This window comes from Dendrobates tinctorius, unplaced genomic scaffold (genome assembly GCF_039654945.1).
Source record: "Dendrobates tinctorius isolate UK_male_01 unplaced genomic scaffold, ASM3965494v1 ptg000177l, whole genome shotgun sequence".
Taxonomy (NCBI): domain Eukaryota; kingdom Metazoa; phylum Chordata; class Amphibia; order Anura; family Dendrobatidae; genus Dendrobates; species Dendrobates tinctorius.
Window position 1 is genome coordinate 11,818,434 of NW_027361844.1, and position 72,089 is coordinate 11,890,522.

General features: G+C 46.1%; 1 protein-coding gene and 2 long non-coding RNA genes across 4 annotated transcripts; 2 read left to right on the forward strand and 1 right to left on the reverse strand.

Annotated features, from left to right (window-relative positions):
• Nucleotides 1-31,405: 31,405 nt before the first annotated feature.
• On the reverse strand, nt 31,406-33,928 carry LOC141054273 (uncharacterized). The gene is made up of 2 exons (XR_012221391.1): nt 32,950-33,928; nt 31,406-31,830 (listed from the first exon to the last, which is right to left on the reverse strand). It is a non-coding gene; the product is annotated as an uncharacterized lncRNA (long non-coding RNA).
• Nucleotides 33,929-34,668: 740 nt separating this feature from the next.
• Nucleotides 34,669-35,282, forward strand: LOC141054194 (uncharacterized). The gene is made up of 2 exons (XR_012221374.1): nt 34,669-34,926; nt 35,145-35,282. It is a non-coding gene; the product is annotated as an uncharacterized lncRNA (long non-coding RNA).
• Nucleotides 35,283-36,818: 1,536 nt separating this feature from the next.
• LOC141054274 (uncharacterized) lies at nt 36,819-40,055 on the forward strand. 2 transcript variants are annotated; one of them, XM_073551550.1, is made up of 3 exons: nt 36,819-38,511; nt 39,631-39,699; nt 39,918-40,055. In XM_073551550.1, the coding sequence occupies exon 1, from the start codon at nt 37,102-37,104 to the stop codon at nt 38,452-38,454; it is 1,353 nt and encodes a 450-aa protein (XP_073407651.1). In that variant the 5' UTR covers nt 36,819-37,101; the 3' UTR covers nt 38,455-38,511; nt 39,631-39,699; nt 39,918-40,055. The 2 variants fall into 2 exon arrangements, with proteins under 2 accessions (XP_073407651.1, XP_073407650.1); XM_073551549.1 differs by having other exon boundaries at nt 39,631-40,055.
• Nucleotides 40,056-72,089: the final 32,034 nt, after the last annotated feature.

Here is a 72,089-nt window from a genome sequence, read left to right on the forward strand (position 1 = left end):
CATTCATGGTATATTTGCACAATTATGGGAATGTGTGCCATACTCGCCAGTTATCTTTAATTGAGGACCTTGGTGATTTGTATATATTAAGATACTATTAGTCTACCACCTTTGATTGGCTCTCCATTTTCCAGCCCCTTTGCTGCTGTGCCCATTTGGTATGGTTGTGACACTACACGGCCCTGTATCCCTATCTGTCGTTATTTTCTACTTGTTGTTATGTGTAATGAAGTATATTAATAAATTTATATTTTATGATATTATGTGTGGACCTTTCATCGCGGTTTTTTTTTAGCTTCGCTCATGTTTATCTCTGTCTTAGTATGCGATAGGTCATATTATCCTCATCTGTTCTCCCTGTATATTGTTTCATTATGTTTGATGGGATGACAATTTGTCATTAGCATGCAATTAATTTATTTGGGAGCATGGCAGAGCTCGGAAGGGAAGCAGCGCCATTTGACATTTTTGGCTGGAATTGAGATCGGACACCATGTCGCAATTGGAAAACCCCTGATGTACCAAAACAGTGGAAACCCCCCACAAATGGCACCATTTTGGAAACTAGACCCCCCAAGGAACTTATCTAGATGTGTGGTGAGAACTTTGAACCCCCAAGGGCTTCACAGAAGTTTATAACATACAGCCATACAATTAAAAAATCATATTTTTCCGCAAAAATGATCTTCTCACCCTCAATTCTTATTTTTCCAAGGGTAACAGGACCCTAAAAGTTATTGTCAGATTCAAGCAGGGAATTTTTATGGAATAAACGTGCGCTACCAGACCATCACTCCTCACAAGTTGTGTGGTTAATACATTTATTTCCCATATAAAAATCTTCAAATACCCCCATAAAAATATTAGCATAGGTTGGTGCCACCTTTGAGCCCATCGCGGTCCCGAGCTGCTGATGGTATAAAAGTCCATTAAAAGTGAAGTAATTATTATTCAAAATAAAATCCATGCCCTTTAATAAAAAGTTTTTTTGTCCTTTTCTAAGTCTTTCATCTTTCAATAGGACTTTGTTAAAACAAGCCAATCCCAAATTATGCGGGATGTTAGAGTATAAAGAGGACACATCCATAGTTACCAGTATGTATGTGCAAAAGTTTTCAGTGATGTTGTGCAAAAGAAATTTAAAGAGATTTTTTCTACCAAATTTCCTTGTGTTCATAAATTTAATCTAACAAAAAATGAAAAAATTGCTCTGAAAACGCTGAAATCCAATACTGAGATAGTAATTCGGTCAGCAGACAAGGGGGGAGGGACAGTGATCCAGAATAGAGAAGATTACTGTAACGAAGCCCTTAATATATTATCAGATGATAAATATTATACCAAAGTCTCTTTTGATGCTTTAACCAGGTCCAGAGTTGCTTATAACAATTTAATCTTGGAGGGTAAAAATAACAATATTTTTGACAAAAATGAACTGAAGTTTCTTCACATAACCAATCCAAGAACCCCCTTCTTCTACCATTTGCCTAAAATCCATAAATGCCTTGTCAATCCCCCAGGGAGACCTATCATCTCGTGCATCAATTCTTTAACCAGTAACTTATCACATTACATCGACAGAATAATGGTCTCTCACGTTCCATTACTTAGAAGTTTCATTAAAGATTCTACCCAATTAATTCAATTTTTACAACAATTTGAATGGAAATCACAATACATACTGGTAACTATGGATGTGTCCTCTTTATACTCTAACATCCCGCATAATTTGGGATTGGCTTGTTTTAACAAAGTCCTATTGAAAGATGAAAGACTTAGTAAAGGACAAAAAAACTTTTTATTAAAGGGCATGGATTTTATTTTGAATAATAATTACTTCACTTTTAATGGACTTTTATACCATCAGCAGCTCGGGACCGCGATGGGCTCAAAGGTGGCACCAACCTATGCTAATATTTTTATGGGGGTATTTGAAGATTTTTATATGGGAAATAAATGTATTAACCACACAACTTGTGAGGAGTGATGGTCTGGTAGCGCACGTTTATTCCACAAAAATTCCCTGCTTGAATCTGAAGATTTATGGCCACTGCGTGGTCATTTGGATGTGCAGCAAGCTGACCTTTGTTCCTTTATGCCTGATACTCTCCTGCAGAGGGTGAGTATAAATCATTGTTTTATATCTTTGTTTTCTCGGGTAAGACCCTATTGCGCTCTTTTTCTTTCAGTTTCTACTAAAAGTTATTGTGCAATTTGTCCTGAGTATGCTGATACACCACATGTGGGGGTAAACCACTATTTGGGCGCATGGCAGAGCTCGGAAGGGAAGCAGCGCCATTTGACGCTTTTGGCTGGAATTGAGATCGGACACCATGTCGCGATTGGAAAGCCCCTGATGTACCAAAACAGTGGAAACCCCCCACAAATGATACCATTTTGGAAACTAGAGCCTCCAAGAAACTTATCTAGATGTGTGGTGAGCACTTTGAACCCCCCAGTGCTTCACAGAAGTTTATAACGCCCGGGCGTGAAAATAAAAAAATTGTATTTTTTCCACAAACATGATCTTTTAGTCGCCAATTTTTTTTATTTTCCCAAGGGTACCAGGAGAAAATGGACCCCAAAAGTTGTTGTGCAATTTGTTCTGAGTACGCTGATACCCCATATGTGGGAGAAAACTACTGTATGGGCACATGTCGGTGCTCGGAAGGGAAGTAGTGACGTTTTGGAATGCAGACTTTGATGGAATGGTCTGCGGGTGTCATGTTGCCTTTGGAGAGCCCCTAATGTACCTAAACAGTGGAAACCCCCCACAAATGACCCCATTTTGGAAACTAGACCCCCTAAGGAACTTATCTAGATGTGTGGTGAGCACTTTCAACCCCCAAGGGCTTCACAGAAGTTTATAATGCCCAGGCATGAAAATAAAAAAATCGTATTTTTTTCACAAACATGATCAATTAGTCCCCAATTTTTTTATTTTCCCAAGGGTAACAGGAGAAATTGGACCCCAAAAGTTGTTGTCCAATTTGTCCTGAGTACACTGATTCCCCATATGTGGGAGAAAACTATTGTATGGGCACACGTTGGGGCTCGGAAGGGAAGTAGTGACGTTTTGGAATGCAGACTTGATGGAATGGTCTGCGGGTGTCATGTGCGCTTGGAGAGCCCCTGATGTACCTAAACTATTGAAACTCCCCACAAATCACCCCATTTTGGACACTAGACCCCCCCATGGAACTTATCTAGATGTATGGTGAGCACTTTGAATCCCCAAGGGCTTCACAGAAGTTTATAATGCCCGGGCATGAAATTAAAAAAATTGTATTTTTTCCACAAACATGATCAATTAGTCCCCAATTTTTTTATTTTCCCAAGGGTAACAGGAGAAATTGAACCCCAAAACTTGTTTTCCAATTTGTCCTGAGTACGCTGACACCCCATATGTGGGAGAAAACTACTGTATGGACACACGTCGGGGCTCGGAAGGGAAGTAGTGACGTTTTGGAATGCAGACTTTGATGGAATGGTCTGTGGGTTTCATGTGCGTTTGGAGAGCCCCTGATGTACCTAAACTATTGAAACTCCCCACAAGTGTCCCCATTTTGGACACTAGACCCCCCACGGAACTTATCTAGATGTGTGGTGAGCACTTTGAACCCCCAAGTGCTTCACAGAAGTTTATAATGCCCAGGCGTGAAACTAAAAAAATCATTTTTTTTCCACAAAAATGATATTTTTGCCCCCAATTTTTTATTTTCCTAAGGGTAACAGGAGAAATTGGACCCCAAATGTTGTTTTGCAATTTGTCCTGAGTAGGCTGATACCCTACATCTGGGGGTAAAACACTGTTTGGGCGCATGGCAGAGCTTGGAAGGGAAGGAGCACCATTTGACTTTTTCAACTCAGAATTGGCTGGAATTGAGATCAGACACCATGTTGCATTTGGAGAGCACCTGATGTGCCCAAACAGTGGAAACCCCCAATTCTAACTCCAACCCGAACCCAAACACACCCCTAACCCTAATCTCAGCCCTAACCCTAGCCCTAACCCTAGCCCTAGCCCTAACCCTAGCCCTAGCCCTAACCCTAACCCTAATGGGAAAATGGAAATAAATACATTTTCTTTTAATTTTATTATTTTTCCCTAACTAAGGAGGTGATAACGGGGGGATTGATTTACTATTTATGGCTGTTTTTATTTTTGGCAGCTGTCATACGCTAAAAGACGCTTTTTATTGTAAAAATAGTTTTTGCATCATCACATATTGAGAGCTATAATTTTTCCGTATTTTGACCCACCGAGTCATGTGAGGTCTTATTTTTTGCAGGACGAGTTGATGTTTTTATTGGTACCATGTTTGGGCATGTGACATTTTTTGATCGCTTTTTATTCCAATTTTTGGGACGCAGAATGAACAAAAACCAGCGTTTCATGAATTTCTTTTGGGGGGTGCGTTTACACCGTTCTGCGTGCGGTAAAATTGATAAAGTGGTTTTATTCTTCAGGTCAGTACGGTTACAGCGATACCTCATTTAGGCCTTTTTTATATTTTGTCGGTTTTATGCAATGAAAACTATTTTTTATAAAAAATAATTATTTTTGCATCGCTTTATTCTGCGAGCTATAACTGTTTTACTTTTTCGCTGATGATGCTGTATGGTGGCTCGTTTTTTGCAGGACAAGATGACGTTTTCAGTGGTACCATGGATATATATATGCGTCTTTTTGATCGCGCTTTATTGCACTTTTTGTTTGGCGGTATGATAATAAATCATTATTTTTTGCTTTGTTTTTTATTTTTATTTTTTAAGGGGTTCGCTAAAGGGGTTAACTAATGGGACAGTTTTATAGGGCAGGTCGTTACGGACGCGGCAATACCTAATATTTGCACTTTTATTGTTTTTGTTTTCTTTATTTCCAAAAAATCGATTTATTGGGGGAATATTTTTTTTTTCTAATTTATTTGGCGATTTTTTTAAAATTATTTTAGCACTTTTTTTTTTTAACTTTATTACATAGTCCCAGGTGGGACATCACTGTCCTGTGACAGATCGCTGATCTGTCACATCACAGATCACTGTGACAGATCAGCGATCTGTCACAGGCACTGCTGCAGACTTCCTCATGCCTGCGCTTTGCAGGCACTGAGGAAGTCAGCTCCCTGCAGGCCCCCGAAGGTCCCCGTCGCCATCTTGGATTCGGGGCCTGCAGGGAAAGAGCCCCCCGCAGCAGCGCTGCACATTGCGCTGCTATGGGGGGCTCAGGGAAGCACGGAAGGAGCCCCCTCCCTGCCGATGCTTCCCTTTAACCCCCCGGTACACCGCGATCATGTTTGTTCACGGTGTGCAAGGGGTTAACATGTCGGGGCGGTCCGTGACCACCCCTGACACATTGTGCCAGGTGTCAGCTGTGATAATCAGCTGACACCTGGCCGCGATCAGCGGCGCTCACCACGTGGGCACCGCTGATCGCGCTAGACGTACTATCCCGTCCATGGGCATAGGGGCCCGGGTCCCATGGACGGGATAGTACGTCTGATGTCAGAAAGGGGTTAAAAATATACTATTGCCATCACAGCCCCCTTGCCCAAAATTCACCGGCCTATAACAGTACAGAACACGTTCACCCTTGTCATCTAGTGGCAGGTAAGGAAGAGACATTGCAGGAAACCAAGTAAAGAAGTAGGCCCAAAGTAGTGGTGTGGGTCTATGAAACTTGTAATGGAGTGCATAGGCTGACAAACAATTCCCCAATGGGGTTACCTTTTTTAAAAATATACTATTGCCATCACAGCCCCCCTTGCCCAAAAGTCCCTGGCCTATAACAGTACAGAACACATTCACCCAGGTCATGTAGTTGGAGATAAGGAAGAGACATTGCAGGAAAACGAGTTAAAAAGTAGGCCTAATGTAGGGGTGTGGATCTCTGAGACTTGTAATGGACTATGAAACTTGTAATGGAGTGCATAGGCAGACAAACAATTCCCCAATGGGGGGTACCTTTTTTAAAAATATACTATTGCCATCACAGCCCCCCTTGCCCAAAAGTCACCGGCCTATAACAGTACAGAACACATACACCCAGGTCATGTAGTTGGAGATAAGGAAGAGACATTGCCGGAAAACGAGTTAAAAAGTAGGCCTAATGTAGGGGTGTGGGTCTCTGAGACTTGTAATAGACTGCATAGGCTGACAAGCATTTCACCAATGGGGGGTACATTTTTTACTAAATAAACTATTGTCATCACAGCTCCCCTTGCCCAAAATTCTCCGGCCTTTAACAGTGCAGAACACGTTCACCCTTGTCATCTAGTGGCAGGTAAGGAAGAGACATTGCATTAAACCAAGTAAAGAAGTAGGCCCAATGTAGTGGTGTGGGTCTATGAAACTTGTAATGGAGTGCATAGGCTGACAAACAATTCCCCAATGGGGGATATCTTTTTTAAAAATATACTATTGCCATCACAGCACCCCTTGCCCAAAAGTCACCGGCCTATAACAGTACAGAACACATTCACCCAGGTCATGTAGTCGGAGATAAGGAAGAGACAATGCAGGAAATCGAGTTAAAAAGTAGGCCTAATGTAGGGGTGTGGGTCTCTGAGACTTGTAATGTACTGCATAGGCTGACAAGCATTTCCCCAATGGGGGGTACATTTTTTACTAAATAAACTATTGCCATCACAGCCCTCTTGCCCCAAATTCTCCGGCCTTTAACAGTACAGAACACGTTCACCCTTGTCATCTAGTGGCAGGTAAGGAAGAAACATTGCAGGAAACTGAGTAAAGATGTAGGCCCAATGTAGGGGTGTGGGTCTCTGAGACTTATAATGGAGTGCATAGGCAGACAAGCATTTCACCAATGGGGGGTACTTATTTTAATAAATAATCTATTGCCATCACAGCCCCCTTGCCCAAAATTCTCTGGCCTATAACAGTACAGAACACGTTCACCCTGGTCATCTAGTGGCAGGTAAGGAAGAGACATTGAAGGAAACCAAGTAAAGAAGTAGGCCCAATGTAGGGGTGTGGGTCTATGAGACTTATAATGTAGTGCATAGGCTGACAAACAATTCCCCAGTGGGGGGTATCTTTTTTTAAAAATATACTATTGCCATCACAGCCTCCCTTGCCCAAAAGTCACCGGCCTATAACAGTACAGAACAGCTCTCTTTCGGAACGGTTTGTCAGAAACCGTAAAAGATACTATGGTGGGATTTCCTGTTCCCTCTGGTCGTGACGATTCTATGTCATTAGCCATTCAGGTTGATCGGCGTTTACGTGAACGTAAAAGTACATGAGAAAGATGCTGTCTGCAATCACGCACAAAACCCTGCCAAAAAATGTCCAACAACTTCTGATAACAAAAAACCCTGAAGTCGCTAGACTTCAATTCCCTATATCAGCACTCTGGTATATTCTGAAGACAGAGCAAAAAGAGACCAAACTGATCAGGGACAAAAAGCAAACTGGCATAAACAGAGACATAAGAATGGAAATTCAGCACAGCCCCAGCAGGGGCTGGCTGACCACAAAAACTGAGTAAACCAGACCAAATCTCATGTGGAAAATAGCAGCGCAAACTTAGCTTGAGAAGGCAGGAATAGAACTGGAAACCAGAACCACAGGGCAGGAAAATCACCAGCACAAAATTAGGGAGTCAGCTGTCTTAAATCCAGTCAGGGACTCCTGATGTCCAATCACAGTCCTCCTCCTCAGGTGGCAGATCTCTGCCTTTTAGATCAGTTTCATTACCTACTGTCACCACTAGAGGGAGCCCGGATGGAGAACTCACGACTCCTCTGTCAACACAGCCAGCTCCACCACCCTCACCAGAAGCCAGAGGTAAACCAGAAAATGAGTTCACAACAGTACCCCCCCTTGAAGAGGGGTCACCGAACCCTCATCCACGCCACCAGGCCGATTAGGATGGGATTGGTGAAAAGCACGAACCAATCTATCGGCATGAATGTCAGAGGCAGAGACCCAAGAATTGTCCTCCTGGCCATAACCCTTCCACTTGACCAAATACTGGAGTCTCCGTCTAGCCAGACGAGAATCCAGTATTTTCTCTACCTCATATTCCACATTACCTTCAACCAACACAGGGTCAGGAGGTGCTGCCATAGGAACCACTGGCTCAACAAACCTCTTCAACAGAGACTTATGAAACACGTTATGGATCTTAAATGTAACTGGAAGAGCCAATCGAAAAGAAACCGGGTTAAGAATCTCCAAAATCCTATAAGGTCTAATAAATCTTGACTTGAACTTTAGAGACGCAACTTTCACAGAGATATTTTTTGATGACAGCCAAACCATATCACCCACTTTAAACCGGGGACCAATGGACCTATGCCGGTTGGAAAACCACTGGACCTTTCCTTGAGAGAGGGACAGCTTATCCACCACTTGGTCCCAAATCTGCTGCCTTCTCTCTACCACAGTGTCAACATCTGGGCAGGCTGAAGATTCCACTTGCCCCGAAGAAAATCGAGGATGAAACCCAAAGTTACAGAAAAAGGGCGACATCAATGTGGCAGAACTAGCTCTATTATTTAGGGCGAATTCGGCCAAGGGCAAAAATGAGACCCAATCATCCTGATCAGCAGATATAAAACATCTCAAATAGGACTCCAAAGTCTGGTTTGTTCTCTCAGTCTGCCCATGGGTCTGTGGGTGAAACGCAGAGGAGAAGGATAACTGAATTCCCAGCTTGGAACAAAAAGCTTTCCAAAATCTGGAGACAAACTGGACTCCTCTGTCCAACACAATGTTCTCATGAATCCCATGCAACCGGACCACCTGTTGTAAAAACAAAGGCACCAGCTCTGAGGAAGATGGCAGCTATGGGAGTAGTACAAGATGGACCATCTTAGAAAATCTATCACAAATCACCCAGATAACAGTCATTCTCTGAGTGACAGGAAGATCAGAAATAAAATCCATTGAGATATGGGTCCATGGCCTCTTGGGCATCGGCAAGGGCATCAACAGCCCACTAGAACAAGAACAGGGTTTAGACCGGGAACAAGTCCCACAAGAATGCACAAAATTCCTGACATCACGAGATAAGGCGGGCCACCAAAAAGACCGACTCACCAAATTTCAGGTACTAAAAATATCTGGATCACCAGGGCTCGTTTCATATCGGGCGAGAAGGCAGAAAGAACTACCCCCTCACCTAGGATGGTAGTAGGTTTGGTCACAATAGAAGAATCAGCAAAGAAACTCCTAGAAAGGGCGTCTGCCTTAACATTCTTAGTGCCCGGAAGAAAGGAGACCACAAAATCAAAACGCGTGAAAAATAAGGCCCACCTAGCCTGTCTAGCATTCAAGCGTTTGGCCGACTCCAGGTAAATCAAATTCTTGTGGTCAGTGAGGACCACAACTTGATGTCTAGCTCCCTCCAACCAATGTCTCCATTCCTCGAATGCCCACTTCATGGGTGTTAATTTCCCAAGGGTCGACTTTTCAATTTATCTGTACCCGAGCATGAGGCTATGCGATCCTATATTAAGGAGTCGTTGGAGAAGGGTCATATTAGACCATCCTCTTCACCCTTAGGTGCTGTTTTTTTTTTCGTGGCCAAGAAGGAAGGTTCATTAAGGCCTTGTATTGACTATCGTTTCCTCAACAAAATTACTGTTAAATATCAGTATCCGTTACCCCTGATTTCTGATCTATTCTCTAGAGTTAAAGGTGCTTGCTGGTTTACCAAGCTTGACCTCAGGGGGGCGTATAATCTTATTCGCATTAAGCATGGGGATGAATGGAAGATGGCGTTTAATACTCCAGAGGGACATTTTGAGTACCTGGTGATGCCTTTTGGGCTCACTAATGCCCCTTCTGTCTTCCAGTGCTTCATGAATGATATTTTCCGAGACTTTGTGGATAAATTTTTGATCATCTATCTGGATGATATTTTGATCTTTTCCAAGGATTGGGACTCTCATGTGGAACATGTTCGGACTGTGTTCCGGATTTTGAGGGAGAATTCCCTGTATGTCAAGGGATTGAAATGCCTTTTTGGGGTACAGAGGATTTCATTTTTGGGATTTATTTCATCTCCTTCAACTATTGAAATGGACCTGGCCAAGGTACAGGCCATTTATGATTGGGTTCAGCCCACTTCTTTGAAGGCCCTCCAGAAGTTTTTCGGTTTTGCTAATTTTTATCGTAAATTTATAGCTAATTTTTCTGGTATTGCCAAACCATTGACTGATTTGACTAAGAAAGGTGCTGATGTGCTGAATTGGTCTCCGGAGGCTGTTTCTTCCTTTCAGGAGCTGAAGCGAAGGTTCACTTCTGCTCCGGTTTTACGGCAACCTGATGCCTCACTCCCGTTTCAGGTAGAGGTGGACGCTTCTGAGATTGGTGTAGGAGCTGTTTTGTCCCAAAAAGATCCGGTAACATCTAAAATGAATCCCTGTGCTTTTTTTTCCCGAAAGTTCTCCCCATCTGAACGTAACTATGATGTGGGGAATCGGGAACTGTTAGCCATGAAATGGGCATTTGAGAAGTGGAGACATTGGTTGGAGGGGGCTAGACATCAAGTCGTGGTCCTTACTGACCACAAGAATTTGATTTACCTGGAGTCGGCCAAACGCTTGAATCCTAGACAGGCTAGGTGGGCCTTGTTTTTCACACGTTTTGATTTTGTGGTCTCTTTTCTTCCAGGCACTAAGAATGTCAAGGCAGACGCCCTCTCTAAGAGTTTCTTTGCTGATTCTCCTGTTGTGACCAAGCCTGCTACCATCTTAGGTGAGGGGGTAGTTCTTTCTGCCATCTCGCCCGATCTGAGATGTGCTCTGGAAGAGTTTCAGGAGGACAAACCTGAGCGTTGTCCCATTGGAAAATTGTATGTTCCTGACCAGTGGAGGAAGAGAGTGATGTCTGAAGTTCATTGCTCTGCATTGGCTGGTCATCCAGGTATTTTTGGTACTAGAGATTTGGTGAGTCGGTCTTTTTGGTGGCCTGCCTTGTCTCGTGATGTCAGGAGTTTTGTGCAGTCCTGTGGGACTTGCTCCCGGTCTAAACCTTGTTCTCGCTCTAGTGGGCTGCTGATGCCTTTGCCGGTGCCCAGGAGGCCATGGACTCATATTTCAATGGATTTTATCTCTGATATGCCTGTCTCTCAGAGAATGACTGTTATTTGGGTGATTTGTGATAGTTTCTCTAAGATGGTCCATCTTGTACCACTCCCTAAGTTGCCATCTTCCTCAGAGTTGGGCCCTTGTTTTTGCAACAGGTGGTTCGCTTGCACGGGATTCCTGAGAACATTGTATCTGACAGAGGAGTTCAGTTTATTTCTAGATTTTGGAGGACTTTCTGTTCCAAGCTGGGAATTCAGTTGTCCTTCTCCTCTGCGTTTCACCCTCAGACCAATGGGCAGACGGAGAGAACAAACCAGACTTTGGAGTCATAGTTGAGATGTTTTATTTCTGCTGATCAGGATGATTGGGTTTCATTTTTGCCCTTGGCCGAATTTGCTTTAAATAATAGAGCTAGTTCTGCCACTTTGATGTCACCTTTTTTCTGTAACTTTGGGTTTCATCCTTGATTCTCTTCAGGGCAGGTCGAGTCTTCTGCCTGCCCAGGTGTTGACACTGTGGTGGAGAGAATGCACCAGATCTGGGACCAAGTGGTGGATAGGTTGTCTCTCTCCCAGGAAAGGGCCCAGCGGTTTTCCAACCGTCATAGGACCATTGGTCTCCAGTTTAAGGTGGGTTATATGGTTTGGTTGTCATCAAAGAATTTCTCTATGAAGGTGGCTTCTCCAAAGTTTAAACCTAGATTTATTGGACCTTACAAGATTTTGGAGATTCTTAATCCAGTCTCTTTTCGATTGGCTCTTCCTGCTACATTTAAGATCCATAACGTGTTTCATAAGTCTCTGTTAAAGAGGTTTGTTGAGCCAGTAGTTCCTGTGGTGGCACCTCCTGACCCTGTATTGGTGGAAGGTAATGTGGAATACGAGGTTGAGAAGATACTGGATTCTCACCTGGCTAGACTGAGACTCCAGTATTTGGTTAAATGGAAGGGTTATGGCCAGGAGGATAATTCTTGGGTCCCTGCATCCGATATTCATGCCGAAAGATTGGTTCGTGCTTTTCATCGGGCCCATCCTGATCGTCCTGGTGGCGTGGATGAGGGTTCGGTGACCCCTACTCAAGGGGGAGGTACTGTTGTGAGTTCATTTTCCCCTTCACCGTTGATGTCTGATGAACTCCCTCTGCTGGTGAAGAGAGGTAGTGAAATTGATTGGGTTGAGAAGAACCTGTCATCTGAACAGGTGGAGCCTGATTGGACACCCGGAATCACTGATTGGATATAAGGCAGCCGACGCCCTACAGGGGTGCTGGTGATCCTTTCTGCTCTGAGCTCTTGCAACGAGTTAGTCCTGTCTGCTGAAAGCTAAGTTTTTGCTCTCTTATTTTTCCATGAGATATTGTCTGTTTGCTTCGTGTTTTGTGTTCAGCCTGCCTTTGTTGGGACGGGCTGAGCTCCATTTTTGTCTCTGATCAGTTTATCTCTTTGCTCTGTTTTCAGAATATACCTGAGTGCTGATATAGTGATTTTGAAGTCTAGCGACTTCAGGGCCTTTTTCCCTATCAGACGGTTGGGACATTTTTGGTAGGGTTTTTTGCGGATTGCAGCCAGCATCTTTTCTGTCCTTTCCTATTTAGTTAGTTGGGCCCCATCATTTGCTCAACCTGTCTTTCTGTCTGTGTTTGTGTTTTCATCTGCTTTTCACCGACAGTACATGTTGGGGGCTGTCTATTGCTTTGGGGTCTGTTCTGGGGCAGTTTAGATTTCCCCTTTCTTTCTTTAGGCTTATTTAGTTCTCCGGCTGTGAACAAGGGGTCTAGGGCACCGTAGGAACCCCCCATGGCTACTGTTAGTTGTGGTGAATAGGATCAGGGGTCTGCAATCCGATAGCTACCAACCTCTCCGGTTTTCTGGACTTAGCTTGTGTTTTTGTTTTTTCCTTCTTCGGTGACTCATTCATAACAATTATGGATTTGCAACAAGGGAAAACCCAGAACAATAGTATCATGCAAATTATGCAGTACCAAAAATCTACAATTTTCTTGGTGGTCTGGGGTGACCTGCATTATCACCTGGGTCCAAAACTGAGGTTTATTCTCCGTCAAAGGTGTAGCATCAATACCCCCCAAAGGAATAGGCGTCCACAGAGGTATCATGGGAAAACCACAACATTTAGCAAAATCCAAATCCATCAGATTCAAAGCCGCTCCTGAATCCACAAAAGCCTTGGTGGAAAATGTGAATAAGGAGCAGATCAGAGTAATTGCCAAAAGAAACTTAGGTTGTACGCCACCCACAGCAAGTGTGTGTGCAAAATGTTTCTCTCATTTAGGGCAGACAGAAATAATATTAGAGGCATCTCCACAGAAAAAACACAGCTTATTACACCTTCTATACTCCTGACGTTGCACCCTAGACAAAACTCTATCACATTGCATAGGTTCAGACATTTGCTGAAAAGGTGGCAACACCTCTCGTGTAGTTTTACGTTCACGTAAACGCCGATCAACTTGAAAGGCTAATGACATAGAATCGTCAAGACCAGAGGGAACAGGAAATCCCACCATAATATCTTTTGCGGTTTCTGATAAACCCTTGCGAAAGAGAGCTGCCAAGGCACCATCATTCCATGTAGTAAGGACCGCCCACTTTTGGAATTTTTGACAGTATATCTCTGCAGAATCCTGACCCTGGTTCAATGTCAATAGGGCTTTCTCAGCTTGATCAATAGCATTAGGTTCATCATTCAACAACCCCAAGGCTTGAAAAAATGCATCCACATTAGTCAGAATAGGATTTTCAGGTGTCAAAGAAAACGCCCAATCCTGGGGATTGCCGCGCAGCAAGGAGATGACAATTTTAACCTGCTGCGCAGAGCTCCCCGATGAGTTAGGCTTCAAGGCAAGAAATAATTTACAATTATTCTTAAAATTCAAAAATTTAGACCGATCCCCAGAAAACACATCAGGAGTAGGGATTTTTGGTTCAACAGCATGTGATGGAACGAGATAGGCGGAAATTCCCCGCACTTCAGCAGCGAGCTGCTCCACATGATCAGACAATTGCTTAATCTCCATTAAGGAAAAAATCCTCTTACGGCCCCAGAGAAAAAGAGGAAAAATACATACATAAAAAAAAAATTCTGACACTTTTTTTTTCTCTGCTTTAGAGTACCCTAGAATCTGCGGTATGGCTGGTGATTCTGTTATGAATGAGTAACCGAGGAGGAAAAACAAAAACAAGCTGAGCCAGAGAAAACCAGAGAGATTGGTAACTAAGCGGATTGCAGACCCCTGATCCTATCCACACAACTAGCAGTAGCCATGGAGCATTCCTACGATGATCCTAGATGCCTCGTCACGGCCGGAGAACTAAATAAGCCTAAAGCAAGAAAAGGGGAAATCTAAACTGCCCCACAGCAGACCCCAAAGCAATAGACAGTCCCCAAACATGTATTGTCGGTGAGACAAGATGAAGACACAAACACAGATAGAAAAATAGGATGAGCAAACGATGGGGCCCACACTAACTAGAAAGGACAGGAAAGGAAAGATGCTGTCTGCAATCACGCACAAAACCCTGCCAAAAAATGTCCAACAACTTCTGATAACAAAAAACCCTGAAGTCGCTAGACTTCAATTCCCTATATCAGCACTCTGGTATATTCTGAAGACCGAGCAAAAAGAGACCAAACTGATCAGGGACAAAAAGCAAACTGGCATAAACAGAGACATAAGAATGGAAATTCAGCACAGCCCCAGCAGGGGCTGGCTGACCACAAAAACTGAGTAAACCAGACCAAATCTCATGTGAAAAAATAGCAGTGCAAACTTAGCTTGAGAAGGCAGGAACAGAACTGGAAACCAGAACCACAGGGCAGGAAAATCACCAGCACAAAATCAGGGAGTCGGCTGTCTTAAATCCAGTCAGAGACTCCTGATGTCCAATCACAGTCCTCCTCCTCAGGTGGCAGGTCTCTGCCATTTAGACCAGCTTCATTACCTACTGTCACCACTAGAGGGAGCCCGGATGGAGAACTCACGACTAGAGTTGAGCGAAACGGGTCGAAAAAGTTCAAAAGTCGCCGACTTTTGGCAAAGTCGGGTTTCATGAAACGAAACCCGACCCTAGGATGAGGTCGGCCACGAGGTCGGCGACTTACGTGCCAAAGTCGCGTTTCAAAAGTTTGTTTTGCGCTCTTTTTCAGCCAATCAGGATCCACGGACACTGTGGGCAACGTGATGACATAGGTACGGGTCACCACCATCTTTCAGAAGGGCATGCAAGTGATTGGCTTGCTTTGGGGGGCGTCACAGGGGGTATAAAAGGGCGTGCACGCCGACCGCCATGTTACTCATGCTGATCTCAGAATAGGGAGAGCTGCTGCTGCTGCTGATTTTGTAGGGAGAGCGTTAGGCAGGGAAGAAGACACCAAAAACTGCTTCTGCTGCTAGCGATTTTGCCTGTACAACACACCAGTCACTGTGCAGTGCAAGGGGAGGCTATATAGTGGTGTATCAGTGGTGTTGGTTGTTGGGCTGCCTTCTAAGGCTTCCTGACATTCCTGCATTGCTGTTTACCCACTGCTCCGCAAACTGCTTTTTTAAAAGCAATCCCAATTTTTTTTTTGTCCTGCTGAGAAGAAGAAAAAAAAACTGCTTCTGCTGCTAGCGATTTTGCCTGTACAGCACACCAGTCCCTGTGCAGTGCAAGGGGAGGCTATATAGTGGTGTATCAGTGGTGTTGGTTGTTGGGCTGCCATCTAAGGCTTCCTGACATTCCTGCATTGCTGTTTACCCACTGCTCCGCAAACTGCTTTTTTAAAAGCAATCCCAATTTTTTTTTTTGTCCTGCTGAGAAGAAGAAAAAAAAACTGCTTCTGCTGCTAGCGATTTTGCCTGTACAACACACCAGTCACTGTGCAGTGCAAGGGGAGGCTATATAGTGGTGTATCAGTGGTGTTGGTTGTTGGGCTGCCTTCTAAGGCTTCCTGACATTCCTGCATTGCTGTTTACCCACTGCTCCGCAAACTGCTTTTTTAAAAGCAATCCCAATTTTTTTTTTTGTCCTGCTGAGAAGAAGAAAAAAAAACTGCTTCTGCTGCTAGCGATTTTGCCTGTACAACACACCAGTCACTGTGCAGTGCAAGGGGAGGCTATATAGTGGTGTATCAGTGGTGTTGGTTGTTGGGCTACCTTCTAAGGCTTCCTGACATTCCTGCATTGCTGTTTACCCACTGCTCCGCAAACTGCTTTTTTAAAAGCAATCACAATTTTTTTTTTGTCCTGCTGAGGTACTGAGCGTGCATTTTTTCACACCATACAGCGGTGTACGCTCCTCACACAGTACCGTGTAACAGCTGTTATCACAGCCACAGTGAAGCTATCAGTGAGTCACTCTGTGAGAATAAGTCGAGGACATGTTCCGTTCTTACAGACCTGCACTCTAGGGAGATTCCAATTCTGCCCAATTCTACATACACCTTGTAGTTTGTGATACACTAGCCAATTTCTGCCTGTGACATAGCGCTCAGATACTCAGTGGGCCTCACACAATCCATAAGTGTCCAGTGTCCACAAGTGTGTGCAGAAATTAAAAATCTCCCTTATCCTCTAGTCACTTTGGTCACAGCTCTGCCATCGAGCCTGTGACAGAGCGCTCAGATACTCAGTGGGCCTCACACAATCCATAAGTGTCCAGTGTACACAAGTGTGTGCAGAAATTAAAAATCTCCCTTATCCTCTAGTCACTTTGGTCACAGCTCTGCCATCGAGCCTGTGACAGAGCGCTCAGATACTCAGTGGGCCTCACACAATCCATAAGTGTCCAGTGTCCACAAGTGTGTGCAGAAATTAAAAATCTCCCTTATCCTCTAGTCACTTTGGTCACAGCTCTGCAATTGAGCCTGTGACAGAGCGCTCAGATACTCAGTGGGCCTCACACAATCCATAAGTGTCCAGTGTCCACAAGTGTGTGCAGAAATTAAAAATCTCCCTTATCCTCTAGTCACTTTGGTCACAGCTCTGCCATCGAGCCTGTGACAGAGCGCTCAGATACTCAGTGGGCCTCACACAATCCATAAGTGTCCAGTGTACACAAGTGTGTGCAGAAATTAAAAATCTCCCTTATCCTCTAGTCACTTTGGTCACAGCTCTGCCATCGAGCCTGTGACAGAGCGCTCAGATACTCAGTGGGCCTCACAAAATCCATAAGTGTCCAGTGTCCACAAGTGTGTGCAGAAATTAAAAATCTCCCTTATCCTCTAGTGACTTTGGTCACAGCTCTGCCATAGAGCCTGTGACAGAGCGCTCAGATACTCAGTGGGCCTCACACAATCCATAAGTGTCCAGTGTCCACAAGTGTGTGCAGAAATTAAAAATCTCCCTCATCCTCTAGTCACTTTGGTCACAGCTCTGCCATCGAGCCTGTGACAGAGCGCTCAGATACTCAGTGGGCCTCACACAATCCATAAGTGTCCAGTGTCCACAAGTGTGTGCAGAAATTAAAAATCTCCCTCATCCTCTAGTCACTTTGGTCACAGCTCTGCCATCGAGCCTGTGACAGAGCGCTCAGATACTCAGTGGGCCTCACAAAATCCATAAGTGTCCAGTGTCCACAAGTGTGTGCAGAAATTAAAAATCTCCCTTATCCTCTAGTCACTTTGGTCACAGCTCTGCCATCGAGCCTGTGACAGAGCGCTCAGATACTCAGTGGGCCTCACACAATCCAAAAGTGTCCAGTGTCCACAAGTGTGTGCAGAAATTAAAAATCTCCCCTGTCCTATAGATACCTTGTACCTTGTTTTACATTACTATATAGTTTGTTGGATTTTGTCTACATTTCTACCAAAAATGAGGAAGGCTGGTGGAAGAGGCCGTGGAATTGGGCGGGGGTTGGCAGCTGGTAATGATGGTGTTGGTGGTGGATCTGATGGTAGTGGCAAGAGCAAAATAGGACCGAATGCAGGAGGTGTTGAGCCTGCGTCATCGTCTGGCTACATAAGGCCTCGAACGCTTAGTTTTCTAGGAGTTGGCAAACCGCTTTTAAAGCCAGAGCATCAGGAAAAAGTTTTGTCTTACATTGCTGACTCAGCCTCCAGCTCTATCGCCTCCTCTTCTTCAGTTGTAAAAAGTAAAAGCACTGAGTCGTCACTGGAGGCTCATGTTCATGAACCACACCTTTCCTTGTGTCCTTCACCCCAACCAAGATTGAAGGATGACGCAGGCCATACTACTGATTACTCCATGGAGCTGTTTTCACATACCATGCCTGGATTATCAAGTCAAATGGTGAATTACCCAGGCCAAGATGAATCTGACATGGAGTGCACTGATGCACAGCCGCTGATGGATGATTCTGCTGGTACATTCACTCAGAGCACTACATTGTCCTCGCAGTGTACAGAGCCAGATTCTGACCCTGATGAGACTCAGGTGCCCCTTCCCGCACACTATACCACCATACACGGTGACACAGAGGAAGGTGCACATGACATAGAAGAGGAGGTGATGGATGACCCAGTTGTTGACCCAGATTGGCATCCATTGGGGGAAGAGGGTGCTGCTTCCAATAGCTCAGATGAGGAGCATCCACAGCAGACATCGACATCGCAACAGCTGTTATCTGGCAGGCCCGGAGCACTCCAAAGACAGGTTCCAAACATCAAAATAGTTGCTGGACAGCTTGTCCAGAGGGTCAAAAGATCACAGTGTGCTAGGCCGCAAAATGTCTGCCAAAGTAGGAAGAGTGCAGTGTGGCACTTTTTTGAACAAAATCCTCATGATCAGGCCAAGGTTATCTGTAAGAAGTGCGCAAAGACCTTTAGCCGAGGGAAAAATCTGAAAAATTTGAATACCAGTTGCATGCTTAGACATTTAACCAGCATGCACTTGCAAGCGTGGACACAACACCAAACCTCAAGTGCCAAGTGTGCAACTGATCACAACGAAAGTAGTCAGCAACGCTACATTGTTTCCCCCACTGTAAGCCCACCGGTTAGCACAGCAGCAAATGTTGAGGTGTCGTTGCAAGGCCACAGCAGTCAGGGAATCCCACTGTTATATCAACGAAAGACTGATTCTAGGCCATCAGAAAAAACAACAACTCCATCACCATCAACCCTCTCTCAGTCCGCCCTGTCCACCGCTACTTCCACCATATGCAGCTCTCAAGTCCAGCTCACCCTCCCAGACACTATGAGTAGGTCAAGAAAGTACTCAGTCTCTCATCCGCGTACACTGGGTTTGAACGCCCACATTGCCAAACTAATCTCGTTTGAGATGATGCCCTTTCGGTTGGTGGAAAGCACAGCTTTCCGCGAACTCATGGCCTATGCAGTACCACGCTATGACCTACCCAGTCGCCACTTCTTCTTTCGCAAAGCCATCCCAGCCCTCCACCATCATGTGAAAGACCGCATTGTCCATGCACTCAAGCAGTCAGTGAGCGGAAAGGTGCACCTCACAACTGATGCATGGTCCAGTCGGCATGGCCAGGGCCATTACGTGTCCATCACTGCGCACTGGGTTAATGTGGTGGATGCAGGGTCCACAGGGGACAGCGGTGGTGGGACAGTGCTGCCTAGCCCACGGTAAAGGAAACAGTTGGCTGTAGGCGTTCGACCCTCCTCCTCCTCCTCCTCCTCCAGAAGCGAAAGCTCGTCCACAGAGCGCAGTCGTACGAGCACTCCATCTGCAGCTGCCACTGTTGCACACGATGTGTCCCCCTATCGAGCAGCTAGTGGAAAGCGTCAGCAGGCTGTGTTGCAGATGATGTGTTTGGGCAACAGACACACCGCCGAGGTGCTGGCCGAGTACTTGAAGCGACAAACTGAGTCATGGCTGGGCAGTGTACATCTTGAGGCAGGCAAGGTAGTTAGTGATAACGGCCGTAATTTTGTGGCAGCCATAGCCCTTTCAAAACTCAGCCACATACCTTGCTTGGCTCACACCTTGAACCTGGTGGTGCAGTGCTTCCTCAAAAATTATCCGGAGTTAACAGCCCTGCTCCAGAAGGTGCGAAGACTGTGCGCGCACATCCGCCGGTCGCCTGTACACTCCGTTCGTATGCAGAAGCTGCAGCGATTGCTCCACCTTCCCAACCACCGCCTCATTATCGACATTGCAACAAGGTGGAACTCCACCCTGCACATGGTGGAGCAGCTGTGCGAGCAGAGGCAGGCCATAATGCATTTGTGGGAGGATACACGGCCAGGCACTTTGAGAGCAGACATGGAGTTGAGAGGTGTGCAGTGGTCGAAGCTGAAAGACCTTTGTAAAGTCCTTCAGTGTTTTGAGGAATGCACACGGCTGGTAAGCGCAGACGACGCCATCCTAAGCATGAGCATCCCACTTATGCGTCTGCTCATGCAAACTTTGACGCACCTTAAGGAGCAGGCGTCTGCAGCCAATGTTGATGAGGAGGAAGAGGAGGAGGGAATCCTTGATGACATTCAGCCATTGTCTGCTCAGGGACCTCTCCTGGACGAGGTGGAGGAAGAAGAGGAGGAGGAGGATGATGATGGGGATGATTACTTAGGGGAGGAGGATGCATCTCGTGGGGCAAGTGAAAATGTTGGCGTGGCAAGGTCTGGTACAGGGTTTGTGCGTGACTGGAGGGATGTGGATTTGCCAGAAAGTGCTCCTCCAACCAGCACTCGCAGTGCATCATTGACACCGGGAACATTGGCCCACATGTCAGATTATGCCTTGCAGATCCTAAAAAGGGACCCCCGCATTGCCAAAATGATGAACGATGACGACTACTGGTTGGCCAGCATCCTGGATCCACGCTATAAAGGCAAATTACAAAACATCATGCCACAGGAGAACCTTGACCTAATATTGGCTAATAAACAAGCAACTCTGGTAAATCGGTTGCTTGAGGCATTCCCAGCACACAGCAGCGGTGATGGTTCTCACACGAGCCGTACGGGCCGGGGGCAGCTTGGCAGAGGTGTTCGTGGTGCACACAGCAGAAGTGGCGTTGGAGACAGGGGTTTCATGACAATGTTGTGGACTGATTTTTCAAATACCGCTCACACAACTGGTAATACTGCATCGATGGAAAGTGACAGGAGACAGCAGTTGTCAACTATGGTTACAAACTACTTTTCCTCCCATATCGATGTTCTCCCACACAGGTCATTCCCCTTTGACTATTGGGCCGCTAAACTGGACACCTGGCCTGAATTGGCCCAATATGCCTTACAGGAGCTCGCTTGCCCAGCTGCAAGTGTGCTATCGGAAAGAGTCTTCAGTGCAGCTGGATCAATCCTGACAGAAAAAAGGACCCGTCTGTCAACCCAAAATGTGGATGATCTAACCTTCATTAAAATGAACCATGCATGGGTTTCCAAGGATTTTGTCCCACCTTCCCCTGATGACACATAGGGTGACAGAAAAATGGCTTGCTTTGGTCCACCTCTTCCTGGGACTTCACCTATTTCGCCTTTTGCATCAGCTGAATGTCCAACATCAACATATGCCACTTTCTAAAACTCCCTAACTGTGCTGCCTCCCCCCCCATGGCCGGGGTCACCACCTACCGCACGACACCGTGCGAGTGCCGTTGCCCTGGACAGGTGGGTAGGCCGACTCTTGGGCGCGGGCACTGGCACAGGGTCCCTCATAGTGCAATCAAGTGTCTCTGACGGTGGTGGTGCACACCCGCCGTCAGACACACCGCTGTACTATGAGGGGCCCAGTGCCAGTACCGACGCCCACGAGTGGGCCCCCCTTGCTTGGGCAGGGCCCCAGCATTTACAATCTTTACCTCTCCCTGCTCCTCGGCTGTGTAATCTGGGCCGTCAAATCCATACTGTGCCTGACACCGTCTGAGCCTGCCTCCTGATGTATAGACATATATTTTGAATGTGTACGCTATCCATACATGTTATCCGGGGATACGGTACCCTTTCTAACCTTTGTGCAATCACGTGCAATCCATACTGGGCCTAACACCGTCTGAGCCTGCCTCCTGATGTATAGACATATATTTTGAATGTGTACACTATGCTATCCATACATGTTATCTGGGGATACGGTACCCTTTCTAACCTTTGTGCAATCACGTGCAATCCATACTGGGCCTAACACCGTCTGAGCCTGCCTCCTGATGTATAGACATATATTTTGAATGTGTACGCTATCCATACATGTTATCTGGGGATACGGTACCCTTTCTCACCTTTGTGCAATCACGTGTAATCCACACTGGGCGTGAGAACGGCTGGCGAGCTGTTAAGCAAGCTACAGCACCTGTGGTTTGCACACGTAAGTTTTTAATTTTTTCAGGAATGACGGTTAGGCCTAATTCCGGAACTGCGGTTGACCTGCACTTACTGGGAAATCATCGTTCGCGGGTAATAATTGTAATCACAGATCCCCACGACTAACGTTGTTCAGTGGGTTATCTGCACCTGTAAGCGACAAACGCTGGCCTTTTCAGTGTAGCGCACATGCAGCCACGGACATGTAAGGGCATGACACACCAGTTATTGGCCAATCTCATGTGCCAGAGCCTCACGTGTCCCTCTAGTAAGCCGGACTCGGACCGCGGGGCATGACGGAGTCTCGTTCGTTAACGGAATTAAGCTTGCAATGTGTGCATCTGTTCTGTAGCTGGCATGGTTGAGGTTGCCCGTGTTGAGTCAAATTACGCAGTAGGCTCCACTCCTGGTGGTGCCCTTCTGGACATTCCTTTAAGGTTCAGCTTTGCAACCATACTGCCCACGTAAAACAAACACTTTGCCTTCATGAACGCTGTTTGGAGGGTCATGACTCGTGGGAATAACGCCGCCCAATCAGTTAACCTGCTAGAGAGAGCCTTCGTTGCTCCCAAGCATGACATCACACTCCCTAGGAGGAAGGTAATGCCACTGTGGCGACTGTACTCCTGGGGGCGACACAAGTGCACTGATGCCCAGCCACTGCTCGATGAATCTGCTGGTACATTGACCCAGACCACTACATTCCCCTCGCACGCTACACGGCCTGAATCTGACCCTGATGAAACTCAGGTTACCCTTCCCATATACAGTTCCATCTTACAAGGTGACAAAGAGGAAGCTGCAGATGAAAGTGCAGGTTCGGCCCACCCGCCATCAGACACACCACCGTACTATCAGGGGCCCTGTGCCAGTGCCGTCGCCAACGAGTGGGCCCCCCCTGCTTGCTCAGGATCACAGCACTTGCAAGGTTGAAATACTGTGCAGTGAGATGGAAGATGGGGACGACGAGGAGTCCAGACTAGTACAGGGATTCCCTAGCGAGGAGACTTATTTGATTGTTTTCAATGTTGGGCCAGCAATTTTTGGGGAGCACTATACTCTGGAGAATGATAGATGGGGCCCACCATACACTGGAACATTCCAAAGGTGGACATCAGACACTGGAGCAGCATTTACAGGGCCCATTATACACTAGAGCATTAGAAATGGGGCCCATTATGTTTGGAGCATTATTTGGGCCCATAAGACAGTGGAGCTTCATCCATGGGGACCAACATATACTGTAGCATTATGTGGAGCTCATCATATACTGTTTCAAACATTATATAGGACCAATGATTCTGTATGGAGAAATAGATGGGCCTCGTCATGAGATGTAAAAAGTGAAGTATTTTTCATTGTACTATACCGCTATTTCTCTGCCGTATCGGAGCATGATGAGTTGTGGTATGTGTTAAAGGGGCGCTCTTTCGCCCAGGGCACATGAAAACCTGGAGCCAGCCCTACCACCCCACAACTTTAGCCAAATAACCCCCATTTTTCAGTGCGTAACTTGTATTATGAAGTTAATTAAGGTTGACAAGCTTAAGTAAGAAGAATTGATGCTTTTGGCATTCAAATGGGCACTGTAGGTGTGTTTCCTGTCCTCTCACTGCCGACTTTTATTCCCCATTGACTTACATTGGGTTTCGTGTTTCGCGACGACCCCGACTTTTCCCTATAATCGGACGATCTTGCTCGACCCGACTTTTGGAAAAGTCGGGTTTCACGAAACGAAACTCGACCCTAAAAAACCAAAAGTCGCTCAACTCTACTCACGACTCCTCTGTCAACACAGCCAGCTCCACCACCCTCACCAGAAGCCAGAGGTAAACCAGAAAATGAGTTCACAACACCTCACCCCCTATCCTGGTATGCATGCTCACCCTCACCCCCCTATCCTGGTATGCATGGTCACTCTCACCCCCCTTTCCTGATATGCATGGTCCCCTCACCACCCTTTCCTGGTATACATGGTCACCCTCATCCCCCAATCATGGTGTGCATGGTCACCCTCACCCCCCTACCCTGGTATGCATGGTCACCCTCACTCCCCTTTTGCTGGTATGCATGGTCCCCCTCCCCCCATTGCTGGTATGCATGGTCCCCCTCACCCCCTTTTGCTGGTATGCATGGTCACCCTCACCCCCTTTTGCTGGTATGCATGGTCCCCCTCCCCCCCATTCCTGGTATGCATGGTCCCCCTCACCCACCTTTGCTGGTATGTATGGTCACCCTCACCCCCTTTCATGGTATGCGTGGTCCCCCTCACCCCCCTTTCCTGGTATGGCAGCCTGGTGGCCACGACCAATCAGTGCCACAGGATTTCAGTTACAGAGAGACAGACAGACATGATAAGACGGTTATATATATAGATTTCTATTTATATCACTGTCTCTGGGCTGTTGCTAGGGACAAACATATCTCGTCGAGCACTTTCTGGCTTCATATCTATGAACCTTTGTTCGCCCCTCCCTTTTGTTATTTTGTTTCTTACAAGGTTTCACAATTTTAATTTAATTGATTAATTTCAATATGATTTCAGTATGATTTCTCATTATGTCTCCTCATTGTCCACGGCTACATGACCAGGTTTATCATGTTCTGTGCTGCTACAGGCAGTCCAATTTTTGGCAAGGATGTCCATGGGGAATTGTTTGTCAGGTCATGCACTCCATTACAAGTCTCAGAGACCCACACCCCTACATTAGGCCTACTTTTTAACTCGTTTTCCTGCAATGTCTCTTCCTTATCTCCGACTACATGACCTGGGTGAACGTGTTCTATACTATTATAGGTCGGTGAATTTTGGGCAAGGGGGGCTGTGATAGCAATAGTTTATTTATTAAAAAGGTACCCTCCATTGGTGAAATGCTTGTCAGCCTATGCACTCCATTACAAGTCTCAGAGACCCACACCACTACATTGGGCCTACTTTTTAACTTGTTTTCCTGCAATGTCTCTTCCTTATCTCCGACAACATGACCTGGGTGAATGTGTTCTGTTATGAATGAGTCACCGGAGGAGGAAAAAACAAAAATACAAGCTAAGTCCAGAAAACCGGAGAGGTTGGTAGCTAGCGGATTGCAGACCCCTGATCCTATTCACAACAACTAACAGTAGCCGTGGGGTGTCCTAGGCACCTCGTTCACAGCCGGAGAACTAAATAAACCTAAAGAATTAAAGGTGAAATCTAAACTGCCCCAGAGCAGACCCCAAAGCAATAGACAGCCCCCAACATGTATTGACGGTGAAAACAGATGAAAACACAAACACAGACAGAAAGACAGGCTGAGCAAACGATGGGGCCCACACTAACTAGATAGGACAGATATGAAAAGCAACTGTCTGCAATCACGCAAAAACCCTGCCAAAAAATAATGTCCAACACATCTGATAGAAAAAGCCCTGAAGTCACTAGACTTCAAAATCACTATATCAGCACTCAGGTATATTCTGAAAACAGAGCAAAGAGATCAACTGATCAGAGACAAAAATGGAGTTCAGCCAGTCCCAACCAGGGCTGGCTGAACACAAACACTAAGTAAACCAGACAAAATCTCATGGAATAGCAGAGAAAAAACTTAGCTTTAGTAGACAGGACTAAACTGGAGGCCAGAGCTCAGAGCAGAGAGGATCACCAGCAACCCAGCAGGGCGTCGGCGGCCTTATATCCACTCAGAGATTCCGGATGTCCAATCACACTCCACCTGTTCAGATGACAGGTTTTTCCCATCCAAATCAATTTCACTACCTCCTTTCACCAGCAGAGGGAGTTCATCGGACATCAAAGGTGAAGGAGAAAATGAGCTCATAACAGTACCTCCCCCTTGAGGAGGGGTCACCGATCTCTCATCCACGCCACCAGGGCGATCAGGATGGGCCCGATGAAAAGCACGAACCAATGTTTCGGCATGAATATCAGATGCAGAGACCCAAGAATTATCCTCCTGGCCATAACACTTCCACTTAACCAAATACTGGAGTCTCCATCTAGTCAGACGAGAATCCAGTATCTTCTCAAACTCATATTCCACATTACCTTCAACCAATACAGGGTCAGGAGGTGCCACCACAGGAACTACTGGCTCAACAAACCTCTTTAACAGAGACTTATGAAACACGTTATGGATCTTGAAAGTAACAGGAAGAGCCAATCGAAAAGAGACCGGATTAAGAATCTCCAAAATCTTCTAAGGTCCATTAGATCTAGGTTTAAACTTTGGAGAAGCCACCTTCATAGAGATATTCTTTGATGACAACCAATCCATATCACCCACCTTAAACCGGGGACCAATGGTCCTATGCCGGTTGGAAAACTGCTGTGCCTTTTCCTGGGAGAGAGACAACTTATCCACCACTTGGTCCCAGATCTGGTGCATTCTCTCCACCACAGTGTCTACACCTGGGCAGGCAGAAGACTCCACCTGCCCTGAAGAGAATCGAGGATGAAACCCAAAGTTACAAAAAAGAGGTGACATCAAAGTGGCAGAACTAGCTCTATTATTTAAAGCAAATTCGGCCAAGAGCAAACATGATACCCAATCATCCTGATCAGCAGAAATAAAACATCTCAAATAAGACTCCAAAGTCTGGTTTGTTCTCTCTGTCTGCCCATTGGTCTGAGGGTGAAACGCAGAGAAGGACAACTGAATTCCCAGCTTGGAACAAAAAGTCGTCCAAAATCTAGAAACAAACTGAACTCCTCTGTCAGACACAATGTTCTCACGAATCCCATGCAAGCGATCCACCTGTTGCAAAATCAAGGGCACCAACTCTGAGGAAGATGGCAACTTAGGGAGTGGTACAAGATGGACCATCTTAGAGAATCTATCACAAATCACCCAAATAACAGTCATTCTCTGAGAGACAGGCATATCAGAAATAAAATCCATTGAAATATGGGTCCATGGCCTCCTGGGCACCGGCAAAGGCATCAACAACCCACTAGAGCGAGAACAAGGTTTAGACCGGGAGCAAGTCCCACAGGACTGCACAAAATTCCTGACATCACGACACAAGGCGGGCCACCAAAAAGACTGACTCACCAAATCTCTAGTACCAAAAATACCTCGATGACCAGTCAATGCGGAGCAATGAACTTCAGACATTAATCTCTTCCTCCACTGGTCAGGAACATACAATTTTCCAATGGGACAACGCTCAGGTTTGTCCTCCTGAAACTCTTCCAGAGCACGTCTCAAATCGGGCGAGATGGCAGAAACAACTACCCCCTCACCTAAGATGGTAGCAGGCTTGGTCACAATAGGAGAATCAGCAAAGAAACTCCTAGAGAGGGTGTCTGCCTTGACATTCTTAGTGCCCGGAAGAAAGGAGACCACAAAATCAAAACATGTGAAAAACAAGGCCCACCTAGCCTGTCTAGGATTCAAGCGTTTGGCCGACTCAAGGTAAATCAAATTCTTGTGGTCAGTAAGGACCACGACTTGATGTTTAGCTCCCTCCAACCAATGTCTCCACTCCTCAAATGCCCATTTCATGGCTAACAGTTCCCAATTCCCCACATCATAGTTGCGTTCGGATGGGGAGAACCTTCGGGAAAAGAAAGCACAGGGATTCATTTAAGATGTTACCAGATCTTTTTGGGACAAAACAGCTCCTGCACCAATCTCAGAAGCGTCCACCTCTACCTGAAACGGGAGTGAGACATCAGGTTGCCACAAAACCGGAACAGAAGTGAACCTCCGCTTCAGCTCCTGAAAGGAAGAAACAGCCTCTGGAGACCAATTCAGCACATCAGCACCCATCTTAGTCAAATCAGTCAATGGTTTGGCAATACCAGAAAAATTAGCTATAAATTTACGATAAAAATTAGCAAAACCCAAAACCTTCTGGAGGGCCTTCAAAGAAGTGGGCTGAACCCAATCATAAATGGCCTCTACCTTGGCCGGGTCCATTTCAATAGTTGACGGAGACAAAATAAATCCCCAAAATGAAATCCTTTGTACACCAAAAAGGCATTTCAATCCCTTAACATACAGGGAATTCTCCCTCAAAATCCGGAACACAGTCCGAACATGTTCCACATGAGAGTCCCAAATCCCGGGAAAAAATCAAAATATCATCCAGATAGATGATCAAAAATGTATCCACAAAGTCCCGGAAAATATCATTCATGAAGCACTGGAAGACAGAAGGGGCATTAGTGATCCCAAAATGCCAAAAGATTGGTTTGTGTTTTTCATCGGGACCATCCTGATCGCCCTGGTGGCGTGGATGAGAGTTCAGTGACCCCTCCTCAAGGGGGAGGTACTGTTATGAGCTCATTTTCTCCTTCACCTTTGATGTCCGATGAACTCCCTCTGCTGGTGAAAGGAGGTAGTGAAATTGATTTGGATGGGAAAAACCTGTCATCTGAACAGGTGGAGTGTGATTGGACATCCGGAATCTCTGAGTGGATATAAGACCGCTGATGCCCTGCTGGGTTGCTGGTGATCCTCTCTGCTCTGAGCTCTGGCCTCCAGTTTAGTCCTGTCTACTAAAGCTAAGTTTTTTCTCTGCTATTCCATGAGATTTTGTCTGGTTTACTTAGTGTTTGTGTTCAGCCAGCCCTGGTTGGGACTGGCTGAACTCCATTTTTGTCTCTGATCAGTTGATCTCTTTGCTCTGTTTTCAGAATATACCTGAGTGCTGATATAGTGATTTTGAAGTCTAGTGACTTCAGGGCTTTTTCTATCAGATGTGTTGGACATCATTTTTTGGCAGGGTTTTTGCGTGATTGCAGACAGTTGCTTTTCATTCCTGTCCTATCTAGTTAGTGTGGGCCCCATCGTTTGCTCAGCCTGTCTTTCTGTCTGTGTTTGTGTTTTCATCTGTTTTCACCGTCAATACATGTTGGGGGCTGTCTATTGCTTTGGGGTCTGCTCAAGGGCAGTTTAGATTTCACCTTTAATTCTTTAGGTTTATTTAGTTCTCTGGCTGTGAACGAGGTGCCTAGGACCACCGTAGGAACACCCCACGGCTACTGTTAGTTGTTATGAATAGGATCTGGGGTCTGCAATCCGCTAGCTACCAACCTCTCCGGTTTTCTGGACTTAGCTTGTATTTTTGTTTTTTCCTCCTCCGGTGACTCATTCATAACAGAACACATGCACCCAGGTCATGTTGTCGGAGATAAGGAAGAGACATTGCAGGAAAACGAGTTAAAAAGTAGGCCCAATGTAGTGGTGTGGGTCTCTGAGACTTGTAATGAAGTGCATAGGCTGACAAGCATTTCACCAATGGAGGGTACCTTTTTAATAAATAAACTATTGCCATCACAGCCCCCCTTGCCCAAAATTCACCGACCTATAACAGTATAGAACACGTTCACCCCGGTCATGTAGTCGGAGATAAGGAAGAGACATTGCAGGAAAACGAGTTAAAAAGTAGGCCTAATGTAGGGGTGTGGGTCTCTGAGACTTGTAATGGAGTGCATGACCTGACAAACAATTCCCCATGGACATCCTTGCCAAAAATTGGACTGCCTGTAGCAGCACAGAACATGTTAAACCTGGTCATGTAGCCGTGGACAATGAGGAGACATAATGAGAAATCATACTGAAATCATATTGAAATTAAACAACTAAATTAAAATTGTGAAACCTTGTAAGAAACAAAATAACAAAAGGAAGGGGCGAACAAAGGTTCATAGATATGAAGCCAGAATGTGCTCGACGAGATATGTTTGTCCCTAGCAATAGCCCAGAGACAGTGATATAAATAGAAATCTATATATATATATATAACCGTCTTATCATGTCTGTCTGTCTCTCTGTAACTGAAATCCTGCGGCGCTGATTGGTCGCGGCCACCAGGCTGCCATACCAGGAAAGGGGGGTGAGGGGGACCACGCATACCATGAAAGGGGGTGAGGGTGACCATACATACCAGCAAAGGTGGGTGAGGGGGACCATGCATACCAGGAATGGGGGGTGACGGGACCATGCATACCAGCAATGGGGGGGAGGGGGACCATGCACACCAGCAATGGGGGGAGGGGGACCATGCATACCAGCAAAAGGGGGTGAGGGGGACCATGCATACCAGCAATGGGGGAGGGGGACCATGCATACCAGCAAAAGGGGGTGAGGGGGACCATGCATACCAGCAAAAGGTGAGTTAGGGTGACCATGCATACCAGGATAGGAGGTGAGGGTGACCATGCACACCATGATTGGGGGATGTGGGTGACCATGTATACCAGGAAAGGGTGGTGAGGGGACCATGCATATCAGGAAAGGGGGGTGAGGGTGACCATGCATACCAGGATAGGGGGGTGAGGGTGAGCATGCATACCAGGATAGGGGGTGAGGTGTTGTGAACTCATTTTCTGGTTTACCTCTGGCTTCTGGTGAGGGTGGTGGAGCTGGCTGTGTTGACAGAGGAGTCGTGAGTTCTCCATCCGGGCTCCCTCTAGTGGTGACAGTAGGTAATGAAGCTGATCTAAATGGCAGAGACCTGCCACCTGAGGAGGAGGATTGTGATTGGACATCAGGAGTCTCTGACTGGATTTAAGACAGCCGACTCCCTAATTTTGTGCTAGTGATTTTCCTGCCCTGTGGTTCTGGTTTCCAGTTCTGTTCTTGCCTTCTCAAGCTAAGTTTGTGGTGCTATTTTTTCACATGAGATTTGGTCTGGTTTACTCAGTTTTTGTGGTCAGCCAGCCCCTGCTGGGGCTGTGCTGAATTTCCATCCTTATGTCTCTGTTTATGCCAGTTTGCTTTTTGTCCCTGATCAGTTTGGTCTCTTTTTTCTCTGTCTTCAGAATATACCAGAGTGCTGATATAGGGAATTGAAGTCTAACGACTTCAGGGTTTTTTGTTATCAGAAGTTGTTGGACATTTTTTGGCAGGGTTTTGTGCGTGATTGCAGACAGCATCTTTCCTTTCCTGCCCTTTCTAGTTAGTGTGGGCCCCATCATTTGCTCATCATATTTTTATATCTGTGTTTGTGTTTTCATCTTGTCTCACCGACAATACATGTTTGGGGGGTGTCTATTGCTTTGGGGTCTGCTCTGGGGCAGTTTAGATTTCCCCTTTTCTTGCTTTAGGCTTATTTAGTTCTCCGGCCATGACAAGGCGTCTAGGATCATCGTAGGTCACCGCACACTCAGAGGGGTTTCTTTATGCAAATAAGTGCTTATTTTTATTATATACAAAACATGTGGGAGCCAAACAAGTATATATAGCACGAAGTAGAAGCGATATAATTTAATACGACGTTTCGGCTCAATCCGAGCCTTTATCACTTTTATCGCTGTAAATAAAGAGAAATACATCAGAAAATGAGAAAATAAACACAAGAGAATTACAACACCATACAAAAAAACAAAAATAATCCCAATAAACAACAATAGTAAAACAATATATACAGAGCATATACAAATATACAATATGGTACATGTAGAACACTCAAGTAAAGAAGGTTCAGTGAACCAACTCCATCTTAGGTACAATAGGAGAAAAGGTGATTACCTGAATTGAAATTCGGATCTTTGAATAAGGAAGAACAGAACTCCCAAGAGAATAGCCCAAGAAAGATGGCTGAAAGGAATTGTCAAAATCGTAGTTTAGTAGATTCACATGTGTAGACACCATGATGTCTCTATAAGGTCATAAAGCAGGCCATCTACACAAGGGGAATACAATGTTTTGCTGTTATATAAAGGTGGATGTGTTCCTTATGACAGATAATATAGTGTTCAGGATGTCCGTAATACCGCAATATACTGTGCACGGAGCAGGCATAGTTGTATGTAGTTTTTAAATGGTATATATATGCTATACGATATGACTGTTGGTTACATAGGTGTCCCTAGATAGTATCATATATCTCAGTGTACTTTGCATGAAAAGGTTGCTGTAACTAAATAGTATGTGCTGGTGTGCACACTCTCAGATGATAGTCAATTAAAAAAGCGTCCCTGAAAAGTGCCACTAAAGATGGCCATGTATACAGTACCTGGTGCAGTGGTGCTAGATAGCGGCGCTCCCACGCCTAGCTGCAGTGGCGTCATGCTAATACAATCAGGGTGAAGTGGTATTTAAATAGGGACCGGGTGGTAGCGTCAGACCGGAAGTGAACCTCTGAACCGGAAGTGACGTCGCGCTGTCCCAATAGGAGCACTGCGCATGTCTAAGGACTATACTATTAAGCTGTACACATACAGCGGTTGCCCTGGTGATAGGGAAAATAGCGATTTTTTCCTCCTATCAGAAGGAAAGCGGTATAATGTTGTCATGATGTATGGATTACATAGGATACAGACTAGGTAAATGTACTATTGATCAAGAACAGATAATTAGTAAAAATTGCATAATTATGGTTAGGACATCTAGACAAATAGTGAATCCTAAAAAAGAAAAAGAAAACCATAGAAAAATAGGGAAAACAAATAAAAATAAAAATAATAGTAAAAAAGTAAAAAAATGTAAAGTAAAAATAAAAATAAAAATAAAAAGAGGTAGATGGAAAATAATGAAAATCAGCAAAACATTGTTAACTCATGTACAATACCTTATGTATGGACATGTAGACATAAGTGTATCAATATATATATATATATATATACACAAAAAAATTACATATATATACATATATACACATACACAGGGGCAAACATCTCAATCTAAGACAGAGTCCAGTGGGCGGAGCAAACTCACCTAGGGTTAAAGTGTACTAACGAGTCTGCAAAAATAACAGAAAAAGGTTGTTAGTCATTATATAAGCCAGTCTATTTCTCTATTCAGCCCTCTAGGGGTCAGAGTATCAAGCTTATATATCCAGTATGTTTCCCTCTCTCTTAATAATTTGATATGGTCACCACCCCTCCTCGGACGGGGTACATGCTCAATTACCTGGTATTTCAACTGTGCAACTGAGTGTCGGTATTTAGTAAAGTGCTCAGGCAGGGGTAACCAGTTTTTTTGACATCTAATCGTTGACTTATGGCTGGCAATACGGTCTTTGACGTGTTGGGTTGTTTCCCCTACATAGAGGAGGCCACATGGGCATTTCACCAAATAAACCACGAAGTTTGAATCGCACGTATAATAGCCACGTATCGGAAAAGACTTGCCTGTCCTAGGGTGAGTGATATTGTCTGACCTGATCACATTCGAACAGGCTGCACAGTTGAGGCAGGGAAATGTGCCACAACGGCGAGGGGCGAGTAACCTCTGGGTAGTAGTAGAAACTTTACTGCCTATGTCAGCCCTTACCACCTTGTCACGGACATTGGTGGGACGTTTAGTACAGATCAATACAGGGGCCTCAAAAGAACCGATGTCCGGGTAAGCTTTATAAAGGAGAGGCCAGTGTTTCTTAATAATAGAGTAAACTTTAGGCATCAGCGGATGAAAAGTGTGAACAAAGGGGATCCTTTCTCTAGGATATCTTGTAGGTGGAGGGGAAGGGGGTGTTAGTACCCGTTGTTTTTCGATCTCCAGCAATTTGGATGGATACCGTCTGTCCCTAAATTTCCTAGCCATTGTGTCGAGCCTCTCATTGCGGACATCCTGATCCGATACAATACGTGCTACCCTGTTGAACTGTGAACGTGGTAGACTGTTCTTAGTGGCTCTTGGGTGACAACTCGAGTAATGTAAAAGACTGTTACTATCGGTAGGTTTACAATATAGGTCCGTTGAGAGAGTACCCTCACTATCCTGTAAAACTCTCATGTCCAAAAAAGGAACTGATTCCATACTGAAATGTAGCGTGAATTGTAGTTCTGGATAAATGGAGTTGAGATACAGATGGAAATCCTGTAAGGATGATATCGTACCTGTCCAGACAAAGAAGATATCATCGATATAGCGATGATATTCTATAGCATATTGTGAAAAAAGATTATTGGAGAAAACATGATTAATCTCGAACAGGTTCATGTAGGCATTAGCGTAAGCCGGCGCTATGTTCGCGCCCATTGCAGTCCCGCACCTCTGTACATAGTAGGTGTCCTCATATAGAAAGTAGTTTTCATGCAATACTAGTTTAAGTAGGGCTATACAGAATTCCATGGAGTCTGTGGACAGGTCTGAAGAATTAAGCAAGAATCTTGCGGCTTCCATTCCTTTATCGTGGGTGATCGATGTGTATAGGCTATTGACATCTAGGGTGGTAAGGATACTGCCTGGTGGTACATTACCCAATTTTTGAATGACTTCCAAGAAATGCCCTGTGTCCAAGAGGAAAGACCTTGTCTGTTTGACTAGAGGTGTGAATATTTTCTCAAGGAAAATGGATAATGGAGATAGAACTGAATCCGTAGAAGCTACAATCGGTCTGCCTGGTGGATTTTGTAAGGACTTATGTATCTTAGGTAGAATATAAAAAACCGGTGTAATCGGATGAGGGTTAATACTATGCCTGCTCCGTGCACAGTATATTGCGGTATTACGGACATCCTGAACACTATATTATCTGTCATAAGGAACACATCCACCTTTATATAACAGCAAAACATTGTATTCCCCTTGTGTAGATGGCCTGCTTTATGACCTTATAGAGACATCATGGTGTCTACACATGTGAATCTACTAAACTACGATTTTGACAATTCCTTTCAGCCATCTTTCTTGGGCTATTCTCTTGGGAGTTCTGTTCTTCCTTATTCAAAGATCCGAATTTCAATTCAGGTAATCACCTTTTCTCCTATTGTACCTAAGATGGAGTTGGTTCACTGAACCTTCTTTACTTGAGTGTTCTACATGTACCATATTGTATATTTGTATATGCTCTGTATATATTGTTTTACTATTGTTGTTTATTGGGATTATTTTTGTTTTTTTGTATGGTGTTGTAATTCTCTTGTGTTTATTTTCTCATTTTCTGATGTATTTCTCTTTATTTACAGCGATAAAAGTGATAAAGGCTCGGATTGAGCCGAAACGTCGTATTAAATTATATCGCTTCTACTTCGTGCTATATATACTTGTTTGGCTCCCACATGTTTTGTATATAATAAAAATAAGCACTTATTTGCATAAAGAAACCCCTCTGAGTGTGCGGTGAATTATATTATTATTGGTAATAGGACCTACAGGTCTGTTACACCTGCACCTCGCTATTGGACTTGAGTGCACGCTAACCTCCTGGTTACGTTTGCTATATTGGCGTTTGCACCAGTCACTCCCCTATCTCCATATGTCTACGGACACATTTGCATATGATTTGGCTACGAGCACCAATATTTTGGCTCAAGTTACTAGCTCCAACGAGTTTTTGAGAACTCCAGTCCAAGAGCTTAGGACCCGTGACTATGAAAAAGCAAAACGTAGATTGATCTCGTATGATTTACATTGTACTACACTGGCAGAGTACCACAGACAGAATAAGATTCCAAGGGGGCTTAGGAGTAATCTCCGCCCTACTCTCTTCTCTGACAATTCAGAGTATTGTGAAAAGTATAAAAAGATACTTAATAAATGTTCATTAGACATTATTATATTGACGGTGGAATATCTGCAGAGGGCCATAGTGGAAACTAAACAAAATATACAGGCCATTGAAGCGCAACTCTCCACCTCTATCTCCTCAACGGAGTGGACATCTCTCAAAACCAAAACCGAGAAAGCCCTGTCCGAACATCTAAAGTCTCTACAGGAACGTAAGAGGCAGAAATTTCAGCGTGATTCAGACGACTATTCTATGAACAGAGTATACAAATGGAACGATACATCCGCTACTACGGGTCCCTGGCGCAGACCTTATTACCAACGAAGAAATGGGTCCTTCAGTTCCGGAAGCGACTCCTCCACAAACTCTGGCAGACAACGTTTTTTAGGAAGAAGCCGCAGGGGGAACCAGCGTACCACAGACCCACCAGGCGAGGCAGGAGAAAGGATGGCAACCCGCTCACAGGTGAGACAACAGATATAGCATCGGAACTGGTGATCAACATTTCAGACTATCTCCTCTCCCCGTCAGAACTCTCCGTGCTACAGAAGGGACTTTCTTTTTGTCCCACTCCCATGTGGAACTCGTTCCAACTCGAAAAAGACCTCAAGCGATTTTATCGAACTATTAGACTTAAGACCCATTTTGGCTTGTCTCCTAACCCTATGGGTGAGGGGACAACATTATCTTGCGATATTCAGGTTCCTAAATTGTCTATTTCTGCACTTGGTCTTCGCAACCCGAGTAAATTCTGTCCTCCTAGCACATACCATGCGGCGGAGACATTCATTTCGCTGGTGGACCGTGAGGTCAAACTACTCTCTCATCAGGCACAACTCGGTCTCTTCAAAACTCACTCTAATCTGTCACTTACTGAAAAACAAGCTCTCAATTCTATTCACAATAACAAGAACATCGTAATCAAACCGGCTGATAAAGGCGGTGCTTTAGTGGTTATGAACTACACTGATTATAATAAGGAAGTGAATAGACAGTTATCTGACACTAATACCTATAGGATTATCCCTAGGGATCCGGTTTCCACCATTACTCACAAAATCAAGGAACTGACCAAAACTTATCTGGACAGTCATACAATTGACCAAAAAACTGCCAATTTTCTGATTAACCCTCATCCGATTACACCGGTTTTTTATATTCTACCTAAGATACATAAGTCCTTACAAAATCCACCAGGCAGACCGATTGTAGCTTCTACGGATTCAGTTCTATCTCCATTATCCATTTTCCTTGAGAAAATATTCACACCTCTAGTCAAACAGACAAGGTCTTTCCTCTTGGACACAGGGCATTTCTTGGAAGTCATTCAAAAATTGGGTAATGTACCACCAGGCAGTATCCTTACCACCCTAGATGTCAATAGCCTATACACATCGATCACCCACGATAAAGGAATGGAAGCCGCAAGATTCTTGCTTAATTCTTCAGACCTGTCCACAGACTCCATGGAATTCTGTATAGCCCTACTTAAACTAGTATTGCATGAAAACTACTTTCTATATGAGGACACCTACTATGTACAGAGGTGCGGGACTGCAATGGGCGCGAACATAGCGCCGGCTTACGCTAATGCCTACATGAACCTGTTCGAGATTAATCATGTTTTCTCCAATAATCTTTTTTCACAATATGCTATAGAATATCATCGCTATATCGATGATATCTTCTTTGTCTGGACAGGTACGATATCATCCTTACAGGATTTCCATCTGTATCTCAACTCCATTTATCCAGAACTACAATTCACGCTACATTTCAGTATGGAATCAGTTCCTTTTTTGGACACGAGAGTTTTACAGGATAGTGAGGGTACTCTCTCAACGGACCTATATTGTAAACCTACCGATAGTAACAGTCTTTTACATTACTCGAGTTGTCACCCAAGAGCCACTAAGAACAGTCTACCACGTTCACAGTTCAACAGGGTAGCACGTATTGTATCGGATCAGGATGTCCGCAATGAGAGGCTCGACACAATGGCTAGGAAATTTAGGGACAGACGGTATCCATCCAAATTGCTGGAGATCGAAAAACAACGGGTACTAACACCCCCTTCCCCTCCACCTACAAGATATCCTAGAGAAAGGATCCCCTTTGTTCACACTTTTCATCCGCTGATGCCTAAAGTTTACTCTATTATTAAGAAACACTGGCCTCTCCTTTATAAAGCTTACCCGGACATCGGTTCTTTTGAGGCCCCTGTATTGATCTGTACTAAACGTCCCACCAATGTCCGTGACAAGGTGGTAAGGGCTGACATAGGCAGTAAAGTTTCTACTACTACCCAGAGGTTACTCGCCCCTCGCCGTTGTGGCACATTTCCCTGCCTCAACTGTGCAGCCTGTTCGAATGTGATCAGGTCAGACAATATCACTCACCCTAGGACAGGCAAGTCTTTTCCGATACGTGGCTATTATACGTGCGATTCAAACTTCGTGGTTTATTTGGTGAAATGCCCATGTGGCCTCCTCTATGTAGGGGAAACAACCCAACACGTCAAAGACCGTATTGCCAGCCATAAGTCAACGATTAGATGTCAAAAAAACTGGTTACCCCTGCCTGAGCACTTTACTAAATACCGACACTCAGTTGCACAGTTGAAATACCAGGTAATTGAGCATGTACCCCGTCCGAGGAGGGGTGGTGACCATATCAAATTATTAAGAGAGAGGGAAACATACTGGATATATAAGCTTGATACTCTGACCCCTAGAGGGCTGAATAGAGAAATAGACTGGCTTATATAATGACTAACAACCTTTTTCTGTTATTTTTGCAGACTCGTTAGTACACTTTAACCCTAGGTGAGTTTGCTCCGCCCACTGGACTCTGTCTTAGATTGAGATGTTTGCCCCTGTGTATGTGTATATATGTATATATATGTAATTTTTTTGTGTATATATATATATATATATATTGATACACTTATGTCTACATGTCCATACATAAGGTATTGTACATGAGTTAACAATGTTTTGCTGATTTTCATTATTTTCCATCTACCTCTTTTTATTTTTATTTTTATTTTTACTTTACATTTTTTTACTTTTTTACTATTATTTTTATTTTTATTTGTTTTCCCTATTTTTCTATGGTTTTCTTTTTCTTTTTTAGGATTCACTATTTGTCTAGATGTCCTAACCATAATTATGCAATTTTTACTAATTATCTGTTCTTGATCAATAGTACATTTACCTAGTCTGTATCCTATGTAATCCATACATCATGACAACATTATACCGCTTTCCTTCTGATAGGAGGAAAAAATCGCTATTTTCCCTATCACCAGGGCAACCGCTGTATGTGTACAGCTTAATAGTATAGTCCTTAGACATGCGCAGTGCTCCTATTGGGACAGCGCGACGTCACTTCCGGTTCAGAGGTTCACTTCCGGTCTGACGCTACCACCCGGTCCCTATTTAAATACCACTTCACCCTGATTGTATTAGCATGACGCCACTGCAGCTAGGCGTGGGAGCGCCGCTATCTAGCACCACTGCACCAGGTACTGTATACATGGCCATCTTTAGTGGCACTTTTCAGGGACGCTTTTTTAATTGACTATCATCTGAGAGTGTGCACACCAGCACATACTATTTAGTTACAGCAACCTTTTCATGCAAAGTACACTGAGATATATGATACTATCTAGGGACACCTATGTAACCAACAGTCATATCGTATAGCATATATATACCATTTAAAAACTACATACAACTATGCCTGCTCCGTGCACAGTATATTGCGGTATTACGGACATCCTGAACACTATATTATCTGTCATAAGGAACACATCCACCTTTATATAACAGCAAAACATTGTATTCCCCTTGTGTAGATGGCCTGCTTTATGACCTTATAGAGACATCATGGTGTCTACACATGTGAATCTACTAAACTACGATTTTGACAATTCCTTTCAGCCATCTTTCTTGGGCTATTCTCTTGGGAGTTCTGTTCTTCCTTATTCAAAGATCCGAATTTCAATTCAGGTAATCACCTTTTCTCCTATTGTACCTAAGATGGAGTTGGTTCACTGAACCTTCTTTACTTGAGTGTTCTACATGTACCATATTGTATATTTGTATATGCTCTGTATATATTGTTTTACTATTGTTGTTTATTGGGATTATTTTTGTTTTTTTGTATGGTGTTGTAATTCTCTTGTGTTTATTTTCTCATTTTCTGATGTATTTCTCTTTATTTACAGCGATAAAAGTGATAAAGGCTCGGATTGAGCCGAAACGTCGTATTAAATTATATCGCTTCTACTTCGTGCTATATATACTTGTTTGGCTCCCACATGTTTTGTATATAATAAAAATAAGCACTTATTTGCATAAAGAAACCCCTCTGAGTGTGCGGTGAATTATATTATTATTGGTAATAGGACCTACAGGTCTGTTACACCTGCACCTCGCTATTGGACTTGAGTGCACGCTAACCTCCTGGTTAGGATCATCGTAGGAACACTCGACGGCTACTGCTAGTTGTGTGGATAGGATCAGGGGTCTGCAATCCGCTTAGTTACCAATCTCTCTGGTTTTCTGTGGCTCAGCTTGTTTTTGTTTTTCCTCCTCGGTGACTCATTCATAACAGAATCACCAGCCATACCGCAGATTCTAGGGTACTCTAAAGCAGGGGGAAAAAAAAGTGTCAGAATTTTTTTTTCATATATGTATTTTTTCCTCTTTTTCTCTTGGGCCGTAGGAGGATTTTTTCCTTAATGGAGATTAAGCAATTGTCTGATCATGTGGAGCAGCTCGCTGCTGAAGTGCGGGGAATTTCCGCCTGTCTCGTTCAATCACATGCTGTTGAACCAAAAATCCCTACTCCTGATGTGTTTTCTGGGGATCGGTCTAAATTTTTGAATTTTAAGAATAATTGTAAATTATTTCTTGCCTTGAAGCCTAACTCATCTGCGCTGCGCAGCAGGTTAAAATTGTCATCTCCTTGCTGCGCGGCGATCCCCTGGATTGGGCGTTTTCTTTGACACCTGAAAATCCTATTCTGACTAATGTGGATGCATTTTTTCAAGCCTTGGGGTTGTTGTATGATGAACCTAATGCTATTGATCAAGCTGAGAAAACCCTATTGACATTGAACCAGGGTCAGGATTCTGCAGAGTTATACTGTCAAAAATTCCAAAAGTGGGCGGTCCTTACTACATGGAATGATGGTGCATTGGCAGCTCTCTTTCGCAAGGGTTTATCAGAAACCGTAAAAGATATTATGGTGGGATTTCCTGTTCCCTCTGGTCTTGACGATTCTATGTCATTAGCCTTTCAAGTTGATCGGCGTTTACGTGAACCTAAAACTACACGAGAGGTGTTGCCACCTTTTCAGCAAATGTCTGAACCTATGCAATGTGATAGAGTTTTGTCTAGGGTGCAACGTCAGGAGTATAGAAGGTGTAATAAGCTGTGTTTTTTCTGTGGAGATGCCTCTCATATTATTTCTGTCTGCCCTAAATGAGAGAAACGTTTTGCACACACATTTGCTGTGGGTGGCGTACAACCTAAGTTTCTTTTGGCAATTACTCTGATCTGCTCCTTATCCACATTTTCCGCCAAGGCTTTTGTGGATTCAGGAGCGGCTTTGAATCTGATGGATTTGGATTTTGCTAAACGTTGTGGTTTTCCCATGATATCTCTGCGGACGCCTATTCCTTTGGGGGGTATTGATGCTACTCCTTTGATGGAGAATAAACCTCAGTTTTGGACCCAGGTGATAATGCGGGTCGCCCCAGACCACCAAGAAAATTGTAGATTTTTGGTACTGCATAATTTGCATGATACTATTGTTCTGGGTTTTCCCTTGTTGCAAATCCATAATCCAGTCTTGGATTGGAAATCTGTGTCTGTGGTGAGTTGGGGCTGTCGGTGTGCTCTTGGTGACACTCCTGTTTTCTCCACCTCTCCCCAGTCTCATGATGTTCCTGACTATTTGGCAGATTTTTATGATGTATTTAGTGAGAGTAAGTCTGCATCCCTGCCTCCTCATAGGAGTTATGACTGTGCAAATGAGTTGAGGCCTGGGTGTAAATTTCCCAAGGGTCGGCTTTTCAACTTATCTGTACCTGAACACGAGGCTATGCGATTTTATATTAAGGAGTTGTTGGAGAAGGGTCATATTAGACCATCCTCTTCACCATTAGATGCTGGTTTTTTTTTCGTGGCTAAGAAAGATGGTTCATTAAGGCCTTGTATTGACTATCGTTCCCTTAACAAGATTACAGTTAAATATCAGTGTCCGTTACCCCTGATTTCAGATTTATTCTCCAGAGTTAAAGGTGCCTGCTGGTTTACTAAGCTTGACCTCAGGGGGGCATATAATCTTATTCACATCAAGCATGGGGATGAATGGAAGACGGCGTTTAATACTCTGGAGGGACATTTCGAGTACCTGGTGATGCCTTTTGGGCTCACTAATGCCCCTTCTGTCTTCCAGTCCTTCTTGAATGATATTTTCCGGGACTTTGTGGATTAGTTTTTGATCATCTATTTGGATGATATTCTGATCTTTTCCAGTGATTGGGATTCTCATGTGGAACATGTTCGGACTGTGTTCCGGATTTTGAGGGAGAATTCCCTGTATGTTAAGGGATCGAAATGCCTTTTTGGTGTACAGAGGATTTCATTTTTGGGATTTATTTTGTCTCCATCAACTAGTGAAATGGACCCGGCCAAGGTACCGGCCATTTATGATTGGGTTCAGCCCACTTCTTTGAAGGCTCTCCAGAAGTTTTCCGGTTTTACCAATTTTTATCGTAAATTTATAGCTAATTATACTGGTATTGCCAAACCACTGACTTATCTGACCAAGAAGGGCGCTGATGTGCTGAATTGGTCTCCAGAGGCTGTTTTGGCATTTCAGGAGCTGAAGCGGAGGTTTACTTCTGCTCCGGTTTTACGGCAACCTGATGTCTCACTTCCATTTCAGGTAGAGGTAGATACTTCGGAGATTGGTGCAGGAGCTGTTTTGTCCCAAAAATATCCGGTGACTTCTAAAATGAATCACTGTGCCTTTTTTTCCCGAAAGTTCTCCCCATCTGAACGCAACTATGATGTGGGGAATTGGGAATTGTTGGCCATGAAGTGGGCATTCGAGTAGTGGAGACATTGGTTGGAGGGAGCTAGACATCAAGTTGTGGTCCTCACTGACCACAAGAATTTGATTTACCTGGAGTCGGCCAAACGCTTGAATGCTAGACAGGCTAGGTGGGCCTTGTTTTTCACGTGTTTTGATTTTGTGGTCTCCTTTCTTCCGGGCACTAAAAATGTTAAGGCAGACGCCCTTTCTAGGAGTTTCTTTGCTGATTCTTCTATTGTGACCAACTACCATCCTAGGTGAGGGGGTAGTGCTTTCTGCCTTCTCGCCGATTTGAGACGTGCCCTGGAAGAATTTCAGGAGGACAAACCTGAGCGTTGTCCTATGGGAAAATTGTATGCTCCTGACTAGTGGAGGAAGAGAGTGATGTCTGAAGTTCATTGCTCCGCGTTGGCTGGTCATCCAGATATTTTTGGTACCAGAGATTTGGTGAGTCGGTCTTTTTGGTGGCCCGCCTTATCTCGTGATGTCAGGAATTTTGTGCAGTCTTGTGGGACTTGTTCCCGGTCTAAACCCTGTTCTTGTTCTAGTGGGTTGTTGATGTCTTTGCCGATGCCCAAGAGGCCATGGACCTATATCTCAATGGATTTTATTTCTGATCTTCCTGTCACTCAGAGAATGACTGTTATCTGGGTGATTTGTGATAGATTTTCTAAGATGGTCCATCTTGCACTACTCCCAAAACTGCCATCTTCCTCAGAACTGGTGCCCTTGTTTTTACAACAAGTTGTCCTGTTACATGGGATTCATGAGAACATTGTGTTGGACAGAGGAGTCCAGTTTGTCTCCAGATTTTGGAAAGCTTTTTGTTCCAAGCTGGCAATTCAGTTATCCTTCTCCTCTGCGTTACACCCACAGACCCATGGGCAGACTGAGAGAACAAACCAGACTTTGGAGTCCTAGTTGAGATGTGTTATATCTGCTGATCAGGATGATTGGGTCTCATTTTTGCCCTTGGCCGAATTCGCCCTAAATAATAGAGCTAGTTCTGCCACATTGATGTCGCCCTTTTTCTGTAACTTTGGGTTTCATCTTCGATTTTCTTCGGGGCAAGTGGAGTCTTCAGCCTGCCCAGATGTTGACACTGTGGTAGAGAGAAGGCAGCAGATTTGGGACCAAGTGGTGGATAAGCTGTCCCTCTCTCAAGAAAAGGCCCAGCGGTTTTCCAAACGGCATAGGTCCATTGGTCCCCGGTTTAAAGTGGGTGATATGGTTTGGTTGTCATCAAAAAATATCTCTATGAAGGTTGCATCTCCAAAGTTCAAGCCAAGATTTATTAGACCTTATAGGATTTTGGAGATTCTTAACCCGGTTTCTTTTCGATTGGCTCTTCCAGTTACATTTAAGATCCATAACGCGTTTCATAAGTCTCTGTTGAAGAGGTTTGTTGAGCCAGTGGTTCCTATGGCGGCACCTCCTGACCCTGTATTGGTGGAAGGTAATGTGGAATACGAGGTTGAGAAGTTACTGGATTCTCGCCTGGCTAGACTGAGACTCCAGTATTTGTTTAAATGGAAGGGTTATGGCCAGGAGGATAATTCTTGGGTCCCTGCATCCGATATTCATGCCGAAAGATTGGTTCGTGCTTTTCATCGGGCCCATCCTGATCGTCCTGGTGGCGTGGATGAGGGTTCGGTGACCCCATCAGGAGTCTCTGACTGGTTTTTAGACAGCCGACCCCCTAATTTTGTGCTGGTGATTTTCCTGCCCTGTGGTTCTGGTTTCCAGTTCTGTTCCTGCCTTCTCAAGCTAAGTTTGCGCTGCTAATTTTCCACATGAGATTTGATCTGATTTACTCAGTTTTTGTGGTCAGCCAGCCCCTGCTGGGGCTGTGCTGAATTTCCATTCTTATGTCTCTGTTTATGCCAGTTTGCTTTTTGTCCCTAATCAGTTTGGTCTCTTTTTGCTCTGTCTTCAGAATATACCAGAGTGCTGATATAGGGAATTGAAGTCTAGCGACTTCAGGGTTTTTTGTTATCAGAAGTTGTTGGACATTTTTTGGCAGGGTTTTGTGCGTGATTGCAGACAGCATCTTTCCTTTCCTGTCCTTTCTAGTTAGTGTGGGCCCCATCGTTTGCTCATCCTATTTTTCTATCTGTGTTTGTGTTTTCATCTTGTCTCACCAACAATACATGTTTGGGGGGTGTCTATTGCTTTGGGGTCTGCTCTGGGGCAGTTTAGATTTCCCCTTTTCTTGCTTTAGGCTTATTTAGTTCTCCGGCCGTGACGAGGCGTCTAGGATCATCGTAGGAACGCTCGACGGCTACTGCTAGTTGTGTGGATAGGATCAGGGGTCTGTAATCCGCTTAGTTAACAACCTCTCTGGTTTTCTGTGGCTCAGCTTGTTTTTCCTCCTCGGTGACTCATTCATAACAGTGAGGGTACCATGCATACCAGGATAGGGGGGTGAAGGTGACCATGTATACCAGGAAAGGGAGGTGAGGGGTCTATGCATACCAGGAAAGGGGGTGAGGGGGACCATGCATACCAGGATAGGGGGGTGAGGGGACCATGCATACCAGAAAAGGGGGGTGAGGGGACCATGCATATCAGGAAAGGGGGTGATGGGACCATGCATAACAGGAAAAGGGGGTGAGGGGGACAATGCATACCAGGAAAGGGGGGTGAGGGGAACCATGCTTACCAGGAAAGTGGGGTGAGAGGATCATGCATACCAGGATTGGGGGGTGAGAGGACCATGCATTCCAGGATTGGAGGGTGAGGGAACCATGCTTACCAGGCCTGGGGCGGTGAGGGGTACCATGCATATCAGGATTGAGGGGTGAGAGGACCATGCATATCAGGATTGGGGGTGAGGGGATCATGCATATCACGATTGGGGCGTGAAGGGACCATGCATACCAGGAAAGGGGGGTGAGGGGACCATGCATACCAGGAAAGGGGGGTGAGGGGACCATGCTTACCAGGAAAGGGGGGTGAGAGGACCATGCATACCAGGATTGTAGGGTGAGAGGACCATGCATTCCAGGATTGGAGGTGAGGGGACCTTGCATATCAGGATTGGGCGGTGAGGGGACCATGCATATCAGGATTGGGGGGTGAGGGGACCATACATATCAGGATTGGGTAATGAGGGGACCATGCATATCAGGATTGGGGGGTGGCGGGACCATGCATACCAGGATGGGGGGGAGGGGCACCATGCATATCAGGACTGGGGGGTGAGAGGACCATGCATATCAGGATTGGGGGTGCATTATTGCATTATTATTAAAACTTCATAAATAAACTACATACATATTCTATTATACCCGATGCATTAGAATCGGGACACCATCTAGTATTATATAATACCCTTGCCAAAAATTGAGTTACTTTTGCATCGCGCAATCCCTTCGCCCTGGTCTTCTACTTGTTGTGGATGATGAGGCTAAGGAGGAGGCTAACAGCAAACAGACCAACTCAGGAAGCAGATACCCATGTGTGGTTGTGAAGAAGCGCCCGAGAATACATCTCCCCAAAAGAGACAATGCATTTAAGGTTATATTTCGTTGTTTTCATTTGGAGGCATACCAAAGTCTTGCCCAATCCAGCCCTTGTTCATTTTGATAAGAGTCAGCCTGTCAGCATTGTCAATTGACAAGCGGATGCGCTTATCTGTCATAATTCCCCCAGCAGCACTAAAAACCCCGCTCTGACAGAAAGCTAGCAGCAGGGCAGACCAGGACCTCCAAGGCGTAGAGAGCCAGTTCATGCCACGTATCTAGCTTGGATACCCTATAATTAAAAGGCACAGAGGAATCCCGGAGGACTTTAGTACGATCTGCAAGGTACTCCCTCACCATCTTCCCAAACATTGAACTTTTTGTGACAGCACCCCTTGCCTCTGTGGAGGCACCATGGGAGGGTCTGAGAAAGTTTTCCCAGGACTTTGCCTGACCTGGATTGTACTTCGTTTGGATTCCTTGGCTGTACAACAAACTCTGACGTCTGCTGCCAGCGTTCTCACATGGGAATTTTTTCACTAATTCTGATGCAAGGGACCTATGGTAATGCACCATTTTTAGACCCCTGTCTGACTCTGGAATAAGAGATTGAAAATTTTCCTTATAGCGTGGGTCTAAAAGTGTCACCAACCAGTAATGAGTGTCACCAAAAATTTTTATAATGCGAGGGTCATGGGAAACGCAGCGCAATATAAAGTCAACCATGCGTGCCAAACTACTAACAGGCATGCCTTCCATGTCCTCACCAACAGGACAACTGCCATGGTGTCCTCCCCATCATCCTCATACTCCTCCTTCCTGTCTTCAGGCCATCCCCGCTGAACAGACGGTATGACAGCTGTGCTTGTAGTACCGTCCACAGGGCATGAAAGTAGCTCCTGTTCTTCCTCCTCCTCTTCATTGTCTACCAATCCACATTGCGACGACATGAGGCTGGGCTGAGTGTAATCACCAGGTTTCCTGGCTCGATGTCCTCGTGCTCTTCCTCCAATGCATCCTCTTTTATTGTGAGCAGAGAGGTTTTCAGAATGCTGAGAAGCAGGATGGTGACACTAATTATGGCATCATCACCACTCACTATCTTGGTGCTGTCCTCAAAGTTCTCGAGAATGGTGCATATGTCTGACAACCATGTCCACTCCTGAGGTCTTATATGTGGAGTCTGACCTGAATATCGATAGCCTTGTTGAAGCTGGTACTCAACAACTGCCCTTTTCTGCTCACAAATTCTTTGCAACATATGCAGTGTAGAGTTCCAATGCATGGGGACATCACACACCAGTCGGTGATTCAGAAGCTGCAAATACTGCTGAAGCCCAGCAAGTGTGGCTGAAGCTGTCGCTGACTTTCAAAAACGGGCAGACATACGGCGTACTTTCAACAGCAGATCCGGCAGCTCCAGGTAGCTTTTAAGAAAACGTTGAATCACGAGCTTAACCAGATGGGCCAGGCAAGGTATGTGTGTGATGTAATATAAAAGCAATGGTATTTAACAGCATCCTGTAAATGATGGTAAGTATAAATAGTGCTGTTAATCCTGGACAATTGGTGGATCAGTCGCTACAACACACAAAAAAGGGGTTGTGGAAACCACATACATATACGACCAATAGATCCAAGGTAGAAAAAGTAATTCCTTTTATTAGGGGAAAATGACAAAACGGGGAGCATGGGGAACATGTGCAACAAACAAACATGAAAGTGCAGCAGTGCTTAAAGATGCGTCAACCTGGCCACGGCCAAGAAATGTATATATTTTGTACTATATTGATATTAATCATCTAATATGTAACCATTTACAGAAATTGTAAAGATGAAAATAAATAAACCACCTGATGTATTCTCCGGTGCGGTATAATGGAAATAAAGTGGACCTATGGGTGAGGAGGATAGAAGATATACCTCACTCCCTGGGGGGATCCACAACCTACAGTATATATGTGTATATATATAGAGAGAGGTGCCGATTACAATTAACGGCCCAGCCACCAACAAATGTGGCCACAGAATTAGCGTCTACATCACTACATAGACAACATTGATAATAAAGCACCACATATACAGTTGTGGCCAAAAGTATTGACACCCCTGCAATTCTGTCAGATAATACTCAGTTTCTTCCTGAAAATGATTGCAATCACAAATTCTTTGGTATTATTATCTTCATTTAATTGTCTTAAATGAAAAAACACAAAAGAGAATGAAGCAAAAAGCAAAACATTGATCATTTCACACAAAACTCCAAAAATGGGCCAGGCAAAAGTATTGGCACCCTCAGCCTAATACTTGGTTGCACAACCTTTAGCCAAAATAACTGCGACCAACCGCTTCTGGTAACCATCAATGAGTTTCTTACAATGCTCTGCTGGAATTTTAGACCACTCTTCTTTGGCAAACTGCTCCAGATCCCTGATATTTGAAGGGTGCCTTCTCCAAACTGCCATTTTTAGATCTCTCCACAGGTGTTCTATGGGATTCAGGTCTGGACTCATTGCTGGCCACCTTAGGCCTGTTTCACACTTCAGTTTTTTCAAATCAGTCAAAATCCACCAAAAAGTGAAAATGGCGGATCCGCAAAAAATGTGTAAAAACGGATGACAGCTGATGGTACGGATCTGTTTTTTTACGGATCCGCTATATGGATTTTTGTACGGATCCGTCAAAAAGCGGATCCGTCCCATCCGCTGGCATCCATTTTTTCCATCCGTTGGATCCGTTTTCTTGCGGATCCGTTTTTCCACACCTCCAAAATGGGATGCTCCCAAATATGATTGGCTCTTGGAGAATGCTCCCAAATGTGATTAGATCCTGGAAACTAGGGAAAACTATATCTAGGGTGTTGTCATACAAAATCTTTGAAAGGTTTTAGAGCTAGTGGCAGCAATGGAAGGAGTTATTGCGAGTATTAACAGCTTCTGTGTGGAATTTGATCTTCACTGCAATTGGTTGGCAATTATTGCTCTCCAGAGGGAGAAAAGAAGACTGCGAATCCTGCGTCTGAGGAGATGACGGCAGTGGATTCATCCTATAAATGCGCAGAGGTTTACCCGTGGCGTGTTTTCTACACTATACTTGGAATTGAAGGAAAATCCGGACAAGTTCTTCAACTATGTGCGCATGAGGCAGGACTTGTTTGAGATATTGGTGGACCATGTTGGAGAACAAATCCGGAGAAGGGACACCTACGTGCGGTTTTCTATTTCACCGGTGGAGCGTTTGATGGTGACCCTTCGGTAAGTTATCTATTTTTTAAAAGGTTTCAGATTCTGCAGACTTTTATTGTTATGTTATGGCTTGTAGTTTGTATTAATTTTACTTTTTTCCCTTTTTTTACAAGTTTCCTGGCAACTGGAGAATCATTCACCTCCCTCCATTACCAGTAGAGTTGAGCGAAACGGGTCGAAAAATTTCAAAAGTCGCCGACTTTTGTCAAAGTCGGGTTTCATGAAACGAAACCCGACCCTAGGATGAGGTCGGCCACGAGGTCGGCGACTTACGCGCCAAAGTCGCGTTTCAAAAGTTTGTTTTGCGCTCTTTTTCAGCCAATCAGGATCCACGGACACTGTGGGCAACGTGATGACATAGGCAGGGGTCACCACCATCTTTCAGAAGGGCATGCAAGTGATTGGCTTGCTTTGGTGGGCGTCACAGGGGGTATAAAAGGGCGTGCACGCCGACCGCCATATTACTTCTGCCGATCTCAGTATAGGGAGAGGTTGCTGCTGATTCTGTAGGGAGAGCGTTAGGCAGGGAAGAAGACAAAAAAACTGCTTCTGCTGCTAGCGATTTGGCCTGCATAACACACCAGTCACTGTGTGTGCAGTGCAAGAGGAGGCTATATAGTGGTGTATCAGTGGTGTTGGTTGTTGGGCTGCCTTCTAAGGCTTCATGACATTCCTGCATTGCTGTTTACCCACTGCTCCGCAAACTGCTTTTTTAAAAGCAATCCCAATTTTTTTTTTTTGTCCTGCTGAGAAGAAAAAAAAAACTGCTTCTGCTGCTAGCAATTTGGCCTGCACAACACACCAGTCACTGTGTGTGCAGTGCAAGGGGAGGCTATATTGTGGTGCATCAGTGGTGTTGGTTGTTGGGCTGCCTTTTAAGGCTTCCTGACAGGCTGGCATTGCTGTTTACCCACTGCTCCGCAAACTGCTTTTTTAAAAGCAATCCAATCTCCCTTATCCTCTAGTCACTTTTGTCACAGCTGTGCCATCGAGCCTGTGACATAGCGCTCAGATATCAGTGGGCCTCACACAATCCAAAAGTGTCCAGTGTCCAAAAGTGTGTGCAGAGATTCAAAATCTCCCTTATCCTCTAGTCACTTTGGTCACAGCTGTGCCATCGAGCCTATCACATAGCGCTCAGATATTCATTGGGCCTCACACAATCCAAAAGTGTCCAGTGTCCAAAAGTGTGTGCAGAGATTCAAAATCTCCCTTATCCTCTAGTCACTTTGGTCACAGCTGTGCCATCGAGCCTGTGACATAGCGCTCAGATATTCATTGGGCCTCACACAATCCAAAAGTGTCCAGTGTCCAAAAGTGTGTGCAGAGATTCAAAATCTCCCTTATCCTCTAGTCACTTTGGTCACAGCTGTGCCATCGAGCCTGTCACATAGCGCTCAGATATCAGTGGGCCTCACACAATCCAAAAGTGTCCAGTGTCTAAAAGTGTGTGCAGAGATTCAAAATCTCCCTTATCCTCTAGTCACTTTGGTCACAGCTGTGCCATCGAGCCTGTCACATAACGCTCAGATATTCATTGGGCCTCACACAATCCAAAAGTGTCCAGTGTCCAAAAGTGTGTGCAGAGATTCAAAATCTCCCTTATCCTCTAGTCACTTTGGTCACAGCTGTGCCATCGAGCCTGTCACATAGCGCTCAGATATTCATTGGGCCTCACACAATCCAAAAGTGTCCAGTGTCTAAAAGTGTGTGCAGAGATTCAAAATCTCCCTTATCCTCTAGTCACTTTGGTCACAGCTGTGCCATCGAGCCTGTGACATAGCGCTCAGATATCAGTGGGCCTCACACAATCCAAAAGTGTCCAGTGTCCAAAAGTGTGTGCAGAGATTCAAAATCTCCCTTATCCTCTAGTCACTTTGGTCACAGCTGTGCCATCGAGCCTGTCACATAGCGCTCAGATATTCATTGGGCCTCACACAATCCAAAAGTGTCCAGTGTCCAAAAGTGTGTGCAGAGATTCAAAATCTCCCTTATCCTCTAGTCACTTTGGTCACAGCTGTGCCATCGAGCCTGTCACACAGCGCTCAGATATTCATTGGGCCTCACACAATCCAAAAGTGTCCAGTGTCCAAAAGTGTGTGCAGAGATTCAAAATCTCCCTTATCCTCTAGTCACTTTGGTCACAGCTGTGCCATCGAGCCTGTGACATAGCGCTCAGATATCAGTGGGCCTCACACAATCCAAAAGTGTCCTGTGTCCAAAAGTGTGTGCAGAGATTCAAAATCTCCCTTATCCTCTAGTCACTTTGGTCACAGCTGTGCCATCGAGCCTGTCACATAGCACTCAGATATTCATTGGGACTCACACAATCCAAAAGTGTCCAGTGTCCAAAAGTGTGTGCAGAGATTCAAAATCTCCCTTATCCTCTAGTCACTTTGGTCACAGCTGTGCCATCGAGCCTGTCACATAGCGCTCAGATATTCATTGGGCCTCACACAATCCAAAAGTGTCCAGTGTCCAAAAGTGTGTGCAGAGATTCAAAATCTCCCTTATCCTCTAGTCACTTTGGTCACAGCTGTGCCATCGAGCATATCACATAGCGCTCAGATATTCATTGGGCCTCACACAATCCAAAAGTGTCCAGTGTCCAAAAGTGTGTGCAGAGATTCAAAATCTCCCTTATCCTCTAGTCACTTTGGTCACAGCTGTGCCATCGAGCCTGTCACATAGCGCTCAGATATCAGTGGGCCTCACACAATCCAAAAGTGTCCAGTGTCCAAAAGTGTGTGCAGAGATTCAAAATCTCCCTTATACTCTAGTCACTTTGGTCACAGCTGTGCCATCGAGCCTGTCACATAGCGCTCAGATATTCATTGGGCCTCACACAATCCAAAAGTGTCCAGTGTCCAAAAGTGTGTGCAGAGATTCAAAATCTCCCTTATCCTCTAGTCACTTTGGTCACAGCTGTGCCATCGAGCCTGTCACATAGCGCTCAGATATTCATTGGGCCTCACACAATCCAAAAGTGTCCAGTGTCCAAAAGTGTGTGCAGAGATTCAAAATCTCCCTTATCCTCTAGTCACTTTGGTCACAGCTGTGCCATCGAGCCTGTCACATAGCGCTCAGATATTCATTGGGCCTCACACAATCCAAAAGTGTCCAGTGTCCAAAAGTGTGTGCAGAGATTCAAAATCTCCCTTATCCTCTAGTCACTTTGGTCACAGCTGTGCCATCGAGCCTGTCACATAGCGCTCAGATATTCATTGGGCCTCACACAATCCAAAAGTGTCCAGTGTCCAAAAGTGTGTGCAGAGATTCAAAATCTCCCTTATCCTCTAGTCACTTTTGTCACAGCTGTGCCATCGAGCCTGTGACATAGCGCTCAGATATCAGTGGGCCTCACACAATCCAAAAGTGTCCAGTGTCCAAAAGTGTGTGCAGAGATTCAAAATCTCCCTTATCCTCTAGTCACTTTGGTCACAGCTGTGCCATCGAGCCTGTCACATAGCGCTCAGATATTCATTGGGCCTCACACAATCCAAAAGTGTCCAGTGTCCAAAAGTGTGTGCAGAGATTCAAAATCTCCCTTATCCTCTAGTCACTTTGGTCACAGCTGTGCCATCGAGCCTGTGACATAGCGCTCAGATATCAGTGGGCCTCACACAATCCAAAAGTGTCCTGTGTCCAAAAGTGTGTGCAGAGATTCAAAATCTCCCTTATCCTCTAGTCACTTTGGTCACAGCTGTGCCATCGAGCCTGTCACATAGCACTCAGATATTCATTGGGACTCACACAATCCAAAAGTGTCCAGTGTCCAAAAGTGTGTGCAGAGATTCAAAATCTCCCTTATCCTCTAGTCACTTTGGTCACAGCTGTGCCATCGAGCCTGTCACATAGCGCTCAGATATTCATTGGGCCTCACACAATCCAAAAGTGTCCAGTGTCCAAAAGTGTGTGCAGAGATTCAAAATCTCCCTTATCCTCTAGTCACTTTGGTCACAGCTGTGCCATCGAGCATATCACATAGCGCTCAGATATTCATTGGGCCTCACACAATCCAAAAGTGTCCAGTGTCCAAAAGTGTGTGCAGAGATTCAAAATCTCCCTTATCCTCTAGTCACTTTGGTCACAGCTGTGCCATCGAGCCTGTCACATAGCGCTCAGATATCAGTGGGCCTCACACAATCCAAAAGTGTCCAGTGTCCAAAAGTGTGTGCAGAGATTCAAAATCTCCCTTATACTCTAGTCACTTTGGTCACAGCTGTGCCATCGAGCCTGTCACATAGCGCTCAGATATTCATTGGGCCTCACACAATCCAAAAGTGTCCAGTGTCCAAAAGTGTGTGCAGAGATTCAAAATCTCCCTTATCCTCTAGTCACTTTGGTCACAGCTGTGCCATCGAGCCTGTCACATAGCGCTCAGATATTCATTGGGCCTCACACAATCCAAAAGTGTCCAGTGTCCAAAAGTGTGTGCAGAGATTCAAAATCTCCCTTATCCTCTAGTCACTTTGGTCACAGCTGTGCCATCGAGCCTGTCACATAGCGCTCAGATATTCATTGGGCCTCACACAATCCAAAAGTGTCCAGTGTCCAAAAGTGTGTGCAGAGATTCAAAATCTCCCTTATCCTCTAGTCACTTTGGTCACAGCTGTGCCATCGAGCCTGTCACATAGCGCTCAGATATTCATTGGGCCTCACACAATCCAAAAGTGTCCAGTGTCCAAAAGTGTGTGCAGAGATTCAAAATCTCCCTTATCCTCTAGTCACTTTTGTCACAGCTGTGCCATCGAGCCTGTGACATAGCGCTCAGATATCAGTGGGCCTCACACAATCCAAAAGTGTCCAGTGTCCAAAAGTGTGTGCAGAGATTCAAAATCTCCCTTATCCTCTAGTCACTTTGGTCACAGCTGTGCCATCGAGCCTGTCACATAGCGCTCAGATATTCATTGGGCCTCACACAATCCAAAAGTGTCCAGTGTCCAAAAGTGTGTGCAGAGATTCAAAATCTCCCTTATCCTCTAGTCACTTTGGTCACAGCTGTGCCATCGAGCCTGTCACATAGCGCTCAGATATCAGTGGGCCTCACACAATCCAAAAGTGTCCAGTGTCCAAAAGTGTGTGCAGAGATTCAAAATCTCCCTTATCCTCTAGTCACTTTGGTCACAGCTGTGCCATCGAGCCTGTGACATAGCGCTCAGATATTCATTGGGCCTCACACAATCCAAAAGTGTCCAGTGTCCAAAAGTGTGTGCAGAGATTCAAAATCTCCCTTATCCTCTAGTCACTTTGGTCACAGCTGTGCCATCGAGCCTGTCACATAGCGCTCAGATATCAGTGGGCCTCACACAATCCAAAAGTGTCCAGTGTCTAAAAGTGTGTGCAGAGATTCAAAATCTCCCTTATCCTCTAGTCACTTTGGTCACAGCTGTGCCATCGAGCCTGTCACATAACGCTCAGATATTCATTGGGCCTCACACAATCCAAAAGTGTCCAGTGTCCAAAAGTGTGTGCAGAGATTCAAAATCTCCCTTATCCTCTAGTCACTTTGGTCACAGCTGTGCCATCGAGCCTGTCACATAGCGCTCAGATATTCATTGGGCCTCACACAATCCAAAAGTGTCCAGTGTCTAAAAGTGTGTGCAGAGATTCAAAATCTCCCTTATCCTCTAGTCACTTTGGTCACAGCTGTGCCATCGAGCCTGTGACATAGCGCTCAGATATCAGTGGGCCTCACACAATCCAAAAGTGTCCAGTGTCCAAAAGTGTTTGCAGAGATTCAAAATCTCCCTTATCCTCTAGTCACTTTGGTCACAGCTGTGCCATCGAGCCTGTCACATAGCGCTCAGATATTCATTGGGCCTCACACAATCCAAAAGTGTCCAGTGTCCAAAAGTGTGTGCAGAGATTCAAAATCTCCCTTATCCTCTAGTCACTTTGGTCACAGCTGTGCCATCGAGCCTGTCACATAGCGCTCAGATATTCATTGGGCCTCACACAATCCAAAAGTGTCCAGTGTCTAAAAGTGTGTGCAGAGATTCAAAATCTCCCTTATCCTCTAGTCACTTTGGTCACAGCTGTGCCATCGAGCCTGTGACATAGCGCTCAGATATCAGTGGGCCTCACACAATCCAAAAGTGTCCAGTGTCCAAAAGTGTGTGCAGAGATTCAAAATCTCCCTTATCCTCTAGTCACTTTGGTCACAGCTGTGCCATCGAGCCTGTGAAATAGCGCTCAGATATCAGTGGGCCTCACACAATCCAAAAGTGTCCAATGTCCAAAAGTGTGTGCAGAGATTCAAAATCTCCCTTATCCTCTAGTCACTTTGGTCACAGCTGTGCCATCGAGCCTGTGACATAGCGTTCAGATATCAGTGGGCCTCACACAATCCAAAAGTGTCCAGTGTCCAAAAGTGTGTGCAGAGATTCAAAATCTCCCTTATCCTCTAGTCACTTTGGTCACAGCTGTGCCATCGAGCCTGTCACATAGCGCTCAGATATTCATTGGGCCTCACACAATCCAAAAGTGTCCAGTGTCCAAAAGTGTGTGCAGAGATTCAAAATCTCCCTTATCCTCTAGTCACTTTGGTCACAGCTGTGCCATCGAGCCTGTCACATAGCGCTCAGATATTCATTGGGCCTCACACAATCCAAAAGTGTCCAGTGTCCAAAAGTGTGTGCAGAGATTCAAAATCTCCCTTATCCTCTAGTCACTTTGGTCACAGCTGTGCCATCGAGCCTGTCACATAGCGCTCAGATATTCATTGGGCCTCACACAATCCAAAAGTGTCCAGTGTCCAAAAGTGTGTGCAGAGATTCAAAATCTCCCTTATCCTCTAGTCACTTTGGTCACAGCTGTGCCATCGAGCCTGTCACATAGCGCTCAGATATTCATTGGGCCTCACACAATCCAAAAGTGTCCAGTGTCTAAAAGTGTGTGCAGAGATTCAAAATCTCCCTTATCCTCTAGTCACTTTGGTCACAGCTGTGCCATCGAGCCTGTGACATAGCGCTCAGATACCAGTGGGCCTCACACAATCCAAAAGTGTCCTGTGTCCAAAAGTGTGTGCAGAGATTCAAAATCTCCCTTATCCTCTAGTCACTTTGGTCACAGCTGTGCCATCGAGCCTGTCACATAGCACTCAGATATTCATTGGGCCTCACACAATCCAAAAGGGTCCAGTGTCCAAAAGTGTGTGCAGAGATTCAAAATCTCCCTTATCCTCTAGTCACTTTGGTCACAGCTGTGCCATCGAGCCTGTCACATAGCGCTCAGATATTCATTGGGCCTCACACAATCCAAAAGTGTCCAGTGTCCAAAAGTGTGTGCAGAGATTCAAAATCTCCCTTATCCTCTAGTCACTTTGGTCACAGCTGTGCCATCGAGCCTGTCACATAGCGCTCAGATATTTATTGGGCCTCACACAATCCAAAAGTGTCCAGTGTCCAAAAGTGTGTGCAGAGATTCAAAATCTCCCTTATCCTCTAGTCACTTTGGTCACAGCTGTGCCATCGAGTCTGTCACATAGCGCTCAGATATTCATTGGGCCTCACACAATCCAAAAATATCCAGTGTCCAAAACTGTGTGCAGAGATTCAAAATCTCCCTTATCCTCTAGTCACTTTGGTCACAGCTGTGCCATCGAGCCTGTCACATAGCGCTCAGATATCAGTGGGCCTCACACAATCCAAAAGTGTCCAGTGTCCAAAAGTGTGTGCAGAGATTCAAAATCTCCCTTATCCTCTAGTCACTTTGGTCACAGCTGTGCCATCGAGCCTGTCACATAGCGCTCAGATATCAGTGGGCCTCACACAATCCAAAAGTGTCCAGTGTCCAAAAGTGTGTGCAGAGATTCAAAATCTCCCTTATCCTCTAGTCACTTTGGTCACAGCTGTGCCATCGAGCCTGTCACATAGCGCTCAGATATTCATTGGGCCTCACACAATCCAAAAGTGTCCAGTGTCCAAAAGTGTGTGCAGAGATTCAAAATCTCCCTTATCCTCTAGTCACTTTGGTCACAGCTGTGCCATCGAGCCTGTCACATAGCGCTCAGATATTCATTGGGCCTCACACAATCCACAAGTGTCCAGTGTCCAAAAGTGTGTGCAGAGATTCAAAATCTCCCTTATCCTCTAGTCACTTTGGTCACAGCTGTGCCATCGAGCCTGTCACATAGCGCTCAGATATTCATTGGGCCTCACACAATCCAAAAGTGTCCAGTGTCCAAAAGTGTGTGCAGAGATTCAAAATCTCCCTTATCCTCTAGTCACTTTGGTCACAGCTGTGCCATCGAGCCTGTCACATAGCGCTCAGATATTCATTGGGCCTCACACAATCCAAAAGTGTCCAGTGTCCAAAAGTGTGTGCAGAGATTCAAAATCTCCCTTATCCTCTAGTCACTTTTGTCACAGCTGTGCCATCGAGCCTGTGACATAGCGCTCAGATATCAGTGGGCCTCACACAATCCAAAAGTGTCCAAAAGTGTGTGCAGAGATTCAAAATCTTCCTTATCCTCTAGTCACTTTGGTCACTGCTGTGCCATCGAGCCTGTCACATAGCGCTCAGATATTCATTGGGCCTCACACAATCCAAAAGTGTCCAGTGTCCAAAAGTGTGTGCAGAGATTCAAAATCTCCCTTATCCTCTAGTCACTTTGGTCACAGCTGTGCCATCGAGCCTGTCACATAGCGCTCAGATATCAGTGGGCCTCACACAATCCAAAAGTGTCCAGTGTCCAAAAGTGTGTGCAGAGATTCAAAATCTCCCTTATCCTCTAGTCACTTTGGTCACAGCTGTGCCATCGAGCCTGTGACATAGCGCTCAGATATTCATTGGGCCTCACACAATCCAAAAGTGTCCAGTGTCCAAAAGTGTGTGCAGATATTCAAAATCTCCCTTATCCTCTAGTCACTTTGGTCACAGCTGTGCCATCGAGCCTGTCACATAGCGCTCAGATATCAGTGGGCCTCACACAATCCAAAAGTGTCCAGTGTCTAAAAGTGTGTGCAGAGATTCAAAATCTCCCTTATCCTCTAGTCACTTTGGTCACAGCTGTGCCATCGAGCCTGTCACATAACGCTCAGATATTCATTGGGCCTCACACAATCCAAAAGTGTCCAGTGTCCAAAAGTGTGTGCAGAGATTCAAAATCTCCCTTATCCTCTAGTCACTTTGGTCACAGCTGTGCCATCGAGCCTGTCACATAGCGCTCAGATATTCATTGGGCCTCACACAATCCAAAAGTGTCCAGTGTCTAAAAGTCTGTGCAGAGATTCAAAATCTCCCTTATCCTCTAGTCACTTTGGTCACAGCTGTGCCATCGAGCCTGTGACATAGCGCTCAGATATCAGTGGGCCTCACACAATCCAAAAGTGTCCAGTGTCCAAAAGTGTGTGCAGAGATTCAAAATCTCCCTTATCCTCTAGTCACTTTGGTCACAGCTGTGCCATCGAGCCTGTCACATAGCGCTCAGATATTCATTGGGCCTCACACAATCCAAAAGTGTCCAGTGTCCAAAAGTGTGTGCAGAGATTCAAAATCTCCCTTATCCTCTAGACCAGGGGTCCCCAACCGCCGGTCCGCGGCCCAGCACCGGGCCGCTGCAGTGCCCTTGCCGGTCCGCGGACACAAGGGGAGCCAGGGGCGGTCAGTGGCGTAGCGGGGGCTGGGGCGGCGCGCAGCAGCTCTTAGCGGCAGGCAGGGAGCGATCAAGCAGCTCCGCTGCCTGCAAGAGGGAATAGCAGGAGCGGAGCTGCAAGGACCCGTCCACTGCGTCCAGCTTCCTGCCCGCCGCCTGCGCTTCCTGTCTCTGACTGACACAGTGAGGAGAGCGCGGCCGCTGCTGTGTGAGAGCGAGGAAGCGCGGGCGGCGGGCAGGTGAGAGGAGAGAGGTGGTGTCTGTGTGTATATGTATGTCTGTCTGTGTGTGTGTGTATAATGTGTGTGTACATGTATGTCTGTGTAGCCTGGCCCTGGAGGAGATGGGGACATGAGGAGAAGGCCATGAGGGGAGTGATGGGGTGAAGGCAATGATGGGGAGAGGGGAGTGATGGGGTGAAGGCAATGATGGGGAGAAGGGAGTGATGGGGTGAAGGCAATGATGGGGAGATGGCAGTGATGGGGTGAAGGCAATGATGGGGAGAGGGGAGTGATGGGGTGAAGGCAATGATGGGGAGATGGGAGTGATGGGGTGAAGGCAATGATGGGGAGAGGGGAGTGATGGGGTGAAGGCAATGATGGGGAGATGGCAGTGATGGGGTGAAGGCAATGATGGGGAGAGGGGAGTGATGGGGTGAAGGCAATGATGGGGAGATGGCAGTGATGGGATGAAGGCAATGATGGGGAGAGGGGAGTGATGGGGTGAAGGCAATGATGGGGAGAAGGGAGTGATGGGGAGAAGGGAGTGATGGGGTGAAGGCAATGATGGGGAGAAGGGAGTGATGGGGTGAAGGCAATGATGGAGAGATGGCAGTGATGGGGTGAAGGCAATGATGGGGAGAGGGGAATGATGGGGTGAAGGCAATGATGGGGAGATGGCAGTGATGGGGTGAAGGCAATGATGGGGAGAAGGGAGTGATGGGGTGAAGGCAATGATGGAGAGATGGCAGTGATGGGGTGAAGGCAATGATGGGGAGAAGGGAGTGATGGGGTGAAGGCAATGATGGGGAGAGGGGAGTGATGGGGTGAAGGCAATGATGGGGAGAAGGGAGTGATGGGGTGAAGGCAATGATGGAGAGAGGGGAGTGATGGGGTGAAGGCAATGATGGGGAGAGGGGAGTGATGGGGTGAAGGCAGTGATGGGGAGACAGCAGTGATGGGGTGAAGGCAATGATGGGGAGAAGGGAGTGATGGGGTTAAGGCAATGATGGGGAGAAGGGGGTGATGGAGCACTTATTCAAAACCTATGTGAGTTGAGTCACATTAAAAATGTTATTTAATTATAAGTATGCACTGCTACACTACAACCGTGTCCATAGCCCCGCCCCCTTATGACCAAAGCCCCGCCCCTGCCACACCTCCATCCCCGCCCTGCCGGGCCATGGAAGAATGGTCTTGCTTGAAACCGGTCCCCGATGCAAAAAAGGTTGGGGACCACTGCTCTAGACACTTTGGTCACAGCTGTGCCATCGAGCCTGTCACATAGCGCTCAGATATTCATTGGGCCTCACACAATCCAAAAGTGTCCAGTGTCCAAAAGTGTGTGCAGAGATTCAAAATCTCCCTTATCCTCTAGTCACTTTGGTCACAGCTGTGCCATCGAGCCTGTCACATAGCGCTCAGATATTCATTGGGCCTCACACAATCCAAAAGTGTCCAGTGTCCAAAAGTGTGTGCAGAGATTCAAAATCTCCCTTATCCTCTAGTCACTTTGGTCACAGCTGTGCCATCGAGCCTGTCACATAGCGCTCAGATATTCATTGGGCCTCACACAATCCAAAAGTGTCCAGTGTCTAAAAGTGTGTGCAAAGATTCAAAATCTCCCTTATCCTCTAGTCACTTTGGTCACAGCTGTGCCATCGAGCCTGTGACATAGCGCTCAGATACCAGTGGGCCTCACACAATCCAAAAGTGTCCTGTGTCCAAAAGTGTGTGCAGAGATTCAAAATCTCCCTTATCCTCTAGTCACTTTGGTCACAGCTATGCCATCGAGCCTGTCACATAGCGCTCAGATATTCATTGGGCCTCACACAATCCAAAAGTGTCCAGTGTCCAAAAGTGTGTGCAGAGATTCAAAATCTCCCTTATCCTCTAGTCACTTTGGTCACAGCTGTGCCATCGAGCCTGTCACATAGCGCTCAGATATTCATTGGGCCTCACACAATCCAAAAGTGTCCAGTGTCCAAAAGTGTGTGCAGAGATTCAAAATCTCCCTTATCCTCTAGTCACTTTGGTCACAGCTGTGCCATCGAGCCTGTCACATAGCGCTCAGATATTCATTGGGCCTCACACAATCCAAAAGTGTACAGTGTCCAAAAGTGTGTGCAGAGATTCAAAATCTCCCTTATCCTCTAGTCACTTTGGTCACAGCTGTGCCATCGAGCCTGTGACATAGCGCTCAGATATCAGTGGGCCTCACACAATCCAAAAGTGTCCAGTGTCCAAAAGTGTGTGCAGAGATTCAAAATCTCCCTTATCCTCTAGTCACTTTGGTCACAGCTGTGCCATCGAGCCTGTCACATAGCGCTCAGATATTCATTGGGCCTCACACAATCCAAAAGTGTCCAGTGTCCAAAAGTGTGTGCAGAGATTCAAAATCTCCCTTATCCTCTAGTCACTTTGGTCACAGCTGTGCCATCGAGCCTGTCACATAGCGCTCAGATATTCATTGGGCCTCACACAATCCAAAAGTGTCCAGTGTCCAAAAGTGTGTGCAGAGATTCAAAATCTCCCTTATCCTCTAGTCACTTTGGTCACAGCTGTGCCATCGAGCCTGTCACATAGCGCTCAGATATCAGTGGGCCTCACACAATCCAAAAGTGTCCAGTGTCCAAAAGTGTGTGCAGAGATTCAAAATCTCCCTTATCCTCTAGTCACTTTGGTCACAGCTGTGCCATCGAGCCTGTCACATAGCGCTCAGATATCAGTGGGCCTCACACAATCCAAAAGTGTCCACTGTCCACAAGTGTCTGCAGAAATTCAAAATCTCCCCTGTCCTATAGACACCTTGTACCTTGTTTTACATTACTATATAGTTTGTTGGATTTTGTCTACATTTCTACCAAAAATGAGGAAGGCTGGTGGAAGAGGCCGTGGAATTGGGCGGGGGTTGGCAGCTGGTAATGATGGTGTTGGTGGTGGATCTGATGGTAGTGGCAAGAGCAAAATAGGACCGAATGCAGGAGGTGTTGAGCCTGCGTCATTGTCTGGCTACATAAGGCCTCGAACGCTTAGTTTTCTAGGAGTTGGCAAACCGCTTTTAAAGCCAGAGCATCAGGAAAAAGTTTTGTCTTACATTGCTGACTCAGCCTCCAGCTCTATCGCCTCCTCTTCTTCAGTTGTAAAAAGTAAAAGCACTGAGTCTTCATTGGAGGCTCATGTTCATGAACCACACCTTTCCTTGTGTCCTTCACCCCAACCAAGATTGAAGGATGACGCATGCCATACTACTGATTACTCCATGGAGCTGTTTTCACATACCATGCCTGGATTATCAAGTCAAATGGTGAATTACCCAGGCCAAGATGAATCTGACATGGAGTGCACTGATGCACAGCCGCTGATGGATGATTCTGCTGGTACATTCACTCAGAGCACTACATTGTCCTCGCAGTGTACAGAGCCAGATTCTGACCCTGATGAGACTCAGGTGCCCCTTCCCGCACACTATACCACCATACACGGTGACACAGAGGAAGGTGCACATGACATAGAAGAGGAGGTGATGGATGACCCAGTTGTTGACCCAGATTGGCATCCATTGGGGGAAGAGGGTGCTGCTTCCAATAGCTCAGATGAGGAGCATCCACAGCAGACATCAACATCGCAACAGCTGTTATCTGGCAGGCCCATAGCACTCCAAAGACAGGTTCCAAACATCAAAAGAGTTGCTGGACAGCTTGTCCAGAGGGTCAAAAGATCACAGCGTGCTAGGCCGCAAAATGTCTGCCAAAGTAGGAAGAGTGCAGTGTGGCACTTTTTTCAACAAAATCCTCATGATCAGGCCAAGGTTATCTGTAAGAAGTGCGCAAAGACCTTTAGCCGAGGGAAAAATCTGAAAAATTTGAATACCAGTTGCATGCTTAGACATTTAACCAGCATGCACTTGCAAGCGTGGACACAACACCAAACCTCAAGTGCCACATGTGCAACTGATCACAACGAAGGTAGTCAGCAACGCTACATTGTTTCCCCCACTGTAAGCCCACCGGTTAGCACAGCAGCAAATGTTGAGGTGTCATTGCAAGACCACAGCAGTCAGGGAATCCCACTGTTATATCAGTGAAAGACTGATTCTAGGCCATCAGAAAGAACACCAACTCCATCACCATCATCAACCCTCTCTCAGTCCGCCCTGTCCACCGCTACTTCCACCATATGCAGCTCTCAAGTCCAGCTCACCCTCCCAGACACTATGAGTAGGTCAAGAAAGTACTCAGTCTCTCATCCGCGTACACTGGGTTTGAACGCCCACATTGCCAAACTAATCTCGTTTGAGATGATGCCCTTTCGGTTGGTGGAAAGCACAGCTTTCCGCGAACTCATGGCCTATGCAGTACCACGCTATGACCTACCCAGTTGCCACTTCTTCTCTCGCAAAGCCATCCCAGCCCTCCACCATCATGTGAAAGACCGCATTGTCCATGCACTCAAGCAGTCAGTGAGCGGAAAGGTGCACCTCACAAATGATGCATGGTCCAGTCGGCATGGCCAGTGCCGTTACGTGTCCATCACTGCACACTGGGTTAATGTGGTGGATGCAGGGTCCACAGGGGACAGCGGTGGTGGGACAGTGCTGCCTAGCCCACGGTATAGGAAACAGTTGGCTGTAGGTGTTCGACCCTCCTCCTCCTCCTCCTCCTCCAGAAGCGAAAGCTCGTCCACAGAGCGCAGTCGTACAAGCACTCCATCTGCAGCTGCCACTGTTGCACACGATGTGTCCCCCTATCGAGCAGCTAGTGGAAAGCGTCAGCAGGCTGTGTTGCAGATGATGTGTTTGGGCAACAGACACACCGCCGAGGTGCTGGCCGAGTACTTGAAGCGACAAACTGAGTCATGGCTGGGCAGTGTACATCTTGAGGCAGGCAAGGTAGTTAGTGATAACGGCCGTAATTTTGTGGCAGCCATAGCCCTTTCAAAACTCATCCACATACCTTGCTTGGCTTACACCTTGAACCTGGTGGTGCAGTGCTTCCTCAAAAATTATCCGGAGTTAACAGCCCTGCTCCAGAAGGTGCGAAGACTGTGCGCGCACATCCGCCGGTCGCCTGTACACTCCGTTCGTATGCAGAAGCTGCAGCGATTGCTCCACCTTCCCAACCACCGCCTCATTATCGACATTGCAACAAGGTGGAACTCCACCCTGCACATGGTGGAGCGGCTGTGCGAGCAGAGGCAGGCCATAATGCATTTGTGGGAGGATACACGGCCAGGCACTTTGAGAGCAGACATGGAGTTGACAGGTGTGCAGTGGTCGAAGCTGAAAGACCTCTGTAAAGTCCTTCAGTGTTCTGAGGAATGCACACGGCTGGTAAGCGCAGACGACGCCATCCTAAGCATGAGCATCCCACTTATGCGTCTGCTCATGCAAACTTTGACGCACCTTAAGGAGCAGGCGTCTGCAGCCAATGTTGATGAGGAGGAAGAGGAGGAGGGAATCCTTGATGACATTCAGCCATTGTCTGCTCAGGGACCTCTCCTGGACGAGGTGGAGGAAGAAGAGGAGGAGGAGGATGATGATGGGGATGATTACTTAGGGGAGAAGGATGCATCTCGTGGGGCAAGTGAAAATGTTGGCGTGGCAAGGTCTGGTACAGGGTTTGTGCGTGACTGGAGGGATGTGGATTTGCCAGAAAGTGCTCCTCCACCCAGCACTCGCAGTGCATCATTGACACCGGGAACATTGGCCCACATGTCAGATTATGCATTGCAGATCCTAAAAAGGGACCCCCGCATTGCCAAAATGATGAACGATGACTAGAGTTGAGCGAAATAGGTCGAAAAAATTCAAAAGTCGCCGACTTTTGGCAAAGTCGGGTTTCATGAAACGAAACCCAACCCTAGGATGAGGTCGGCCACGAGGTCGGCGACTTACGCGCCAAAGTCGCGTTGCAAAAGTTTGTTTTGCGCTCTTTTTCAGCCAATCAGGATCCACGGACACTGTGGGCAACGTGATGACATAGGCACGGGTCACCACCATCTTTCAGAAGGGCATGCAAGTGATTGGCTTGCTTTGGTGGGCGTCACAGGGGGTATAAAAGGGCGTGCACGCCGACCGCCATCTTACTTCTGCCGATCTTAGTATAGGGAGAGGTTGCTGCTGATTCTGTAGGGAGAGCGTTAGGCAGGGAAGAAGACAAAAAAACTGCTTCTGCTGCTAGCGATTTGGCCTGCACAACACACCAGTCACTGTGTGTGCAGTGCAAGGGGAGGCTATATAGTGGAGTATCAGTGGTGTTGGTTGTTGGGCTGCCTTTTAAGGCTTCCTGACAGGCTGGCATTGCTGTTTACCCACTGCTCCGCAAACTGCTTTTTTAAAAGCAATCCCAATTTTTTTTTTTGTCCTGCTGAGAAGAAAAAAAAACTGCTTCTGCTGCTAGCAATTTGGCCTGCACAACACACCAGTCACTGTGTGTGCAGTGCAAGGGGAGGCTATATAGTGGTGTATCAGTGGTGTTGGTTGTTGGGCTGCCTTCTAAGGCTTCCTGACAGGCTGGCATTGCTGTTTACCCACTGCTCCGCAAACTGCTTTTTTAAAAGCAATCCAATCTCCCTTATCCTCTAGTCACTTTTGTCACAGCTGTGCCATCGAGCCTGTCACATAGTGCTCAGATATTCATTGGGCCTCACACAATCCAAAAGTGTCCAGTGTCCAAAAGTGTGTGCAGAGATTCAAAATCTCCCTTATCCTCTAGTCACTTTTGTCACAGCAGTGCCATCGAGTCTGTCACATAGCGCTCAGATATCAGTGGGCCTCACACAATCCAAAAGTGTCCAGTGTCCAAAAGTGTGTGCAGATATTCAAAATCTCCCTTATCCTCTAGTCACTTTTGTCACAGCAGTGCCATCGAGCCTGTCACATAGTGCTCAGATGTCAGTGGGCCTCACACAATCCAAAAGTGTCCAGTGTCCAAAAGTGTGTGCAGATATTCAAAATCTCCCTTATCCTCTAGTCACTTTTGTCACAGCAGTGCCATCGAGCCTGTCACATAGCGCTCAGATATCAGTGGGCCTCACACAATCCAAAAGTGTCCAGTGTCCAAAAGTGTGTGCAGATATTCAAAATCTCCCTTATCCTCTAGTCACTTTTGTCACAGCAGTGCCATCGAGCCTGTCACATAGCGCTCAGATATCAGTGGGCCTCACACAATCCAAAAGTGTCCACTGTCCACAAGTGTGTGCAGAAATTCAAAATCTCTTTTATCCTCTAGTCACTTTTGTCACAGCAGTGCCATCGAGCCTGTCACATAGCACTCAGATATCAGTGGGCCTCACACAATCCAAAAGTGTCCAGTGTCCAAAAGTGTGTGCAGATATTCAAAATCTCCCTTATCCTCTAGTCACATTTGTCACAGCAGTGCCATCGAGCCTGTCACAAAGCGCTCAGATATCAGTGGGCCTCACACAATCCAAAAGTGTCCAGTGTCCAAAAGTGTGTGCAGATATTCAAAATCTCCTTTATCCTCTAGTCACTTTTGTCACAGCAGCGCCATCGAGCCTGTCACATAGCGCTCAGATATCAGTGGGCCTCACACAATCCAAAAGTGTCCAGTGTCCAAAAGTGTGTGCAGAAATTCAAAATCTCCCTTATCCTCTATTCACTTTTGTCACAGCAGTGCCATCGAGCCTGTCACATAGCACTCAGATATCAGTGGGCCTCACACAATCCAAAAGTGTCCAGTGTCCAAAAGTGTGTGCAGATATTCAAAATCTCCCTTATCCTCTAGTCACTTTTGTCACAGCAGTGCCATCGAGCCTGTCACATAGCGCTCAGATATCAGTGGGCCTCACACAATCCAAAAGTGTCCAGTGTCCAAAAGTGTGTGCAGATATTCAAAATCTCACTTATCCTCTAGTCACTTTTGTCACAGCAGTGCCATCGAGCCTGTCACATAGCGCTCAGATATCAGTGGGCCTCACACAATCCAAAAGTGTCCAGTGTCCAAAAGTGTGTGCAGATAGTCAAAATCTCCCTTATCCTCTAGTCACTTTTGTCACAGCAGTGCCATTGAGCCTGTCACATAGCGCTCAGATATCAGTGGGCCTCACACAATCCAAAAGTGTCCAGTGTCCAAAAGTGTGTGCAGATATTCAAAACCTCCCTTATCCTCTAGTCACTTTTGTCACAGCAGTGCCATCGAGCCTGTCACATAGCGCTCAGATATCAGTGGGCCTCACACAATCCAAAAGTGTCCAGTGTCCAAAAGTTTGTGCAGATATTCAAAATCTCCCTTATCCTCTAGTCTCTTTTGTCACAGCTGTGCCATCGAGCCCGTCACATAGCGCTCAGATATCAGTGGGCCTCACACAATCCAAAAGTGTCCACTGTCCACAAGTGTGTGCAGAAATTCAAAATCTCCCTTATCCTCTAGTCACTTTTGTCACAGCAGTGCCATCGAGCCTATCACATAGCGCTCAGATATCAGTGGGCCTCACACAATCCAAAAGTATCCAGTGTCCAAAAGTGTGTGCAGATATTCAAAATCTCCCTTATCCTCTAGTCACTTTTGTCACAGCAGTGCCATCGAGCCTGTCACATAGCGCTCAGATATCAGTGGGCCTCACACAATCCAAAAGTGTCCAGTGTCCAAAAGTGTGTGCAGATATTCAAAATCTCCCTTATCCTCTAGTCACTTTTGTCACAGCAGTGCCATCGAGCCTGTCACATAGCGCTCAGATATCAGTGGGCCTCACACAATCCAAAAGTGTCCACTGTCCACAAGTGTGTGCAGATATTCAAAATCTCCCCTGTCCCATAGACACCTTGTACCTTGTTTTACATTACTATATAGTTTGTTGAATTTTGTCTACATTTCTACCAAAAATGAGGAAGGCTGGTGGAAGAGGCCGTGGAATTGGGCGGGGGTTGGCAGCTGGTCATGATGGTGCACTACATTGTCCTCGCAGTGTACAGAGCCAGATTCTGACCCTGATGAGACTCAGGTGGCCCTTCCCGCACACTATACCACCATACACGGTGACACAGAGGAAGGTGCACATGACATAGAAGAGGAGGTGATGGATGACCCAGTTGTTGACCCAGATTGGCATCCATTGGGGGAAGAGGGTGCTGCTTCCAATAGCTCAGATGAGGAGCATCCACAGCAGACATCGACATCGCAACAGCTGTTATCTGGCAGGCCCGGAGCACTCCAAAGACAGGTTCCAAACATCAAAAGAGTTGCTGGACAGCTTGTCCAGAGGGTCAAAAGATCACAGCGTGCTAGGCCGCAAAATGTCTGCCAAAGTAGGAAGAGTGCAGTGTGGCACTTTTTTCAACAAAATCCTCATGATCAGGCCAAGGTTATCTGTAAGAAGTGCGCAAAGACCTTTAGCCGAGGGAAAAATCTGAAAAATTTGAATACTAGTTGCATGCTTAGACATTTAACCAGCATGCACTTGCAAGCGTGGACACAACACCAAACCTCAAGTGCCACATGTGCAACTGATCACAACGAAGGTAGTCAGCAACGCTACATTGTTTCCCCCACTGTAAGCCCACCGGTTAGCACAGCAGCAAATGTTGAGGTGTCGTTGCAAGACCACAGCAGTCAGGGAATCCCACTGTTATATCAACGAAAGACTGATTCTAAGCCATCAGAAAGAACACCAACTCCATCACCATCATCAACCCTCTCTCAGTCCACCCTGTCCACCGCTACTTCCACCATATGCAGCTCTCAAGTCCAGCTCACCCTCCCAGACACTATGAGTAGGTCAAGAAAGTACTCAGTCTCTCATCCGCGTACACTGGGTTTGAACGCCCACATTGCCAAACTAATCTCGTTTGAGATGATGCCCTTTCGGTTGGTGGAAAGCACAGCTTTCCGCGAACTCATGGCCTATGCAGTACCACGCTATGACCTACCCAGTCGCCACTTCTTCTCTCGCAAAGCCATCCCAGCCCTCCACCATCATGTGAAAGACCGCATTGTCCTTGCACTCAAGCAGTCAGTGAGCGGAAAGGTGCACCTCACAACTGATGCATGGTCCAGTCGGCATGGCCAGGGTCGTTACGTGTCCATCACTGCGCACTGGGTTAATGTGGTGGATGCAGGGTCCACAGGGGACAGCGGTGGTGGGACAGTGCTGCCTAGCCCACGGTATAGGAAACAGTTGGCTGTAGGCGTTCGACCCTCCTCCTCCTCCTCCTCCAGAAGCGAAAGCTCGTCCACAGAGCGCAATCGTACGAGCACTCCATCTGCAGCTGCCACTGTTGCACACGATGTGTCCCCCTATCGAGCAGCTAGTGGAAAGCGTCAGCAGGCTGTGTTGCAGATGATGTGTTTGGGCGACAGACACACCGCCGAGGTGCTGGCCGAGTACTTGAAGCGACAAACTGAGTCATGGCTGGGCAGTGTACATCTTGAGGCAGGCAAGGTAGTTAGTGATAACGGCCGTAATTTTGTGGCAGCCATAGCCCTTTCAAAACTCAGCCACATACCTTGCTTGGCTCACACCTTGAATCTGGTGGTGCAGTGCTTCCTCAAAAATTATCCGGAGTTAACAGCCCTGCTCCAGAAGGTGCGAAGACTGTGCGCGCACATCCGCCGGTCGCCTGTACACTCCGTTCGTATGCAGAAGCTGCAGCGATTGCTCCACCTTCCCAACCACCGCCTCATTATCGACATTGCAACAAGGTGGAACTCCACCCTGCACATGGTGGAGCGGCTGTGTGAGCAGAGGCAGGCCATAATGCATTTGTGGGAGGATACACGGCCAGGCACTTTGAGAGCAGACATGGAGTTGACAGGTGTGCAGTGGTCGAAGCTGAAAGACCTTTGTAAAGTCCTTCAGTGTTTTGAGGAATGCACATGGCTGGTAAGCGCAGACGACGCCATCCTAAGCATGAGCATCCCACTTATGCGTCTGCTCATGCAAACTTTGACGCACCTTAAGGAGCAGGCGTCTGCAGCCAATGTTGATGAGGAGGAAGAGGAGGAGGGAATCCTTGATGACATTCAGCCATTGTCTGCTCAGGGACCTCTCCTGGACGAGGTGGAGGAAGAAGAGGAGGAGGAGGATGATGATGGGGATGATTACTTAGGGGAGGAGGATGCATCTCGTGGGGCAAGTGAAAATGTTGGCGTGGCAAGGTCTGGTACAGGGTTTGTGCGTGACTGGAGGGATGTGGATTTGCCAGAAAGTGCTCCTCCACCCAGCACTCGCAGTGCATCATTGACACCGGGAACATTGGCCCACATGTCAGATTATGCCTTGCGGATCCTAAAAAGGGACCCCCGCATTGCCAAAATGATGAACGATGACGACTACTGGTTGGCCAGCATCCTGGATCCACGCTATAAAGGCAAATTACAAAACATCATGCCACAGGAGAACCTTGACCTAATATTGGCTAATAAACAAGCAACTCTGGTAAATCGGTTGCTTGAGGCATTCCCAGCACACAACAGCGGTGATGGTTCTCACACGAGCCGTACGGGCCGGGGGCAGCTTGGCAGAGGTGTTCATGGTGCACACAGCAGAAGTGGCGTTGGAGACAGGGGTTTCATGACAATGTTGTGGACTGATTTTTCAAATACCGCTCACACAACTGGTAAAACTGCATCGATGGAAAGTGACAGGAGACAGCAGTTGTCAACTATGGTTACAAACTACTTTTCCTCCCATATCGATGTTCTCCCACACAGGTCATTCCCCTTTGACTATTGGGCCGCTAAACTGGACACCTGGCCTGAATTGGCCCAATATGCCTTACAGGAGCTCGCTTGCCCAGCTGCAAGTGTGCTATCGGAAAGAGTCTTCAGTGCAGCTGGATCAATCCTGACAGAAAAAAGGACCCGTCTGTCAACCCAAAATGTGGATGATCTAACCTTCATTAAAATGAACCACGCATGGGTTTCCAAGGATTTTGTCCCACCTTCCCCTGATGACACATAGGGTGACAGAAAAATGGCTTGCTTTGGTCCACCTCTTCCTGGTACTTCACCTATTTTGCCTTTTGCATCAGCTGAATGTCCAACATCAACATATGCCACTTTCTAAAACTCCCTAACTGTGCTGCCTCCCCCCCATGGCCGGGGTCACCACCTACCGCACGACACCGTGCGAGTGCCGTTGCCCTGGACAGGTGGGTAGGCCGACTTTTGGGCGCGGGCACTGGCACAGGGTCCCTCATAGTGCAATCAAGTGTCTCTGATGGTGGTGGTGCACACCCGCCGTCAGACACACCGCTGTACTATGAGGGGCCCAGTGCCAGTACCGACGCCCACGAGTGGGCCCCCCCTTGCTTGGGCAGGGCCCCAGCATTTGCAATCTTTACCTCTCCCTGCTCCTCCGCTGTGTAATCTGGGCCGTCAAATCCATACTGTGCCTGACACCGTCTGAGCCTGCCTCTTGAGACATATATTTTGAATGTGTACGCTATCCATACATGTTATCCAGGGATACGGTACCCTTTCTAACCTTTGTGCAATCACGTGCAATCCATACTAAGCCTAACACCGTCTGAGCCTGCCTCATGCTGTATAGACATATATTTTGAATGTGTACGCTATCCATACATGTTATCCAGGGATACGGTACCCTTTCTAACCTTTGTGCAAAAACGTGCAATCCATACAGGGCCTAACACCGTCTGAGCCTGCCTCATGCTGTATAGACATATATTTTGAATGTGTACGCTATCCATACATGTTATCCAGGGATACGGTACCCTTTCTAACCTTTGTGCAATCACGTGCAATCCACACTGGGCCTAACACCGTCTGAGCCTGCCTCCTG

What these genes read in the sequence shown, in the direction of transcription:
- LOC141054274 (XM_073551549.1), top strand. Translation starts at nt 37,102, where the DNA reads ATGGAAGCCGCAAGATTCTTGCTTAATTCTTCAGACCTGTCCACAGAC.